The sequence below is a fragment of the Amaranthus tricolor genome, chromosome 10 (assembly GCF_026212465.1).
Source record: "Amaranthus tricolor cultivar Red isolate AtriRed21 chromosome 10, ASM2621246v1, whole genome shotgun sequence".
NCBI lineage: Eukaryota > Viridiplantae > Streptophyta > Magnoliopsida > Caryophyllales > Amaranthaceae > Amaranthus > Amaranthus tricolor.
In genome coordinates this window covers 12,407,772-12,479,860 of record NC_080056.1, presented here as the reverse complement: position 1 = coordinate 12,479,860, position 72,089 = coordinate 12,407,772, and the positions used below count along the sequence as shown (strand labels likewise).

At 34.5% G+C, this 72,089-nt stretch overlaps 7 protein-coding genes across 7 annotated transcripts; 5 read left to right on the top strand and 2 right to left on the bottom strand.

Annotated features, from left to right (window-relative positions):
* The first annotated feature begins 8,306 nt into the window (after positions 1 to 8,306).
* On the top strand, positions 8,307 to 10,208 carry LOC130824848 (RING-H2 finger protein ATL39-like). Its single transcript, XM_057689865.1, has 4 exons — positions 8,307 to 8,320; positions 8,417 to 8,427; positions 9,650 to 9,805; positions 9,976 to 10,208. The coding sequence occupies exons 1-4, from the start codon at positions 8,307 to 8,309 to the stop codon at positions 10,206 to 10,208; spliced, it is 414 nt and encodes a 137-aa protein (XP_057545848.1).
* A 30,679-nt stretch (positions 10,209 to 40,887) lies between these two features.
* Positions 40,888 to 48,244, top strand: LOC130825081 (uncharacterized). The gene is made up of 5 exons (XM_057690121.1): positions 40,888 to 41,892; positions 44,481 to 45,408; positions 45,614 to 46,919; positions 47,016 to 47,099; positions 47,622 to 48,244. The coding sequence occupies exons 1-5, from the start codon at positions 41,283 to 41,285 to the stop codon at positions 48,198 to 48,200; spliced, it is 3,507 nt and encodes a 1,168-aa protein (XP_057546104.1). The 5' UTR covers positions 40,888 to 41,282; the 3' UTR covers positions 48,201 to 48,244.
* A 2,581-nt stretch (positions 48,245 to 50,825) lies between these two features.
* Positions 50,826 to 55,830, bottom strand: LOC130825083 (adenylate kinase isoenzyme 6 homolog). Its single transcript, XM_057690122.1, has 4 exons — positions 55,500 to 55,830; positions 54,295 to 54,512; positions 52,009 to 52,154; positions 50,826 to 51,377 (listed from the first exon to the last, which is right to left on the bottom strand). The coding sequence occupies exons 2-4, from the start codon at positions 54,478 to 54,480 to the stop codon at positions 51,167 to 51,169; spliced, it is 543 nt and encodes a 180-aa protein (XP_057546105.1). The 5' UTR covers positions 54,481 to 54,512; positions 55,500 to 55,830; the 3' UTR covers positions 50,826 to 51,166.
* Positions 55,831 to 60,060: 4,230 nt separating this feature from the next.
* On the top strand, positions 60,061 to 60,623 carry LOC130825080 (putative F-box protein At1g50870). The gene has a single exon (XM_057690120.1). It carries the CDS (start codon positions 60,071 to 60,073, stop codon positions 60,599 to 60,601), a length of 531 nt encoding a protein of 176 aa, XP_057546103.1. The 5' UTR covers positions 60,061 to 60,070; the 3' UTR covers positions 60,602 to 60,623.
* Positions 60,624 to 62,926: 2,303 nt separating this feature from the next.
* Positions 62,927 to 65,072, bottom strand: LOC130825079 (pentatricopeptide repeat-containing protein At5g13770, chloroplastic-like). The gene has a single exon (XM_057690119.1). It carries the CDS (start codon positions 65,019 to 65,021, stop codon positions 63,135 to 63,137), a length of 1,887 nt encoding a protein of 628 aa, XP_057546102.1. The 5' UTR covers positions 65,022 to 65,072; the 3' UTR covers positions 62,927 to 63,134.
* Positions 65,073 to 66,087: 1,015 nt separating this feature from the next.
* LOC130825078 (F-box/kelch-repeat protein At3g06240-like) lies at positions 66,088 to 67,566 on the top strand. The gene has a single exon (XM_057690118.1). It carries the CDS (start codon positions 66,872 to 66,874, stop codon positions 67,346 to 67,348), a length of 477 nt encoding a protein of 158 aa, XP_057546101.1. The 5' UTR covers positions 66,088 to 66,871; the 3' UTR covers positions 67,349 to 67,566.
* LOC130824847 (putative F-box protein At1g47730) lies at positions 66,155 to 66,691 on the top strand. Its single transcript, XM_057689864.1, has one exon. The coding sequence runs from the start codon at positions 66,155 to 66,157 to the stop codon at positions 66,689 to 66,691; it is 537 nt and encodes a 178-aa protein (XP_057545847.1).
* Positions 67,567 to 72,089: the final 4,523 nt, after the last annotated feature.

The following is a 72,089-nucleotide window of genomic DNA, read 5'->3' as shown; positions in this document are numbered from 1 at the left end:
TTTCGGGTCGGGTTTGTTTTGAACAGCTCTACCAATGAGTATGCTACGAGGTGATCGAACTCACCTCTATCAAAGTGAGATTTGGAGCTTAACTCAATAATATATATATATTACAAAAATCACGTATCACAATAACTTCCCACAATTAAAATTGTTCTTAAAAAAACATAGTTGATGTCATTACTTATTAAAATTGCTTACGTGTCGATCACTTTTTAATAAAAAAAACTTTCTTCTTAAACTTAATGATGATGTCATTGTTATTATGACTAATGTTTATATCTTTGACTTTTCTATTTTTTATTATGATTATAATGTTATCTATATTGATTGATTTTTTTACTTTTTAAATCACATGATTTAATGTATTAAAAAATTATATATATAATTTAAGTTTTTTCAATTATTTATAAAATCTTCATAATGTTATTAATTAAATTAGTATAAGATATTTTGAGATGGTTTAAACATAAAACCATAAACTTTTATTTATTTTGTTAATTTGAATATGTTAGACACATAATTTAATAAAATTGTGCATCGCACGAGCATTATCTAATAATATATAGAGTATAAATTTTTGTAAACCTCCTTAAGAAGGTAAAAATATTAATGATGGGTCATATGAATATCATCGGACCACATGAACTATTATTATAGATATGAAGTACCATTGATGGAAAACGTGGGAAAAAGATGGACGACTGGGCCAATAAGCCACGGATTAGTTACACTTGTCTATAATCTAATTCGTCAACCACCAATTATTTATCAATAATTATTAGAGAAGGTCTCGCAAAAGAGACCGTCTCACAAGAATTTGTTTTATCACAAATTTATGTATAAGACAGTCTGACCGCGAGATATTCTTTATACTTGGATTAAATAATTTAATAATAGAAACTTTTATTTTATAAGCTTTTTGTTTTGAGGTCGTCTCACCATGAGACAGTCTCATACAAGATGGGCTGTTGTTTTATTAGTTTTTATTTTTTTTAATATTATTCCCTCCATTATTATTCTTATTTATTATTTTGGATTGTATGATTTGATGTTTCTCTAAAGAATCTTTCTAATTACATCACAAAATTCGAACATAATTAACATTATTCATCACTATTTTAATAATTTAATAATACTTAGGTGCCTAAATTTTTTCAAATAATACTCCTCATTTTATAATTGTTATACTCCCTAATATTCACCTTATGTGTTCCATTTCCTTTTATGGTCAAGTCACCTTAATTGTCTCATATCTATTTATGGTATGGGTTTTTGACTTTTATGCCCTTAGTAACTTTATCCTATTTTCAATTATACCCTCTATTACCCATAATAATTTTCCTCCCTTACATTAAAAACCCATAATACCACTCTCTTTCCTACCCTTAGGGTCCCACTTTTGACTCTCTTTAAAATCCGTGAAAAATCAAATGAGACTCTTAAGGTGAATAGAAGGAAGTATTACTTATAGCCTGCACATATTTCTCACTAATTTATTTAATATTTTTTAATAGTTGTGGTATTCATGTTTAATCCACTAACATTTTAAAAATAATTTTTTTAATGTTTATCGTATCACTTTTCTTTCATCAAATTTACTATTTAATTAAATTATATATATATATATATATATATATATATATATATATATATATATATATATATATATATATATATATATATATATATATATATATGAAGTATTATAATTTGTTATCAAAAATCCTTCTCAAATATAATAAAGGCGAAATAGGAACCATAGAAGCAACATCAAGAATAAGGTATCATGATTCACGTGGCGGATCATAGCTATCAATATATATGACTTGAATAACCAAAGCTACCATGACTCTATTGGAAACATATTGATATTTTTTATGTTATTTAATGTATAATTTTATTTTTAGTTTTTTTAATTACATATGATAAGAAATTTTAAAAAATTAATATTATAGAAATATGTATTAAGACAAATCAAATAAAATTTCAATTAATTATATTTTACATTATATATAGAAAAGTATATGCCAAATAAGATCAGCAATTGATGAATAATAATTTTTATAGTGATTGTAGATTATTAAAAATCAAAAGAAGTTTAAAATACTTAGTTAAATCAATTTAATTAAGTGATGGATGAAAGACGAACAAACGAAATAAAATTTTTCGGTTATCCATTGCAACTTTATTTTTTTTTGGATATATCCAATTATGCGCACATCGAGTTTTAACCAATTCATGGTATGCGCAAAACACATTTGGTTGTTAAGAAACACTTAGTTACCAAATTCATTTTCATCTGAACATACTACACACTCAAACCAGTTCTAAAAAATTAAAAACTAAGCAAATACTTGAACACAAATTGTTGTATGAAATGTTCTTATAATAAGACGTATCTCATACATAGGTTAATTAACGCAAATAATACAAACAATGAGCATTTCAGCTCGTGTAGGATGAGAGCGTCAAACCATGAGACAAATTCATATACTTAACTAAATCCTCTAATTAATTATTTTAAGATTGAGAGATCAATTTAAGTTTATAAATGTTCACTTTCAGAATAGAAAAATGATCACTTTAAGACTAAAAAACTAATGATCACTTTAAAATTAGTAGTGATTACTTTATGGTTATATATTAGGTCAACCAAATAAAAATGGGCCCACCATGAGACTGTGAACAAATTATTAAATGAGACAATCTCATTATGGAAGTGTTTCTATTGGGCTGATTCAAAATTATTTAGTCTATTAAAGGGATCACATATAATTTTTAAGTGATCAAAAAAATTAATTGACTAATTATATTGGCTTGTCTTATAGTGAGACAATCTCCTAAGAAAAACTAGTTAGTTTATTAGGTAAAAAGTTAACTTTTTAAAAATTTTTTAAAAAAAACAACCGAAAAATAGTTATATTAATTTCCTTAATTTTTAAAAATTGGAAAATCCATTTTTTTAAATCAAAAATTACGCAGAGAATCAAGGAAAATAGCCAAAATTGAACGCCCAAAAAACCAACCAAGGCATCAGTGAAGCTTTGAACAAATATAAGCTTTTTACTTCCTAAATGATTCTCAAAATAAGCTTCGAAAAATTTGATTTCCCAAAATAAATGTCTTCACATCAATCACCAGTTGAACTATTTAAAATAAACTCACTAATGGCTCGATATTATTAGCAACGGATCATTTAATAGATAAAAGAATACAATTACAATCTTCCGATATTAGTAACAGTGGACAATTTATGGTATAGAATTCATTGGTTTCACTTCCTCCATTGTTTCCTCCTTTAGAAGTAGTGGAAATACGTATGAAAATTCAAGAGTAGCTTAAAATAGTCATTGAAAGAGGAGGTTGTAAGCCAAGCTAACCCCAAATTCTTGAAAGAAGTCTGAAAAGATACTCTAACTACATCATTCCCACAAATCCTCTGCGAAATCCCATGAATTATCAGCAACAGAATAGCAATATTTAAAAGTCCTAACTCCTCATTGACTATTTAATTGATTCAACAAATTGATTATATTTTTCGATCATTTAATTGATTTAATAATTGGTAAAAAGGAAGAAAATTGATTATACTGGTTTGGGGACATCATAATTGATGAAAAAAGAGAAATGTTTTTCGATGGTGAAAGAAAGGTTAATGAAGGAACATTGGAGGAAGTGAAATCAGTAAATTCTTAAGCATGAATTGCCTGTTAATATTAGGAGAGATAAAGGAATACAAAGCTACCAGCTAAAAGCAATCAACCGGTCTCCCGAGAGACCGTTAGACCGTTTCTCTGAGAAATATTTAACTCTCAGGCCTAGCTTATTAAAAATTAATGTCTATTTACCGTATTGTTAATGCAGGCTTCTAGACTAGTCTAGGATATTCTAGAGCATCTAGAACACTCATAAAGGTTCTACAATGTGCTAGAGACATCTAGTACATTCATAAATATACTAGAGTGTGCTAGAAAATACTAGCATGCTCAAGAAAGGTCTAGAAGGTGCTAGAAGGTTTCAACACTATACTAGAGCATACTATAGAGTACTATAGAATAGTGTGGTGTGTTCTAGAGTGCTCTGGATATATCTAAAACCTTATAGATTTTTCTACACATGTGTGTAATCTAGGAGAATAGTGTAGAGCATTCTAGAGAACTTTAGATTAAGAGCATTCTAGAATACACCAAGGTAAGGGGGCTTGCCTATAAATAGGCACTTAGGTTCATTTTGGCATCCAAGTTCCAAAAGCTCTTATAAAGCATCTAAAGCATTCTCTTATTAATACAAAGCCTTTTTTTCACAATAATACTCTCTGACTAAGTCTTTCCTTAGCAAGTCTAAACAAGCTCATCGGCTTGCACACATAAAGGTTCGAGTTTAAGGTTAAGCTAGTGCAATCGTTAGTCATTGACACTAGTGCCGCACGGTTTTCGCTAGGCAAATAAGTGAGCCCGTGACAAATGGATCCTACGGATCTAGAATCGGATCCGGGTCTAAAACAACTCCAACTTTTTTGTGTGTACTTTGAAATTTGCATCGTATTGAGATTGCGATACGTTTATATTCGTCAGCAATTCTCCTGAGAGACCGTCTTTATAAGAGACGGTTCTCCAAGCCCAACCCAACAAGTAAAGAAAAAAAAAAAAAAAAAAAAAAAAAAAAAAAAAGAGAAAAACTTATAAACTAACACACGCGTTTTAACATATTTGAAGTTGGTGTTATAACCTATTGAAGTTGGTATTTGGAGTTGGTGTTCTAATCTATTAAATTGTTGTTTAAACCTTAAGTTGTTAAACTAATGAAGTTGGTAATTTGACTTATTAAAGTCGGTATTTTAACCTACTGAAGTTAATGTTTTAACCTGTTGTAGTTGGTTAAAACGCCAACTATAAAAACCAACTTCGATAGGTTAACATACCAACTTCAACAGGTTAAAACATCAATTTTACTATGTTTAAATATCAACTTCAATAAGTTTAAATACCAACTTAAATAAGTTAAAATACTTATTTAAGTAGTTTAAATATACAACTCGAATAGGTTAAAATATCAACTTCAATATGTTAGAATACTAACTTCAACGTGTTAAAACACCAACTTAAATAAGTTAAAATATAAAGTTACGCAGCATAAAACACCAACTTAAACATATTAAAATACCAACTTCAATTGGTTAAAATACAAAGTTTAATATGTTAAAATACAAACTTCAATTGATTAACAACATAACATATTAAAATGCCAACTCTAAATAGGTTAAAATACAAACTTTAATAAGTTAAAATGTCAACTCCAATAGGTTAAAATACCAACTTCAATACGTTAAAACACCAACTTTTAATAGATTACACAGTGCGCGTTTGTTTTGAAGTTGTTTTTTTAGTAATAATGGATTGGCACACTTAAAACCGTTTCAAATAAGAATTAGTGTATATTTATTGACTTATGATAATAATATATATATAACTACACTATCCTAATCAAATCAATAAAAGATAATCAAAATTACTTAATAATTTAAGTTCTTTTTGTTTTTGGTTCCCTTTCAATTCTATCATGTCCAATTTTGCAAGAAAAATAAGGTCAATCAAAGAAAAAACCTTGAAATTTAAATTCATATTATCATATCAAAAATTAACAGCAAAATATTCGATAAGAACAAGGCTAGTTTTTCTATATGTTTTTTAAATAAAAACGAGTTTGAGGATCCACGGGTCCGAATCTAGGTATTTTTTCTAAACCTGGATTCGGATCCGTCAATGCTAAAATTTTAGGATCTGGATCCTAATAATGCTCTTTTACATCATTCATGGTTACTTGTCGTATCCTTAATGTGTACTCACAATATTCTTAATGTCTACTTACATTATCCTTAAATGCCTACTTATAATATCCTTAATACCTACTTACATCATCCTTAATGCCTACTGACATCTTCGTTATTGCTTACTTACATATCCTTAAATGCCTACTTATAGAGTCCTTAATGTCTACTTACATCATCCTTAAATGCCTACTTTTCGTATCATTAATGCTTACTTGAGATATTCTAAAACCCCACTAATTAAGTGTGCAGTACTTAATCTATATTTTTTTCAAAAAAAAAATATAATGGGTGGCCCAATTAGTGAAGCTCTCCCAAAGAAACGTCACTCACAAGAATTGGCTCAAAGCAATTTGTCTATGAAGTGTAAGGACCATGATGTTAACAACAATTGCACGTATAGTTAGGGATGAAACTTAATTGGATAAAAATCGTAAATCAAAGTAATTCAAACCAAATAAGAAATATAATTGGATTTTTCATTATTTTGTTTTGATTTCGATTAGAAATTTCTAAACCAAAATAAAATATTTTGTTTTAGATTAAATTTAGACCTAGTAAAAACTAATAACCAAAATTTCAAAATTTTCGTTGCCTAGGAAGAATATCTTGTGAAAGCAAGTTCCAAGTTTGGTTACAAACAAATTTCAGTCCAAAAATGTAGTTGGACATATTAAGACAACAAACAATTTTCTAATATAATGTCCATTTGCCCAAAACCTTTCCTCAATGCTACCATTAACATATACTCTTTGTCGTCATCTAGTAATTCCATTGCATAACATACGTCTTTGAATCTAGAATATAAAACATCACCAACAGTCCAAATATCTTCATAGGTTTTTGGACATTTAAGGTAATTGAGTAAAGCTCTCATCTAATACCTCTCTCAATTTCTTGGATATGCATGGTACAATCTTTTAATTGCGAACCGTTTTTTTGCGGACACACTTGACTACATTTTTAGATGTTATGGGTTCCTTCCTTCTCTTCCCCACTACCCCCGACCTTTTCTTTCTATTTCCTTATCACATTTTCAATCTAGGGTACTCATAAATAACTCGTCCAAAGTACTAACCGATCAGTCTTGATATGTTTTTGAATTTTAAAAGATAAACGAAGCTCAAATCGATGGATCTTTTTATAGATAGCCTCATTAGGCACATATTTCGGACAATACTTTTAACATTTCATAAAATTCACCTACAAACAGTTACACATCTCAAAATGAAAAAAACTGTTTGACTTGTCCTTCCGAACATGTGGTAGGTAGAACAACTCCCTATTCCCCCTTTGAACTCCTCCAACGAAGTTCTCTCCAACCTCCTCGACTATAGTCCTTTTACATTTTTCTCACCAATAATATACGTCCTCAGTCATGAGGAATGCAGTCTAGTCAACCATTAGTTCCTCATGACATTGAACTATGCTGAAAAGCTTATAAACTTCGTTCTCACTAATTTATTTAAGCTAAGCTACATTAAATTTTTCATTACCATTCTCACTACTTTATAACAAAACTAAACAAACCGTTACGGCTCGTTTGGTTAGTGGTATTAAATGGTGGTAATGTGAATGATTTATAGTGTAAAACTTTATTGAAAGTTCCATATCATTATCATGATAATGAAACTTTGATCACAAAAAAATTTGTTTGTTTACAAATTTTCATTACCTCCTCATACCACCTCTCTCAATAATAATGCATTGGAATGAATTTTATGAAGAAAGTGAGATGATTGAAGTTGGACAAGCATTGTTATCAAGGAAGCCAATAGATTTTTCAACCAAAACTACACTAGTTTTTCATTCTCATTACCACTGTTTATTACCACCTACCAAACGGACCGTTAATGTATCATGTCATTATTGTGTGTAAGGCTTTGACATTAGTGCCTCTCGATATACTTGGATGAAAAAATAATTTGGTCAACACTAAGATGATTGTAGATTTGAAAGCTCTAATAAACACACTTGCGGAATTGGCTAATGACAAACATAGATATAGGAAGAAAATCTGGTATATCTTGCATTTAAATTATGTGTCTTAGTGAAACATGATTCATACATATCAGTATAACATCCAATAGCTATCTATATAGATGCTCGTGCAATGCATAGACGTTGAATATGGAAATACATACAGAGCTAACATTGAACCTTAACAAGGAGATACGGTCACACATTTGCTGCAAATTGCCTTTTTCTTAACCGTGCATTCCTAGCAGCACCTTGGGCAGAACTCTCAGGCTTATCAATGTGGGCATTGTTATTGATAACCCGACCTCTGATCAACTTTCGGCTAACTTTCTGAGTGTATTGCGTGAAGGGCCAAAAGTTTGCCGTAGTCAAGTTACTCGGAGGATCTCGGAGTACTATAAGCAGAGCCAAACAAGAAATCGCGACCATAGGAACTATAGGAAGAACCGCTAACAACACCATCACGGCTAGCTAAGTCATTTAGCAAGCTCAAGAAATGGTCACAATTAGGTGTGTTTGAATGTAATATTGAAGATTGATTAATTCTTATTAGATGCTAAATTTTTGTTTCTTGATGGTTGATTGAGAAACTATATTGAATGGTAGGCACGTTTCAAGTAAGCTAAACTTGTTCAGTTTTTGTATATATTTCTAATTAAATTTTTGGTCTAATTAATTATCATATTTATGAAAATGACTATACTAATTAAACAAATTTGAATAGGTAAATATTATGCTAATGATTTCGTGGGCAGAGCTTTTTCCCTAGTCACCCCTTAAATTTGAGTTAAGAGGTTGTTTCATCCGGCTATGATCCTACACAAGGTTGTCATATGTAAGTGGATTAATCCTGTTCTATGTAAGTGACAATTATTTCATACACATTATGCAAGCCTATTAAGTCCATATCTAAACTAAAAAGAGGGGAGGTTCGAATCTGACTAAGTTATGATTTATGATTTATGACTGTACTTTTTGAATAAAATTAATATTATTATCCAATGGTGGGGCAAAAATTAGAGGGGCCTATTTAATTTTTGATGTTAAAAAATTAAGGCCTTCGTTAACAATTAATGGTGAAAATTGGAGACCAAATTTTTTTCGAAAATTTAATAATGGTAGGTTTTGAACCCCTTACCAACAATAAAAAGATACTTCTATTGAGCTATGCTTGACTGGCGAATTATAAAGAGTTTGTTAATATATGAGACCCTTATTCTAGGGGTCCAGAGGTCAAAGCACCTTGAATGGGCTTAGAACCGCCACTGTTATTATCGTATTGTATAACATATAATACAACTATAATGCAGTTGATTTGGTTCAGTTTGCATGCAGAGATGAGTTTTCGTCTCACCCTAAACTAGTATTCAAGATTAGTCTATGTTGATGGAGATAAATCTATTAAAACTGAAGAAGTAAGCCCTGTTAAGTCAATAGCTTATTTAAGTTGCATACAAGTCGTCAAAAAAAAAATAATTCAAAAAAATTTTCATTTTCGTCCAGAAATCTTCAAAATTCCAAGTTGCATACAAAGATCTGCATATTCAAAATATATTTTACACATTAAAAAACTTAGTCCTCGCTTTATAATTGAACTAATTAAATATTCAGAAAATACTTTAATAAAGACATTACTGGTAATCTTAAATTGTTTGACACTATGAGCTTTTGTTCATTTCAACTGATATTGTTGAACTATTCCAGAAATCCAGACCACACAAAAGAATGCTGAGATTTTTCTACATACTGTTAAAAAAATTATGATCCAAAACGGCTAATTAATGAGTTATTAACCCCTATCCAATACAAAATTTACACTTTGTTTGGATAACAACATAGGACGGAAAAGAGAGGAAGAGAAGGAGAAGGAAACAAAAAAAGGGGTAGGAAACGAAGGGAGAAAAAAAGAAGAGAAAAATTTTATTTTTCCTTCAAAATCTTTAGTCTTCGAATCCATTCAAATCCTTTCCTTCCAAATAGTTAGTCTTCGAATTCGTTATTCAAATAAAGACAAATACATCTTAACTTTTAAATCCTTTCGTTTCTTTTTTTTTTTTATTTTCCTCGGTCCAAACATAGTGTACGTTAGTCCATGTTTTTTCTAGACTTGTTATCCTTAATGCCAATGGCTGGTATATTATGTCTCCTAAGTTGTCTTAATACAGCATGTCATGAAGCTGAATCTGAGATGATTATAAATTTGAGGCCAAAAGTTGAATACTCATCCAAGTTTATGCTTAAAGGAGATGATGAAAAACGGTGTTCTATATGCTTGGATGACTATGAAGATGGAGAAATGGTAGAATTTCTAGATTGCTTCCATCTTTTTCATGGTGATTGTATTGATAAATGGCTTCCCTTGAGTCAGACTTGTCCTGTTTGTCGTCATCAGTGCTGATATTTTTCAAATCGCAACCTTCTTGTGATGGGGTATTGGTATGCTTTATTTCCCATTTCTTTTAGACCCTGTTTTGGATGGGATTCATTGAAATGATGATTAATCATTTACTAGGTGTTTGTACAAATTTTAGTTCACTAATTCTTAAATGAGATGGTCTCACGGTGAGACCATCTTTATCGGGTTGATCCAATATACATTTTTTGTCTTAAAATGATCACTTATAATGTTAAAGTGATCACTTATAATTTTAATATAATCACTTTTTATAGTCTTAGAGTAATTACTCATAACCTTAAACGATTACTTATGATCTTAAAGGTAATCAATTGAAAAAATAAGCTATTATATAGACTCATCTTATGGTGACACGGTCTCATGCAAGACGAGCTGATTTTAGTTATGGAATTTTGATTATCATTGTGTATATGATTTGTATCTATATCATTGTTTACGTGTTTGAGTTCATGTATTTCCTATTTGTTAGCAGTTATTTTCCCTATTTTGAATTTAAAGTTAAGCTGGCTATAGGCATGAATAGAGATGTTCAATGAGCCGAATGCAGGTTGGATTGGACTCAAATAAAAATGAGTTGGGTCGAATTGAGCCCTGTAAAATAAAAAAATGGATTGAAAATGGACTAAGCTATAAAACCCACCCCAATCTAGCCCATAATGTAAAAATGAGGTAACGGTCGCCATTCGCGGTAATGGAACGTTGATGCGGTAACAAGAGTGATCCAGTTATCATGTCGCCTAAAATATCGTTTGAAACCATAAGATATCACTTGATGCGGCCGAAAACGCGATTTTTTTCTACACCTTTACAACACGGGAAAACCAATTCGTTTCTTTTGAAAACCTTTGCAACGTGGGCAATGCGATACTATGCAGCCTTGTTTTTACTCTGTGAACCAGCCCGACCCATTTTTATGTAAAAAGTTTTTCAGAAATCATATCCATTATCACACAGTGATCACCAATAATCCAAAGATTAGAACAAGTGAAATGGCAATGATTTCAATTAGCACTCGAAAACACTTAAAATACAATGTATAAATGATCAAACAAAATAAACGGGACACTTACAATACAATGTTCAAATACCTCATTAAAATGCACAAAACAGGCACTAATAAGTTCTGCAGTATAAGGTTGTGTAAAGTTTTTTTTTTTTTTTTTTTAATGTAACAAAGTCCATATTTCAAAATGTAAAAAAGCCCTTTCCAGCCTATTTTAAAACTTTTTTTAGGTCCAATTCTCTTAGAAAATACAAAGCCTATTTCCAGCTCGATTTATTTTCAACCTTATTCTTACTAAGTAATTCTAAAAATGTGGTGAATCAAACCTGAAAATAGCCACTCATCCAGTTTTAAAAAACTTTAAGAAAATAAAATAACTAAAAAGAAAAGATATGGAAAAGAAGGTCTTATGATTTTATTTGGGATTGAAAAAAAAAAACTTTTAGGGAATATAGTTTAAAAAAACATTAATCTACAATTTTAAAAACAAAGGTAACAATTATTATTTATAGTTATACAATTGATGTATATGCCTATGAACCTTCATAAAATTTTGGATGAATCTTGTTTGATTTCATTGCTATACAATGTACAACTCTAACGGCTCGTTTGGTATATATAGTATTAGAGGGCGGTAATGGTAATAAAATTAAGTAATAAAAAATTTGGTTGTTTGGATGCCTTCAATGGTAATGGATGGTAATAAAATAAGGTAATGAAATTACCAAAAAGTGTCATTTTTATTACCATCCAACAACTTGGTATTAGGCTGTAATGGTAATGAAGTATTACTGTGGTAATAAAATAAGGTAATGTTGTTTCGAGCTGAAGAAAAAAAATAATGAAGAAAAAAAAGGTAGTGTATGTAATTATCCAAAAAAAATATTATTATTAAAAAAAATCATTAGATAGAATAATTTAGATACAATAATGCTTTTAGATAAAAATATACAATAATGAAACTAACGGCCCGTTTGGTACATGGTATTAGAGGGCGATAATGGTAATAAAATTAAGTAATGAAAATTTTGGTTGTTTGGATGCCTTCAATGGTAATGGATGGTAATAAAATAAGGTAATGAAATTACCAAAAAGGGCCATTTTCATTACCATCAAACAACATGGTATTAGGCGGTAATGGTAATGAAGTATTACTGTGGTAATAAAATAAGGTAATGTTGTTTCGAGCTGAAGAAAAAAAATAATGAAGAAAAAAAAGGTAATGTATGTAATTATCCAAAAAAAATATTATTATTAAAAAAAGAATCATTAGATAGAATAATTTAGATACAATAATGCTTTTAAATACAAATATACAATAATGAAACTAAGAGTCATTACCATTTTTTATTACTAACAACCAAATGCAATCAATGGAATATTATCTTCTATTACCATTCTTTAGTCATGCACACCAAACAAAAGAATCTTCATTACCAATTCTCATATCAATTCCTTCATTACTATTGCCATTACAACATTTCATTTCCATTACTTCATTACCATCAACCAAACGGGCCGTAAGAGTCATTACCATTTTTTATTACTTACAACCAAATGCAATTAATGGAATATTATCTTCCATTACCATTCTTTAGTCATGCACACCAAATAAAAGAATCTTTATTACCGATTCTCATATCCATTCCTTCATTACTATTGCCATTACAACATTTCATTCCCATTACAACATTTCATTCTCATTACTTCATTACCATCAACCAAACGGCCGGTAAGTCTTTTAACATAATTCAAATGTTCTTCACCAAGAAAGAAAATCTTTTTATGAATAGAGTTACTCTTGTGAGAGATCGTCTTACAGTAAGACAACCTTAAAAAAAGCTCATATTGTTATAATATATATTAGATAAGCTATTTAACACATATATAAAATGCGTTTATCTGTAAGATCGTTTCATACAATAATTTATGTTATAAATATGATGATGAATCAATAATTTATGTTCTCACCATTTGGGCCTTGGCCCACTTCTTCTAACTCACTTATTACTATTGTTGGTTGATATCCGGGCTGGGCTCCTCATTTAGACCCAATCTAATTACTTCCCTTGCAAACTCTATGTTAACTTGTGCAAGGCCCAATTCGTCTGCGAGTGGTACCCCATCTGATCCAGTTTGTGAATTGCTAATTGATCTTCTGGGCCTGTGCCTATAACAAGCCCGGATCCATATGATGACTGACACTACTATGCATATGATTGACGGTGAGCATATCGCCCATATCACTGCTATCAACGTGGTAAGTGGCAATTTCCAACCTTACCTGAAATTCAACGCAACAAATTATTTTCTCATTGAAAAGAATTAACCTCCAAATGTGCCAAGGATCAATAATGAGTGCTCTTAATTGAATTGTGGAAAAATTTGAAAAATAGAACTTGTTTCGGTAATGAAACGAGGAAGTGCAAAAGACACTTGAAATACCTGGAGATTGACGGAAGTATGATCAAGTGAAGCGGTTTATAAGAGGAAGCGACCTGGATTCCTGCAACACAACTTGTTAGCCTTGTCCGGGGGGTGATCTCCCGGAAAACCCCTCCGACGCTCAAGTTAGAACGTGGATCGGAAATTAATGAATTACTGATTAAAGAAGGAATGTGAGATGGATGTGACTGAGATAGCTAATGCTAATGCTGGTGTTTGGGAAGGTTAAGTGAATAATATAAGCAATAGTTCTCTTGTATGCTATTTCAGATCATCTTTCCCTCTTGATGATAACCCCTATTTATAGTGGCAAAGGAGGAGGTTATTGCTGAAGGGTAGTTGCCATCATGGAGATAGTGGGTAGCAACTGATGGCTGTGATGAAGGCAGGAGGGTAGTTGGCAGTTATCAGCCTTAAGAGAAGGATGACCAGCCAACTGTGAGTAAGTGGGAAGTTAGGTCAAATAGGCAGTTACTTCCTGAGAGGGAAGTTAGGGTATTCTGGAAGTGAGGAGCCCATGGGCCATTCAGGGAGGAGGGGAGATCAAAAGGAAAGCCCATTGACCAAAAGTCAAGGTCAACTGTAGAGGTCAAGGGGTATTATGGTAATATGATGCAAATTATTAAATATATAAAATAATTGAGTAAATAATACCATGACATTTAGCCCCACGCATGAAGGATGATGTGAGGGAAGAGTCCCAACGACCTGAAATATCTTCCTTTATGCGGATAAATATGCACCCACCATAATTGATTTGGTGAAGGGATACGATCATAAAGAACATGCAATAGCCCCATGAGGATGAACACACGCCCAATCTGGCGAATTTTCTGATGAATCACGAAAGTTGAGCTCGAAAGCTTCGAATCGACCGTTCATATGCCAAATTCCGCATCGTAACGAAAAAGATACAGCCTTTTTAAATTAGCTATGTAAAAAACGCAACAAATCCGAGTCAAGAAAGCAAATAAGGCCGCGGCTTTAAAGCATGCCGCGGAATAGCCTCGCTCCTTTATGTGAGGCGGCAGCAGAATCATAGGGAGGGTGCGGATCCGCGTCCTCCCCTTCAGCGCGTTCCGTGACATCACCTACAACAAATCTTTATACTTAGAAAATTTTTCATATCTTGGCCAACAGGGGGGTCCGACTTGTCGACCCCGCGGACGAGCTGTACACTTGAAAGATCTTCGACTCTTGACCCCAAAGGGGGGTCCGACTTATCGACTTAGCGGTCAACACAATGAGTCTGTGACACCCCATCGTATTATGAACAAGAGACCGCGGCTTGTATTATGCCGTAGGATGATTAGAGCCACGGTCCAGGCTTCTGCTTTGTTGGTATCACGGAAATACTCACATACTTAGAATATTTTTAACAAAATAGCACATTAGGAGGGTCCGACTTATCTACCGTACGGATGAGATTATCTATTTGTCGTGAACTGATGGTGCGATACTCCAGGGATATTTATGAATCAAACCCCAATCAATGACGCGGCATGGTATTCTTACCAAGACATTATTACCTGTTTAAACTATGCCGCGAACTAATAGTTCACGTCTTCACCCGCCGGTTTAACACGAGAATCCCTTTTCGACACTTAGAAAATTTTGAGAAAGAGGAGGACCGCCTGGGGGTCCGACTTATCGAACATACGGATATCCCTGATACTTGTAAAAGATGTTTAGGACTTCAGCAATACAGCCCCATTTATTCCATAACCTGCAGAATGAGCCCCATAAGCCGCATCTTCGATCCCACGGACACACAGGAGGGGATTTATACTTAGAATTTTCAAACTTGGACCAGGGTTATTTGGGGGTCCGACTTATCGATCATGCGGAAATCCTTTTTCCTTAAGAAATTCATGTTTCCTTCCATCATCTCATTTATCGTGTCCATAAGTCGGACAGCTGAATGTGTGACCTTCATTCTTCAAATGATTTCCCTTTCAGGAGATTCAATTTAGGGTCCGACTTATCGACCCTCCGGACATTGTCTGAAGGACTTAGAATAATTAGCTATATTCTACCCTTCCCTGGGAGTCCGACTTATCGATTCTCCGGCTGGATGGTTTGGTACTTAAACAAATTTATGATGTTGCTCTCTAATTGAGGGTCCGACTTTTCGACCTCCCGGCTAAATTCAAGGATTTAACACTTAGAAAAATTTTGCAAAATTACCCCTTCAACTAGGGTCCGACTAATAGACTTCACGGACATTATTAAACACTTTAAGAAAAAATCTGTTGGCTTCCCCTTATTGGGAGTCCGACTTATCGACTTCCCAGCTTTCATTTGGAATTCCAACTTCTTTCAACTGTTCAGACCCCAAGTGAAGCATTTATTACTGTTATAAATAGGGTAGTTGGAATAGTTCCATCTCACCTAACCTTCATTAACTTCCTCAAATCTTCAAATTGCAAGAAAGAGAAAATAGAGAGAGACGCTCTGACAATCTTCATCCTTTCTTCAAACTTCTGACAAGTTCTTCGAAGATCTTCAAGGTTTCTGACAGATCTTCATCAAGTTTCTGACAAATCTTCAACTTATTTCTTAAGGTATTCAAACTTTTCCCAGATTTTTCGAATTTCTTCAAGTTGTTCTTCAAGCTGTTCTTGAATTTCTTGAATATCTTCAATCTGTTCATGAATGCTAGCCTAGAACTTTGAATTTGTTTATAAATTTAATCTCCATTCTTTACAAGTTTCAACTTTTACTTTATTATTAACATGGATGTCGCGACTACTAACTCAGACACCAACCCTACTAACTTGCCGGAAACTCCTCTGATAGTACGTAGGCGTCTTAATAAAAAGGGGTTACCTATGAATGACTCGGATGAAAGTAGTTCAGTGAGAATTACCCCCCATTATGAACCAATAAAAGCTGGGGATGAGTCGTCCGTATCCCCTATATACCCTCCGGAGATTATGAAAACTGCTCCTTGGGAAGTGAGCATTGCTTTCTTTCCAAATTACTTGCCGCGAATAAATCCTGACCTAGAAGGGTTATTGTATGTAGATATGGAAAACCTTGAAGGATCAGCCGAGTCTTCAGGAAGAGAAAGTGCGGCGCCAGCTCCTCCTCCATTCTACATTCCAGATGGCGGGCCTCTAAATTACTTTATTGACTTACAGACTAAGAGAGATCTAGACAACCGTCGGGAGGCCATCTCTCAAAAATGGGGTTTAAAAGATAACATAAACATCATTACCCCGGGGAATTATGACACCGTTAGGTTTCCTCCCCCACACTGTATAGCCGTATACTTCCCTTCTTTTGAATTAGGGCTTAGATTTCCTCTTCACCCGTTTTTTAGAGAGGTGTTAGAGTTTTTGAACGTCTCAGTGCCCGAATTATACCCGAACGCCTGGGGTTGTATGGTGGCCTTTTTGATTTTGTGTAAAGTTTTGGCCGTGCCACCAACACTCACAGCCTTTAGATATATATTCAGAGCCCGCCTATGTAATTCCCAATCATACGGCTGTGGCTGGATTACATTCACACACCGTCGAGGACTGAAGATAGTCCAAGACCTCCCCGACAACCAGAAGGGGTATAGGACAAAATTCGCATACTTATACAACTCAGAGGGGTGGAATATCAAGACCTCTTTTGACATCAAACCCAATCTCTCGGGTTTTAATAATGGGATCCCGCAATGTTCCTTTAGTGATGCGGTGATCATAGAATACGCCAAGATGGACGTTCAATTGGGAAGGAAACCAATGAACGTCCAACTTAATTGGATTCCTGGTCGTCCTGAGCTGGAGAATGAGAACCTCCTCTCAGCCTTCGGCATTAGCTTGGCTATCGATCGGAGTAAGAGTTGCCGAGTTTCTTCTTTTCCTTTTCTATAGTACATTTGACTGTTGCTAACTCATGTTTCTACAGGGATAGCCAAGCAAAATCTTCGAGCCAAGAGTCCTGAACTAATGAAGAAATTCAGCGTTCTGAGACTTGCTGCAGGGGCCATCCAGCGGCCCGAGGATAAGCCTCTTCCCCTTCCTCCAAAGGTATATCTCTATACAAAGTTCTGCTGAAAAAGATTTTTGTTGATTCTTCCTAACTTCTTCTTTTGTAGGACTCGGCAACCGTGGAGAAGGGTCTGGAGGACGTGCCCTCGGAGCAAGAGGCTCTCCGACTTCTCGAAGAGAGAAAGCAGGTTCATATCCCCGATGAATCTGAGAGGGTGGTTCCTCCTCAGACAAGGGGTGCGGCAAAAAAGAGTGGGAAGAAGAAGAGGAAGCGGGATTCTTCTTCCCACAAGGAGAAGTCGGCAAAGAGGCCCTCCATGGGCACGATCCCTACTGCCAGGCCGCTCCAAATAAGGCCAATTGAAGAGGAGACCTCGCCCCTTCAAGACTCTCCCCGGCCATCTTCAAATAAGGGGAAGGAAAAAGTGGGGGAATCTTCCGCGGCTCCTTCTTCCCAATATGCCGAGGTTTACCGTCGTCGGGAGGCTTCCCCTTTTCGACCAACACGCCCTTTCCGGAGCTGGGGCATAAGGGCTTAGTAGTTCGCTTCAACAGGGCGACGTCCAACTTAATCAGCAAAGTGGATGTCGACCTTCTAGAATCTATGCCCCCCCGTGATAGGGTGCGTCAAGCGCAAGCTTCGGCGGCGGAGGTAATGACTTTTAAACTCAGTGGTATGATTAATTGTTGCCTCCGGATCTTTTTAATAGTTGTTCCTTTGCAGGCGTTCATACGGTTGGCTTTTGAACTCGACGCCAACCGTCAAAGTGCCGCGGACCAGGAAACCATGGCCGCCCTTACCTCCCGCTGTGAAGAACTGAACGAAGAATTATCAAAATTGCGGGAGGACCTGCCGAGCCTCAAAGAAAAGCTGGCCAAGTGTTCTGAGCTGAAAGAGCGCTTGGTCAGAACCGAACAATGGCGGGAGAGGGCGAGGAAGCAGCTGGATCAGACCGCGGAGAACTTGGATGCTGCTTCCACCAGGTCCGCGAGCATCAGCCATGAGGTCGGCTTGCTGATGGATACTCACGCCAAGCTCGTTCATCAGAACCAGCAATTAATGCAGCAAGTGTCGGCCGATTCCTCCCACTTCGAGATGATTCTATCCGCGGCCAAAGTATATAAATTGTGCCTAACCAAGAAGGCCCGGATAGCTAGGGACTGGCTTCTCTCGGATGAGCCGGAAGCGTCGAAGTTTCTCGGAGATCTGACGGCTGAGATGGTGAAGGCCGGAACCATGATCAGTGACGAGAAGTATCGTCTGGCTGCCGCAGAGTTGGGCATGGATTTTGCTTCCCTTCAGCAAACTGCTGAACAAAAGGGGAGTGAAGCTTTGTCCAACCTTGCTCCTGTCTTGGACGGGGAGTCGGCGGTACTGGTCGACACGGTCTGGGATGCGGCTGAGAAGAGAGCCTGGTCTGAAAAGATAAATGCCGAGGCTGAGAGGGAGGCTTTATGTCTCGACTTGGAACAGCTGGCTCTCTCTTCTCCTCCGGCGTCAGATGTCCCAGAGAACTTGACGCTCTCCAATCTGGAGGTTCTATGCCTTGATCTATCGAATCTTATTATTGACGAAGGCCGGAACCTCCAGAGCTTGTCCCGGGAGTTGTCTGAGATCGGGGTGGAGCCGTTCAATGTTGAAGATTATGTTAGCTTCACCCCCAGTCTCGAAGAGGGAAGAATCGAATCTCCTCCGCCGCCGGGTGAAGATGTCGAGGCCTTTTTGGACGACGTGTAATTTTGTAATTTAGTAACTTTCTTGTAAACATTCAACTCCATTTTGAATATTTGATGTATATATTTCCATTCAGTATTTGTTCATGGTATTCCTGTTTTTGTTTGGTGAGCCGTGGCTTCTCTTGTCAGATGCCGCGGAATATTATTTTGTCGTGCGCCCTGCTTGTTGAGCCGTGGCTTCTCTTTCTTGAGGCCGCGGAATATTGCTTTGTCATGCGCCAGCGATATCAATGAAATCTTGTACTTAGAATATTCTGCCTTTAAACCCCAGTTTGGGGGTCCGACTTGTCGATGTCCCGGCTGGGAAACACCATTAGACGGAATATTATTTTTGAACTTAGGGACCCCAAGCTGAGGGTCCGACTTATTGATGTCCCGGTTGGGAACAACATTGCGAGAATTTTTAGAATTTTTTGAACTTTAGGGATCTCCACCTGGAGGTCCGACTTGTCGAAGATCTGGTTAGGAAATATAGATTTCAGAATTAAAGGACCCTAATCAGGGGGTCCGACTTATCGATGTTCCGGTTAGGAAACATCTTGGATTTTTGAATTTAGGGACCCCAATCTAGGGGTCTGACTTATCGATGTTCCGGTTAGGAAACATCTTAGATTTTTGAATTTAGGGATCCCAATCTAGGGGTCCGACTTATCGATGTTCCGGTTAGGAAACATCTTAGATTTTTGAATTTAGGGACCCCAATCTAGGGGTCCGACTTATCGATGTTCCGGTTAGGAAACATCTTAGATTTTTGAATTGTGACCCCAATCTAGGGGTCCGACTTATCGATGTTCCGGTTAGGAAACATCTTAGATTTTTGAATTGTGACCCCAATCTAGGGGTCTGACTTATCGATGTTCCGGTTAGGAAACATCTTAGATTTTTGAATTTAGGGACCCCAATCTAGGGGTCCGACTTATCGATGTTCTGGTTAGGAAACATCTTAGATTTTTGAATTTAGGGATCCCAATCTAGGGGTCCGACTTATCGATGTTCCGGTTAGGAAACATCTTAGATTTTTGAATTTAGGGACCCCAATCTAGGGGTCCGACTTATCGATAGTACTGCTTTAATGAGATTTGCAAACATAAGAGTCGGATATTATATGAAACCTGTTTATTAATGATTGATAAGGATACAAGTGATTGAAATTATTGAATTACAACGTGACATTGTTGCGGAATGATACTGATGAGACACGGCATGATACTGATGAGACGCTTACTGTCGGCCCCTTGCAAATTTTATTAAATGAAGAATTTTTTCAGATGGTCTCCATTCCATGGTCGTGGTAGCTTTTTCCCTTTTATGTCTTCTAGCTCAAAAGTTCCTGGTTTGATGACGTGGGTGACTTTGAAAGGTCCGTCCCAGTTGGCCCCTAATTTTCCTTTTTCCGCTTTCTTTCCCGTGGCTTCGACCTTCCGGAGGACGAAATCGCCAATTTGAATATGTCTGGTCTTTACATTGTGATTGAAGCTACGGATCATCTTTTGTTTTTGTGCTATTGATCTCAGCATTGCGTTTCCTCTTGTCTCTGGCAGCAGATCTAAGTTTACTCTTTTTCCTTCCTCATTCTCGTCGTGTGAGTAGTAGGTGACCCTTGTGGAGGGTACGCCTATTTCAACGGGGAGCACGGCTTCAGATCCATATACTAAAGAGAAAGGTGTATGCCCCGTTGCGTCTTTAATGGTTGTTCGACTTGCCCATAAGATGCCTGGTAGTTCTTCATCCCAATTGCCTTTGACCCCCTCTATCTTCTTCTTAATGCCGTTCAGAATTTCTTTGTTTGCGGACTCTACTTGACCATTGGTTTGTGGCCTGGACACCGAGCTGAATCTGATCTGGATGTTAAACTTGTCGCAGTACTCGATGGTGTTTTTGCTAACAAACTGCCTTCCATTGTCTGTTATGATGACCCGAGGGATGCCGTACCTTGTGATGATATTCCGCCATATAAACTGACAAACTTGTTTGTCCGTGATTGAGCTAAGGGCTTCTGCTTCTACGTACTTTGTGAAATAATCAATGGCCACAATGATGAATTTGCGTTGCCCTTTTGCCGGAGGGAAGGGACCAAGAAGATCCATGCCCCATTTGTCGAAAGGCAAGACGGCTTGTATGGCAGTCAAGTAATTAGACGGCTTCCTTCCTATCTTTGAGTGGTATTGGCATTCAGGACATCTCTTGATCAAGTATTCCGCGTCTTCTCGGAGTGAGGGCCAGTAATATCCACTTCTCAGGACTTTCCCGATGACAGTTCGCACTCCCTGATGTATACCGCATCCTCCTTCATGTATTTCGCGAAGGATATAGTTTCCTTCTTCAGGGGATACACATTTCAGGAGGGGGTGTGTATACGACTTCTTGTAGAGCGTTCCTTCGTGGAGTTCGAACCATCTTGCTTTCTTCTGGATCATATTGGCCTGGCTTCGATCTTGGGGAAGCGTCTGATTTCGCAAATATTCGATGTACGGCTCCATCCATGTATCTGATCTGTCGATGGTGTTGACCATGAAGTTGATACTGGGATTAGGAAGCACTTCCCAGATAATATCTCGAGCCGCGGATGTTTCTGCTGAGCTGGCCAGCTTTGCTAGGGAATCAGCTTGGGCGTTCTGGGATCTTGGAATGTGTTCCAATGTGAACTTGTCGAATTTTGGAACAAATTCTTTCACCTGCTGCAAATACATCTTCATGCTATCATCCTTAGCTTCGAATTCTCCGTTGACTTGTCCCACGATCAATTGGGAGTCAGAGAAGGCGGACAAGTTTTTCGCTCCCGCTTCGTAGCAAATCCTCAATCCCATTAACAATGCTTCATATTCTGCCTCGTTGTTCGATGCTGCGAACTCGAACCTGACAGCTCTTTCCATACGGACCCCTGCGGAAGACATGATGAGGAGTCCAGCTCCACTAGCTGATTGTGTTGAGGACCCGTCTACATACAACTTCCACTCCTGATTGGGTTCAGGATGACAGGGGAAGGTACTTTCAGCAATGAAATCAGCCAGAGCTTGAGCTTTGATTGCCGTTCGAGGCTCATATTCGATGCCGAAATCCGCCAGCTGGTTTGCCCAATCTGTGACGCGGCTTGACTTGTTTTTTCCTTCCAAAATCTTTTTCAAGGGTTGATCAGTCCGGATGATGATCTGGTGGGATTGAAAGTAGGGCTTCAATTTTCTGCTTGCCATCACGATTGCGAATATGACTTTTTCGACTTCACCGTAGTTTCCCTCAGAGCCGCGGAATGCATGACTTACGTAGTATATGGGAAGCTGTTTCTTTTCCCTTTCCGCAACCAGTACTCCGGATAACGAATACTCGGAGACAGAAACATATAGGACTAGTTTCTCCCCTTTGATGGGAGAGACTAGTTTCGGTAATGTGGACAGGTGCTCTTTGAGTTGGCGAAAGGACTCTTCTGCTTCTGCTGTCCACTCGAACTTCTGTTGCTTTATTGTCTTAAAGAAGGGGGAACATTTATCCGCAGACTTGGAAAGGAATCTTCCGAGAGCGGCTATGCACCCCGTGAGCTTTTGTACTTCTTTTACTGTGGTGGGGGATCTCATGTTCTGTATGGCCCGGATCTTATCAGGATTTGCTTCAATGCCCCGCTCGTCTACCAGAAAGCCGAGGCACTTTCCTCCGGTAACTCCGAACACGCACTTGTCGGGATTGAGTTTCATTTGGTGTTTTTGCAGGGTAAGGAAGGTTTCTCGTAAGTCCGCGGCGTGCTGACTTGCCTGTTTGCTCTTTGTGATCATATCATCCACATATACTTCTAAATTCCGTCCAATCTGAGATTGGAAGACCTTGTTGACCATCCTCTGATAAGTTGCTCCCGCGTTTTTTAATCCGAAGGGCATGACCTTGTAGCAGTAGACCCCCGTGCTAGTAATGAAGGCCGTGTGAGGTTGATCTTCGGTGGCCAATGGGATCTGATGATAGCCGGCATTGGCATCCATGAAGCTTAATAATGCATGGCCTGCCGTAGAGTCGACCAGACGATCTATCTTTGGAAGTGGATAATCGTCTTTGGGGCATGCCTTATTCAGGTCCGTGAAGTCGACACACATTCTCCACTTGCCATTTGGTTTTTTTACCAGAACAACATTGGATAGCCACTCTGAGTATCGGCATTCTTTGATAAATCCGGCTTTCAGCAACTTCTCAACTTCCTCCTTGGCGGCCTCAGTCCGCTCTCTTCCTTGATGTCGCAGCTTTTGTTTTACGGGTTTATAGCCAGGTTTGATGTCAAGTTTATGACACGCGACACTGGTAGGGATGCCCGGCATTTCTTCCGTGCAAAAAGCAAAGACGTCGCGGAATTCAGCAATGGTGGCCACTATGTCCTGCTTGACCGTGTCAGGAAGATCTTTTCCTATCTTGATCTGTTTCCCCTCGAACATATCTACTTCCTCGTATCGTTCTATGGGGCGGGGCCTTTCATGCGTGTTATGATTTTCCCTGTACACGCTCATGACAGCTGAGACCTTGTCTTCCCTCTTTCTTTTTGCAGGTGTCTCGGAAGACCTGTGCTTCAGGGTGTTGACGAGGCATTGGCGAGCCGTGACCTGGTCTCCTTTCAGAATGCCAACTTGCCCTTTATCTGTTTCGTATTGCAGCAAGAGTTGATGGGGAAAGATGGCTGCCTTGATCTTGTTAATGAGTGGGAGCCCCATGATGGCATTGTAGGGAAAGTTGAGATCTACCACTGTGAACCGTATGGGCATGGTACGGCTTTCATGTTTCTCCCCTACCCGTACGGGGAGAATGATCGTGCCCAATGGAATGACCTGACTCCCTCCAAACCCAATCAGAGGTTTGTCTAGGGGTTGCAAGTGCTTTTCTTCGAACTTCATTTGTCTCAAGCACTCCATTGTAATAAGATCGGCCGTGCTTCCCGTATCTACCAGCACCCGTCTGACCTTCATTTGGCCGATTTTAAGAGTGACCACCAGAGGGTCGGTATGGGGTTGTTGTAGCGGTTGAGAGGTCGTGGCATCGAACTTCATGACTGGTCCCTTAGATGAGGCCTTGGGAGGCCCCTTCAGCAAAGTGTGGACACTGTTCTTTGCAGCCCGGATGGTGGGATATTCGTCAGTGTATCCCCCAAAAATCATATTGATAGTTCCTTGAGTGTCGGAACTTTCGTGTCGGGCTTCGTTCCTCTTTGGGGATCTGCGTCTCTGTTGCCACGGCCTCCTTTCCCCTTCTCTTTCCGCATTGTAATCCCTCCGGTTGAGGAATCTGGACAATTTTCCTTCGTCAGCCAATTGATGCAAGATGCGTTTAAGTTCGCGGCATTGCGTCAGAGTGTGGCCGTGCTCTTTGTGGTAGTCACACCACAGATTATAGTTGCGCCTATCAGAGGGGGTGGTAACAGGAGGTGGAGCCGGCAATTGATCTCGAACAGCAAAGAAAATGTCCCTCCTGTTTCGATTGAACATTGGGTCGTTGCCTCCGTCCCCCAGATTCCGCGTCCTATTCTCTCCTCCTGTGACATATACCTGTCTGGCTCGTGGAGGTCCCATATCAGATGGTGGCCCAGGACGACGCGGCATGTAATTCTTCTCCCTCGGAGAATGTTCCTCTCTACGCCGTGAGGATGGAAGAGAGGACCCGGCTTCCTTCTTTTCGGATTTCCGCCGTTTCGGGTCATGGGCCTGACATATTTCCGAGGCCGTGACGTAGCTTTGGCATTGTTTCATGGCCTCTGCATATGTTTTTACTTGACTTTCAACCAACTGGAACTTCAACCGTTGAGCCTTCATTCCGTTGATTAGGGCGTTTAGCGCAACTGACTCCTCCAAATCAGTTACTTCCAGCACTGCCTCATGGAACTTCTTGAGATAGGAGGATATGGATTCTCCTTCCAACTGAGTGACACTAAGCAGGTGGAAGTTTGATTTCTCCTGCCTTTTTGAGGCTACAAAATGGCCCAAGAACTTGCCCTCTAATTGGGCAAAGTTGTGGATGCTTCCTCCGGGAAGGGAGGTGTACCACGTCAAAGCTACTCCTGTAAGAGTAGTTGGAAAGAACTTACACCATAACGATGAGTTGGTGGTGTACAACAGCATGAGATTTTTATATGCCGTCAGGTGCTCTTGTGGGCATGACGTGCCATCGAAAGCAGCCATGTTTGGCACCTTTATTTTCCCGGGGTTGGGAGTATTCAGTATCTCCATGGCCAGGGGAGAGACTAATGATATGGGCTCTTCGGGGAGGACACTCTTGGTGGCCTCATTCCGCGGCATGGTGGCGGAAATGAGGGGGCGGCTAGATCCAGCGAGTTCCGCCTTCTTTCTTTCCTCCCTCCTTTTATCTACCAGGGACTGGACGCTCTCGGACGTCCTTCGTTTTTTGCTCTCTAGGAAAGTTCGAGCATCCGGAGTGGCGGTTTTGGAGTCGCCATCTCGTGTATCTGTCTTGCCAGGATGCGGGTAAGTTTTGGACCTTTCCCGCCTGTTCTTATTGCGTCTACCGGAGTGGGAAGTCCTCGAGTTCCCTTCTTGAGATTCATGGGATTTGGGTATCTCAGGATGGTGTTCGATTCGTTCCTCCAGGTTTTTTATCTGTGCAGCCATATCTTCCAGTACTCGTTGCTGAGTAGGGGTATTGTTTATGACGGCACGAAGTTGTTCAGAGAACGCGGCCGTGAGATTTCGTGCTAGCATGTCCAGATCACGACGGGTCACGGCTTGATTGTTAGCGTGACCTGCGGAAGTGTCTGTATCTGTGCTATGCACTGTTGCAGTTTGTGTAGGATTCTTTTTAGGAGCCATGACTTTTTGTTTCAAGTCCCCACAGACGGCGCCAAACTGTTTCGGTAATGAAACGAGGAAGTGCAAAAGACACTTGAAATACCTGGAGATTGACGGAAGTATGATCAAGTGAAGCGGTTTATAAGAGGAAGCTCCTGCAACACAACTTGTTAGCCTTGTCCGGGGGGTGATCTCCCGGAAAACCCCTCCGACGCTCAAGTTAGAACGTGGATCGGAAATTAATGAATTACTGATTAAAGAAGGAATGTGAGATGGATGTGACTGAGATAGCTAATGCTAATGCTGGTGTTTGGGAAGGTTAAGTGAATAATATAAGCAATAGTTCTCTTGTATGCTATTTCAGATCATCTTTCCCTCTTGATGATAACCCCTATTTATAGTGGCAAAGGAGGAGGTTATTGCTGAAGGGTAGTTGCCATCATGGAGATAGTGGGTAGCAACTGATGGCTGTGATGAAGGCAGGAGGGTAGTTGGCAGTTATCAGCCTTAAGAGAAGGATGACCAGCCAACTGTGAGTAAGTGGGAAGTTAGGTCAAATAGGCAGTTACTTCCTGAGAGGGAAGTTAGGGTATTCTGGAAGTGAGGAGCCCATGGGCCATTCAGGGAGGAAGGGAGATCAAAAGGAAAGCCCATTGACCAAAAGTCAAGGTCAACTGTAGAGGTCAAGGGGTATTATGGTAATATGATGCAAATTATTAAATATATAAAATAATTGAGTAAATAATACCATGACAGAACTATAATTGTAGATTATGAAAATTTTGCGAGAAAAGAGCAATCAATCAACATATACAACAAGATTTATGTTGTTCATCTAACTTTGACTACATCCACAATTAGCTTAGATGTCTTTTATTGACGTATAAAAGTTTCTGTCAAGCTGTAGTGAAACTACAATGGTAGTTAGGTAATATCGGAGAAAAAAGAAAAAATAAGAGGGATTCATCAGTTAGTGAGATAGATTTTGGTAATGTTAATAAATTTACTTATATGACTAATTAGAAAATATAGTCATTAATATCCAAAAAAAAAAACTAACTGAAAAAAGTAAACTATGGCGAAATAAACTCTAAACTCGAGTTAACTTTTCTGAGACCTAAAGGAAAAGTCGACTCAATTTTTTCTTCTGCAAAAAGATTTAGTTGTGAACCCAAGACCCTTCGATAAATGACATTAAATTAAGATAAAATACATACTTTAAGTATAAATACACAGTTATATCCTTTTGAATTTGCTACTTTAATGATAGTTTCTATTAAAATAGGTCACTTTTACAATGAACTCAAATAGATTTGAAGAGACAGAGTGAATACGGATCTCAAACTCTTTATTGATTATAGAAAACCTTTGATGTGTTAGCTTATTTAACATGTTATTTTCTTAATTTCTTTTTTCTGCTGTGAAACTAATTTTATTTTTTTTTTTGATAAAATATGTAAGTTTTATTTGGACTCCTTTATTCTGATAATTAGAAACCTAATTAAATATACCATTACAGCTGTGAAAATCTACTATGTCATGTGAAAGCTTTGTATTTTCCAATTATTTTTACGAGCTAACGTTTTACATAAACATATGCATGTCTATTTCTTATGTATTTTTTTTTTCTTATTTGTTTAGTATTCGTTAAAAATACTTGTTCTTAATTAATTATGTGCGTCCAAATCATTGCATGTTTAAATTGTAATGCATAAAGGACAAAGTTATGATTTTTGAACACTAAGGTGATACTTGATTACAGGATCCAAACATATCAATATATATAATATTATTAGTAACATATCAATATTTAGCTATATTTTGGCTGAGCATAATAGTAATGCTCTCGACTATTGGACTTTCACCATTGAGGGTACCGCACTCCATGGACTCACATAGGAGTATGACACTTGTTTTGCTCTTTCATGGCTATGTTTTCACCTTTTATGTCAAGGAACCAATTCACTAAAATTTTAAGCCGATGGTTGAGTTCCCATAATATATTAAAAATATATACTCTAACACGCTTCTTTACACAAGAGCCCTTTTGGCTAGAATTGTGGATGTAGTACAGATACCAAACTTGACACTAAATATCTCACTTTAAATGAAAGATGGTTGAAATTCGAACCTGAGATCTATTGATGATGTAATCTTGAACTTTTACACCAAGGCTTTATCAATTAAAAAATAGTTATTCTATTTTCGTTAATGAAACAAATGCTTCTTTCACTCTTGTGTAGTTGTATATATTGATGATGTAATCTTGACATAAGATACTTTCCATGGATTAGAGTTTCCAAAAACATTTTCTGTAGTGAGTTGGCCAACTCAATATATAAAATCTTTTGTGCAATTCAACTTTTTAACTAGACATGCACATAGCCTCATCAATTTATCTTCCAAAACTTCCTTCAAAAAATATATGCAAAACTATAAATTTCAAGTCTTCTCCAAAAAAAAACTTCCTTCAAAAAAACCTAAATATTCATGTTTAGTTATTGAAACAACAAATTTAATAATAAACTAAATAATAATGCAAGTTGCATTTTTTAATATACATTGCTTCACTAATGAATAGATTCCGACTAATTTACAGCCAAAAAAATAAAAGGAAAGATTCTAAATTCTATGGTTCTACCCTCTTAACATATATAGCCACACCAAATTAACCAAGATTATTCAAGATGATTGAATAGTAATTTTCGCCTACAATTTTATGTTGGCATAGTTTAGAGATGAATGTTTCTTATTTCGATAGGATCAAAGATTTATAGTTTTTTTGTTTGGATTATAATGAACAATGATAACTTCATTTATTAAAGCATATGCACTTTTTAATGTGAAGTTTTAGATGATGTTTAAAATTGAAAATAACCTATTTAGTATCATTAAAAAGTGTATAACAAGGATAATGTTGTGTACATTCGACCCCCAACCTTACCCTAGGTTGATGCCAGTCGTTAACTTCCACCCAAGCGGAGCTTAAAAGGTGTGTACAATTCAATCGTGATAATAAGGCCATTTGGTTATTTACATGTGTACCATTTTTATAAGTGATTGCTGCATAAATAAAATAATTTGATCCACTAAGACATTTAACTGGACCAATAAAAGTGTTCAAATGGGTAAATTTAGGGTTTTTGAGCAATTAAAGAAGGAAAAATCTTGGTGATAAATAGAAGCAAAAGGAGAACTTGAAAGAGTAAAAGGTAAGAAGTATTTTGGTAAACAATTGTTGGGATCATTTATCCATATTTCTTGTGCACCATAATCAATGCTTTTTACACTAAATTTACCTTACATCAAAACCCGGATTACCACAAGAGTTGGGTGGCTGACCCGAATTTTTAACCCGGAAAGGACATCGGATTACTCGAAAGATCACCACAGTTGGATATGGAGCAGTTAGAGCTCTTCACCATGAAGGGAAAGTTGCTCATCAAGGTGAGAAGAAAGAAGGGAATAATTAGTGTGTTTAGATCCATGATTATTAATGGGTTACTAAGAAAAGGGAGAATTACTAGTAATTTTTTTTATTACATATATAAATATAAATGCAAGGCCTTTTTATAAGACCCTTTTATCATGTGACAAGTCCATTTAAACAACTTAAATTATGTTTTTTTAAAAACTAAATTAATTAAATATAACTTTTAACATTAATGTAGTATACAAAACAATATGCTTAGTTTTAGGAATTATAATCGTTATTGTTTATATTTTCATTTTTTTATTTGTTTTCACTACTAAAAAACACGGAGCTTTTCGACGGGAAAACTATGGTTTTTTCGATGGTTTTAACCGTCAAAAAATATATTTTCGACGCTTAATGAAGCGTTTAAAAAACTGTAGTTACAAATTTTCGATGCTTTTTTTCAACGCTTTTTACAGTGGCTGATATATCTGTTTTTCGACGCTTTTTACTGTGGAAAAAAGATTTTCCGCCTTAAATCCATACTACAATTTCACGTTTTTAGACGCTTTGAAGCGTGGAAAATGCTGAATATTGTCGACGCTTTTTTGTGTGGAAATGCTAAATTTTTGAAATGCTTTTTCATATGGATAGTGCTTAATATTTCAAACGCTTTTATACGTCTAAATGAAAATAAACCCTTTAAAGCCCTTGATATCTAGATATACGCTTTAGACATTTACATGCGTTGAAAATGTATATATTTTCCATACTATATTAAATTCATCAAACATACATAATTACTAACGAATATCATACCAAATCAATCATATCCACAAAAGTATTAGCATTTGATATTCATATACGCACATACATTCGTTGATGTAGCTTTGACCTTAAGTTTTTGTAGCTTGGTCAAAAAAGTCTAAGCAACATAGGTGCCTAATTTGATCAATATTTTCACATACACATATATATTCATCGATGTTTAAGAGAGCAAAATTTAAAAGTTAAAAGTTTGCCAAAAGTTGAAGGTCTGCAGAATTGTTTTCATTATGTTGCAATTTCCACTCTAGTATCAAGACTTTCGCAAAAGATGATTTATTGGTCATAATATGAACATTAGCTGCAAAAATCTGCAACAAATCAAACAAAATGCACAAAACTTTAGCCAAAATACACTCTCCGTTTGTGATTCAAGGCCAAAAATTATTTTCAAATATGGGATTACCTTAAATACCAAACTCTTCTTGAATATAAAAAACTTTATATAAGTCATTATCCTATCTACTTCATCCAACTGCAAGCAAAATTGCACATAACATAAAAAAACTAAAAACTACACTTCTACCATAAGCACTAAAAATTAATATGAAAAAGATTCGATGGATGATAAAAATAATAATGACTCCTACTTGTCTTATGATTTTGTTGTAATTGATCTAGGAATAATGCAAGCTGAGTGAGAATTTTTTGACTTTGAGCTCTTAGTTCTTCAACTTCTTCATAAAGTATAAATGAAATATGCAATCACATTTGTCATAATGATAAATATTTCCAATTCACTACTCTAATATACCATGAATTCTTGAGTGAATGTACCCTCTACATAACCACCACTCTTTGTAGTGTGTGTATGTTTCCACATTTCTAGCCCACTAGGTTCTCTGTAATTCAACTTAACCTAGTTAAAAGTAACGGATTATCACAAATATAGGCATCATAAATAAAATTTAAGTAACCTAGCAACATCGAAAACAAGCAAATGCAATTGTCTCATTATCCCAAACCTAAATCCATGATGAATTTCTTGGCTTGATAGTATGAGGAAGGAAATTTTTTTATTTGCGAAAATGCATCAAGTAAAAGATCAATCAACATTCAGAATGATTTATCTGGCCACTTGAACAAGCACTTAAGATGAAAAAGGTGCAAGATGAATGATAGCTTTGAAAAGGAAGTACAACCTTCATAAAGAGGTTCATTAGAAGCTTCATAAAGCTTGCTAAATTTGACTTCTTCAAAAGAAGAGTTCACATCAGGTTGTTGTGTAGGAAATTCTCAGATTCATATTGCAAATTAGGTTCATCTATAGTCTCATTAGCTAACCCCTCATCATTTAGTTAACTACCAAACTCAGGAGCACCAAAAATATTTGACCCAAAAGCATCTCGAAGTAACCCCGATATATCATCTTGACCTAAGATTTCTGATTCATTGGAAGCTATAAATGGAAGCCCTATTTGATTACACACATTCTCCGTAACAGTCATAGGTCCATGAAAAATCCAATCCTTGTATTCTTTATAAAACTTTAAACAAAATGTATCTTTCAACCTCCTCTAGTGGTAATACTTTCTTTCTATCAATTTGACACTTGCAACAAGGGCATATAATGAAACCATTTTATGTCCCTTTCTTTGCAAATTCCATAAAGTCACTAACCCCTTTATATAAGCTTCTGTATTTCTTGGTTTATTTATCCAACTCTTATCAATATATTGAGACATCCTATACTAAAAAATTCCATATGCATACAACATGTAACAATAACTAGTTTTATTAATGTCATTCTGTTGATTGAGATTTGCAATTCTGTCATTCTGATTTCTAAGTTTCCATGGTATTTGAATGTTAGAACTAGAGGTGATCAAACACCGGGCCGGGCCGGGTTCGGGCCGGGCCGAGAGGCAAAAATCTGCCCATTGATGCGGGCCGGGCCAAAGTGCGGGCCAAAAAGTTCTTGCCCAAACCCGTACTGTGCGGGCTTTGCGGGCTTTTACGGGCCTATGTTATATATTATTTTTTTATTTTAAATTAATTTTAAGATAACCATGATTATTTCACTATAACTTAAAGCACTCATCCATAATGCTTTAAATTAAAAACTCTCATTTTTTTATTTAATAATTTCTAATCAATCACCGTGATTTGTAAATAACCAAAAAAATAAAAATATAAAACTAAAATAAATAAAACCCAAAAAGACAAAGAAATTCACAAAACTACAAATACAATTGTTGCATATTATACATAATTTAAAACACAAATTAAAAATAATTGAAATAATCAAATACAATTGTTACATATTATACATAATATAAAACAAATTAAAATGCAAATCATGAACACACACTTTTTCGGGCCGGCCCGCGGGCCAAACACCAAATCCCAAACCCGTCCCAAAAAAAATCGGGCCACTTATTTTCTACCCAAACCCGCCCATCGGGCCATATTTTGACACCCAAACCCTCACTTTTTCGGGCCGGGTTGGACCGGGCCGGCGGGCCGGGCCGCCCATGATCACCTCTAGTTAGAACTACCCTTTCTTAATCAAGAAGATAACAATGAGACATTAAAACAATCAAAATCTAACAACCCATTCACATTTTTCTTTTGTATATATTATCTTACATTTGTCAAGTATTACAAGCTATCAAATACAAATATAAAAATATAGTATTCAATCACATTAAAGCCATTAAAGCCAATGTCCTTCAATATGTTTTTATTCCACACAAAATATAGTATTAAATCACATTAAAGCCATTAAACCCATTCACATTAAAACAATCAAAATCTAACAACCCTTTTAAGACCTGCCTATTTTGTTCTTGCTATGCCCATTTTGCACTGTCATTGTAACTAATGCTTCCATGAATTGGCACCATCATACAAACACTGAACTAGCACTTCTACCTCCATATGCATATATATATATATATGTTTGTGTGTGTATATATATATATATACATATATATATATATATATATATATATATATATATATATATATATATATATATATATATATATATATATATATATATATATATATTATTCAGACTAAAAGTTAATATCATTATAATGAAGATTTAATTTATTGCCCATCATTTATTAGATGTAATAATAACAAAATTGGATTGAATTGATATTTAAATCAAAATGTTGTAGTTGTAGATTTTTGTTTTATGTGTTTTTATTTGAAATTCCACATGGTAGCATCGGACTTTCATGAAACGTCAGTGGTAAAATTTTTGTATGATTTTTCTACTTGGTAGCATCCAATTTACACCATATCTAATGGTCGTAGCATTTTCTGTTAAATTATTGTCAATTTCTGTTTAATTATTCAATTTTATGTTTCTATCCTAATTAAGTCTTGGTTATTGTCGTTATCATTTGCTCTAAACCATTTTTATGCTCCCAAATGTTTAATTCACCATTTTGACGTGTAATTCACCATTTTATTCATCAACGCTCTCAAATGTTGTAACAATTTGTTTTCATTCAATTTGTTGGCATTTTTAACAAAAGGTACCTTAAGCACTATTACAGAAGTCATAATGTTTACTTAATGTACTTAACTAGGATAAAAAATTTCAAAAATTGTTACAACATTTGAGAGTTTTGATGAATAAAACGGTTAATTAAACATCAAAATGGTAAATTAAACATTTGAGAGCATAAAAATGGTTTAAGGCAAATTATAAAGACAACAACCAACACTTAATAAGGGTATAAACGTCAAAATACTGAATTAAATGGAAATTAATAAGAATTTAACGAAAAATGCTACGGCAATAAGAAAAGACATAAATTGGATGCTACTATTTGAAAAAAATTTTCCGAAAGTGCTGCCACTGGCGTTTTACGAAATTTGATGCTACCACGTAGAATTTCTTTTTTATTTCTATCTTTTATTAGTGTATGCGTAATATCATAATTAACAATAGCCTTAAACTTAGAAAATCAATTTGAATCATCTAATTTAAATACATTCAAGTATAAATTTTATCATTTTATTATTTTCTGTTTACCCGTTAAATAGTATAACTAATTATATATTTGTTAATTTTTATGCGAGACTAATTAGAACTTAGATATTTTCTTTCCTTAAAGTAGGCATAATTTAAGTACCAAAAAACTAACTTTCTCTCTCATTAGCCTTTCATACAATAAATTGATCACAATTTTCGTGGTTCCAAGTAAATCAACAAAATAACAATAGATAATATTTTCACTATCATGTATATTACCCTAGCTACTTTTCCCAACGGTAAATAACTAAATACTACCTCATTTTTTTTAATAGCTATACTTTACTCAAAAAGCTTTCACATAAAATGGTAAATATAACTATTAGAAAAAGACAGATGTGGTATTAAGCTTCTTTAAGTAGTTCGAGTTGGCACATACTTATAAAAGACCGCCTGAGCGTGAGACTAATATGCAATAGCCCAATCGGTTTTATTATAATTTTTTACAATACGTGATCAATACTTAATCAATTTAAAATCATCATTAATCACTTTATATAAAATTAATCATTTTAAGGTCTGAATTGATCACTTTAACATTAAAATTGAAGATTTTAAAAAAATCATAAATGATCCATTTAAAATTACTCATTACTTTAATGTTAGAATTGATCACAGGTTAAAATTAAAATTTTTTATTTTAATTGATTAATCCATTTAATATTTACATTAAGTTGATATTGATCACTATAATAATGTCACAATTCATACAATTAAGGTCAATTTTTTATATTAATTTTTGAGTTTATGTCCGCCCATTAATACCCGCTTCATTATAAGGCGGTTTTTTGTGAGTTTGCATTTTTCTTTAGAAATGACACGCCATTAAAATTTCAAGTGGACGAGTGAATGAGTCGGATTAAGCGTTTCTGAGGCTTTTTTTTTTTTTTTTTTTTTTTTAACATTGTACCGCTAATTAGCAATACATAGTAAGCTTTTCTAAGTAGGATGATTTTACTACACAAGTGTCTGAGTTGAATAACAATAAGACAAATGTCACCTTATATTTCTTAGACTCGGAATCTTGTGACCTTTTAGTTACAAAGCGACATCTAAGAACAATATTAATCGTGAATTATTTTATAAACTTATGCATTACCTTTCAACTAATTGCATAAACAACTCATTATATTTTTAGCTTATTTTTGCTTTTAATTTTAATAATGTTATTATGTCATATTAATTATTATTTCTAATCATTTTATGTATTTTTACTTGTATTTTGTTCTATAAAGTTGCAAGAACTTAATGGAGATTTCTAAGAAGAACTTCGTCTTGCAAAAAGCATCCATATAAAGTCTAATTTGCCAAAATTCATGGGTAATAAATGAGTCGAGAACGTCCTTCCTAAAAAGTTGTTTAAAGATTAACAATCCACAAGCTTTTTTGCATTTTGGAGTGGTACATACAATTTTCTATTTCTAATCCTTTTTGCCCCAAATAAAAATGTTAGGGCCTATATATTATCGTTTCTTATTTTTTGTTTCCAATTGATTTGAAACTAAAAATTAAAAATAAGAAATTATAAAATATGATATTAACTTTTCGGTTATACATTTTTTAAATCACAATGTTCTTAATAACTAATTTTTTATTCATTATATACATATATCTATGACTTTAATAATAGGGAAATTATCAATGGTACCCCTGTGTTATTGTACTTTTTCTTTGGTACCCCTGTGTTTTTTCGAATGTCAATGGTACCCCAGCATATCTTGCTAATTACAAATGTGACACTTTTTATGTTTTTTCCGTTATGTTGCCGTTAATTCTTTTAAAAAACCAACCATGGTTAGTTTCTTATTTATTTTCTTTGGCTATTCCTTTTCCCTCCTTCCTGCTTTACTTCCTTTACTCTATCTTCATCATCATCTTCCTGGGTTGAGTATGCCTTTGCTGAAGCTCCTACAAAGCATTTTCTTCCTCATTGTTGCTTTACTTCCCTTTGGTAACTTCCCTAATCTTTCCTCCTTTCTGTCTGTACATGCAAGTTATTGTGTTGTTTGGGTTCTTGCCCTAAATGTCGTGATTGATGGTGCAATTAATTTGATTTTTCGCCCTAAATTTTGCGATCATTAGGGTTTTGTTCTTGAATTATGTGTTTTAAAAGTGTTCTGAGTCAGTATTTAATTCCTAAACCCTAAAAATTAAGGCTTTTTTGAAATTTGATCGTGTTGTGCAATGGATGATTGATGTTGTACTTTTTTTTGTTTTTTTGTTAATAGATTCTAAATGGATGATAGTGTGGTGTTGAAATTTATGTACAAGGGTAAAGAGACTGAAGCTTTTGTTGATGATGTAGACCTAGTTAATTTGCTTGATATGATCATTGATTATTGGGATACAGCTGAGAGGGAGGAACATTTGATGCTTGAACATCTCAGTTTTAGTCATGTATACAAAAAGAGACATGTTCAACTAGGTGATAATAAAACATTGTTAGAGATGTTTAGTAGGCATAAGGGTAAAGACAGTATTTGCGTTCATGTAGAGGACACAAAATCTAATGCCCTGTTAGATAATGCTAGGAGGCTTAGAGAAACATTAAAGCATAATGCACAGAAAGATGTGAAACTTAATCCAACCTCTGCAAAACCTGATGATGAAGATGATGATGATGTTGTTATGTTCATTCCAACCCTAGTGTATCCTGTGAAAAACAGCCTGTGTTGAATGTTCATTCCAACCCCACAGTCTTTTGTTTATGAATGGTATTCAGTGCAGAAATATAAGTTGGCCTCAAAGCATTAAACCAATCCCTGACCAAGATAAGTGGCCAGCTACTGAGCATCCTACTATACTACCTCCTGTGATTAAAAGAGGTGTTGGTAGGCCTTGTAAGAACAGAAAGAGAAGTGATGATGAAGAGAGGAAGGGAAAGAGGAGCAAGGCAGTCTAATGTGGGAAGTGTGGAGATTTTGGTCACAATAAGGCCACTTGCAAGGGAGGGGCAACAAAAAAACAGAAGGTAACAAGAAAGAGTGATGAAGCATCAACCTCTAAGAGCAAGGAAAAGTCAGTCCCAAAATAGAAGGCATCAAAGAAAGGAAAGGGCAAGGCAAAGTGAATACTAATATTGTTATGTGATTGTAATTACTAACTTTTGAATGAATGATTTTTATGAACATCTTTTGTGATTGTAATTACTAAGCTCTAGGAGCATTTTGTATGAATTTGGATCTTAATCCTCTTTTGTAATGAACGGTAGCTTGGTATGCATATGGATCCAAATTATTTTGTAATGAACTTGTGTGTTTGGAATGAATGATAAAGTACAAAGCACAATTTGAAATTGATAACATTTCATAGTTTCAAGTCAAGAAGTTTACATTGCGAAATACATAATACCTAAGCTTAAATAGAAACCATTTCAATGCTTGCAATCTTACTTTACAATGGCAAGAGCCAACAACAGTTGGTAAAACATTACAACAAATTTCATGAAAACAACAACCTTAAGTAAGTTATCAATCTTCTTGAACAACCCTAGAACAGTAACTTTGAGTTCAGCAAATTGTTCCCCATTCATCATTATAGGAGCAGCCCCTTAAACTTCTGGATGTGCAGCTTCATCAAGGTTTTCCTTCAAATCCGCATCATAGCCCCTTTCAAATGCTTGGCACGAAATACATTTGCAATATATTCTTCCCAGATTGTTAATTGAACTCGAAACCCTAACATTATAGAACTTTTTTGGGTCACAGTAGCATTTCTTCAACCTTACCCAGCTATCACCAACTTCAATAGAATTAACGTTAGGGCTTCCAGGTGGTCTTCTAGAAGTACCGGAGTAAACCTTACCGAAAAAGGATGTGTATCTTGCAGAAGCAGCCATGGATGGAGAGAAGGAAGAGGAAAGGGAAAAGGGCAGAAGAAGAAACGTGTGTTTGAAATGGATGCACCTAGATTTATAAGCAATAAGAAACTAACCATGGTTAGGTGAGAATTCAAAAATTAACGACATCATAACGAAAAAAACTTTAAAAGTGTCATGTTTGTAATTAGCAAGATATGCTGGGGGGTACCATTAACATTCGAAAAAACACAGGGGTACCAAAGATAAAGTGCAATAATATCGGGGTACCATTGATAACTAGATGGGCCCTAAGCAATAATATGGAAATACTAATTTTTTATTTTTATTTTTTATACAATGTAGGTACAATATTTTGCTCGGATGAAGCTGGAAAAAAGGTTTGACCAATATAGAAAATATAGCAAAATACAAAATTAAAGAAGCTAGCTAGTTATGCTTTGGGTCTTATTTTACTTTGCAAAGGAAAAGAAAATGACATAAAAAGAGAAGTGACTTTGCTCGTCAGCACAATCAAAAGAGATAAAATGAAAAGGAATTTTGGGGTGTAGAAAGAATTTGAGCGAAATCTTATAGTTCAAAAATAATTTTATTCTTAACAATAAACCACATATCACATGTCCTAAACAACACCAACGAGAAATTTTGAGTAATTGGGATGTTGGTTTTTATTATGACAAAGATAACAAAGATAAAATGGTTTGTGATTTTTGTAAGTGCGCACGAGAGATTTAGCTTAATTTGATTTAGCTCAATTTTGATATATTTTGTTATGCAAGGTTGTTAAAATATCAAGATTTTACTTTGAATCAAAAGCAACTCTAAGAATCAAACTATAAAGTCGAATTGTAAAATCAATCGATTCTACAAATTTTGTAGTTCTATTTATTGTTGAGATATTTTCAATGTAAAAAACGCTTAGATTCATTTTTATCAATTATTTTCGCAATAATTTAGGAAATATCTAATTCTCACTTGTAATTCAATATCATTTAACAAAAACAGACAAATTGACTTAGGCTCTACAAACTTGACACAAATCTAGACAAATTAATTTTCACCTCTTTTTTTGCAATGCTTTAAATTTTAAATGTATTACAAAAACAATGAGGTCTTAGTTACAATATTAGACAAACATTTTATTTATGTTAACATAAATTGAGTTAAAATACTCATATAAGAAACAAAAAGTTGTAGAGTCAAGTGCAGAATCTGGGTTTGATGGAATTGCCATAGGTATAAAGAAATCCTTTGGTTAAGAAATTTAATCGAATAACTTGGATTTTCACAAAAAGAGACAAGTAGATTATTCTGTAACAACAAAGCGATAATAAGTATATATCTCAAAACCTGGTACAATAAGCGCATAAAACATGTCGATGTTGATAGACATTTTATAAAAGAAAATCTTAAAAACAAAATTATTAGTCTTTCAAATATAAAATCAAGAGACCAAATTACGAATATATTTACAATAGTTGTAAGAGTTAAAGCTTTTGAATAAATTTAGATCTATTTTCAATATTTATTTGTTTAAAATATATTTGATTAGTTATTTTAGGGTTAATAATTAGTTTTCTATAGAAGCACATCATATTTACAAATGTAATTAACTAAAATCGAGGGAAATAATATAAACTAACGTAGAAATTCGTGCAATAGATGATTTTTTTAGCATCAACATATACAAACATATGATATAAAAAAATAAAGCCAATAATATTTATGCAATACAAAACACTCGATTTTAACAATTATATGTATATATATACTCTGTAATTTTAGATTTTGTCAATAATATATTATGTAATACTATATTATATTATCTAATATACTCAATTTAACTATAAATAGATGCTAATCAAAGATATTTTATGGTAGAGATATTAGTTAAGATCAAATGTCATGTCATTTTTATTTAGCCAATAAATAAGTTGCATTTGGAAAACTCTTCTTAGTTATGACACTTGAAATTTTCCAAACTTTTTAGTATAATGTTTAATTCTCCCTATTAAAGCTTTTTGAAATGTGGCATCTCCATAAATTTTTGGAACCATTATATTACATCGTTCTTTAACTTAAAAACACATAAATTATATTTAAAGATCGGAACAATGTCGAAAATAATCCAATATTTTACTTATTTGCTGTGAATAATTTCACCTATTGATTATTTATCAGATAGTCTCTTGAGAGACCTTATCTTTGAGAGACATATCTCAAGTCCAGCCCATTAAAGATTAATGTCTACTTACCGTATGGTCAATGTCTACTTGCATTATTCATAATGCTTACTTACCGTATCCTTAATGCCTACTTTCAATATCTTAAGTGTTTATTTATATCATTCTTAATTTTTACTTATAATATTTAAAAAAATATATAATAGATTAACCCAATTAAAAATAATCTCTCAATAAGACCATATTTCATGAGAATTTATGTTATTTTATAGGACCATATACCATTTGAACATTTAACTCCTATCCAGAAATAGCTTTACTCTCTGGGTTCAGTTACAACTTTTTTTTTTTTTTTTTTTTTGAGATTAAGGTTCAGTTACAACATTGGAAGCACCAATACAACCCCCGTCACGGGTCAATACGAGTTACCAAACATTGCAATTTCATTCAATTCAAAGGGATAAAACCGTCATAAAATTCTAATCTCTATTATCCTTCTCTAGCCACCTTTCCGATAAAACAGACAAAAAACTTCACTCTACTTTCTCTTTCTCTCTCCTCCCCAGTTCCTCCCTACCTCTCTCGATCTAGTTCTCGCCGATATTTTCTGATCGCCGGAGACTTATTTTTGTTAGGAGATTTTGTGATTGGAGGTTTTGTGGTTCGTACTCCTACTCCAGATCGCAGCGTTTTTTTAATGTTTTTTTTCGAAAATTAGGGTTTCAGTCAACTTCCGAAATTGGAACTTTAGATTTTGTAATTGGCTCTTGATTTTAATAGTTTTTGTAACGTATATGAATGCGGTTTAATTAATAGTTACATTTAATTGATTTGAAAAGGAATTAATTAGGGTTCGTACGAAGAATACTTGCAGCTAGGGTTTTGTAAAAATGCCGAGGAGTTCGCGGCATAAATCTAGCAAGCATAGCTCTAGAGATGTTAGGGATTACTCTGATTCCGAGAAAGAATCTGGCTTGAGGGAGAAGAAAGCTAGGGATGATGGTGGTGGAAGTAATAGTAATAGACATTTGAAAGAATCGACTTCAGGTGAGAAGCGAAAGATTGAATCGAAATCAATGGATGTTAGTGGGCGTGTTATTGTTGATGATTATGGTGCTTCCTCTTCGTCTTCCAAGAAGCGGAAGGAGAAGGAGGTTGATGATAGGTGGACGGGAGGCGATAGCAATAAAGAGCATGACTTATCGAAGAATGATTTGAAAAGTGATTTCAAGAGGTCAAGTCGAAGAGAGGAGAGTTTGGTTGTTGCAGAGGAGGGGAAAAGAAGCGGGAGCAAAGTGGAGTCAAAGCATCATAGGTCAGAGAGGAAGGAGAGGAGTGAGAAAGAAGGGGGTTTTGAGCGTGATAGGAAGACGAGTAAAGCTGAAATACCTGATGATGTTGTTTCAGGGAATGCGGAGACTTTACCAGAGAACGTAGGAGGGAATAGGAAACAGGGCAGTGGAGAGGAACGTGGAGGAAAACATGGTATTAATAATACTGGTAAGGTAACTTGTTTATGTGCTTATTACTTTGTTTATTGCTAATATTAATGGTTTCCTTTATACATTGTGATGTGAAATGATTTGTGATAATAAGAGCATAAGATAAGACTGCCTTATTGCGGTGATATGTTATGATTTTGATTATTATTGGGTAGCTGTTGTATAGTTTAATTTGTGCTGTAATGGTGGTTTCATTTGTCTTAATTGTCATTGCTTACTGTAGGAGGAGTGCAGGGTTTACTTGTTTTCTCTGCTTGCTGTGCAGATAATTCTTTTGCAGAATGTAGGTGTTCTGGATGATTTTAACATTATTGATGACTAGTGATTTTGTAAGATTGTAGAGGGGAAAGATTGAGTGATCCACTTTTCATTAGTGTTTGAGAACGAAACCCATTTTTTCCACTAATGAGATAGTATGGAACAAAATAGCTATTATACTCCCTCATTCCCTTTCCCTTCACTATCGCTTTCTTAATATGGTTTATTTAAGCAATGAGTATTGTCTTGTTTTTTTTACCTTTTGCTGATTCACATTCACATCGACAAATGAAACCATTTTATCTAGAATGTAGAGTCACTTGGGACAAAAGCAACAGTTGAACGTTCTACATAATGAAAACTTAAAGGAGTTAGAAAATGTAATTGGTAAATGGGACAAATGTGTGAAGCATCAATGTCTATCATAGATTAGGATTTTATTAGCATGGTTTTTGTGAAAGTATATTCTTTTGAAAATAATAGTGAAGTGGTCTGTTTGTTTGCTAGTTGTATTTTGATTAAGTAACTCGGGTTCCGGTGGTTGAGCTTGCCAGGTTGGCTTGAATTGTGCACTGCTTCTTTCCAGTAGCATACATTATCTTCCATATGTGCTTCTCTATGGAACTAATCACGAATCACCTAGAAGTGAAAAGCCTTAAATATTTTTTCTTTGAGCTTGGTGGGTGGGGAATGCATTGGGGATATGGGTGTTGGCTTCAAAATATCAATGGAGAATGGTGACGCCAAGGAGCATTAGGATTGGAGTACCATACTGTTTATTGTCACTGTATATTGGAATACTTGTTTTTTTGGCATGTGTTGTGATAGTAATTGTGTTGGTTGTTTGATGATCGAGATATTTTGGAATGTCATGTTCTATCGCATGGTGACAGCTGTACGCTATCATGTAATGCATCCGGGGATTGGTTTTTTTTATTTTTCATGTTTAAAGTGATTTGGGATTGACAAAGTGACTGCGCCAACAAAATTTTAATTTTTGAAAAGTTTTTTGGTTGATTCAGGATTATCTAATGTGATGTTGTAGTGAAATATTTAAGTAATACTGCCAGTGATAGTTACTTCAACGTTCTTCCCTTGGTGAATGAATTTCTTGTTTGGAATCTGCAGCAAACAAATTCACGCAGCTGGTTTCATCACATTTTTTTGTGTTCTTTGATTAATGTTCAGTTGAAGACTTATTTTTTTCGTTGAATTTATGGATTTTGATATGATTCTAGTTTTGTATGCTTCAGACAACTAGTCATTGGTTCATTACATCACCCTAAACTTGTTAATTTAATCAATTAGGTTGTAGGAGTTTCAAGCAATTTTTTTTTTGTATGCTGCTTATATTGTCAATGTTTAGTTATCATTACAAAAATAAGTGAAATTTAATTCTCATCAAAAGAATAAAAAGAAATGATTTTTCGTGCTTTCCAAAGTGAGGAAATCTAGTGGAACTAATTTCCCGTGTGCTTGACTAGTGTCTTGTGTCATGGTCTAGTTGATATGTCACGATTTCTTTGATGTATCGGAAGTTCGGAAACAATTGAAGAGTGAAAGCTTGTAATGACTTTTTGTAAGTAATCAATTATTTGAAAGTAAATAGAACTTATGGTTATGAACATTCTTAACTCTTGTTTGAAAACCCCATATTATTTGGAATTAAAGTTTTGGCGCATTGGGATCTTTACAACTTAAGAATATCTTGGTGTCCATTGACTATTCAAAGCTATTTCTACTTTGATAGTTTTCTCTATCGGACATAAGTGATTGACTTGAAACCTGATTTACTTGGTACTGGCTGCTTAATCCACATTACTTTATGGCATTGTTTATACAACAGAAACGTAAATTAGATTTTTTTTATACTATCCAGAGCGAGTTTTACACAAGAAATCATCTATATTAAATGCTATATATCTTTGTCATTACATAACCTGATTATTGTCTTAAAAGAGGCTTTTTATGCTGTGTTGAAAGATAGGATATGGAACATACTACTGGGTTTTGGATATATAAATTAAGCTGAGAAATACGCATGAAACTTTCATTTAAAATTGAACTTGATGCATGACTTTCTAGAATTTTAATTATTTGCAGTTATAAATAATATAACTATTTTTTTAATATTTGATTTTTATTTGATATTTAAATGCCTACCTCTTGTACAGCATGTTATCTATGTTGTTGTGTTCTCTTCATGTTTTCTTATAAGCATCTATGCCGACGAGATTTCAGAGAGAATATTATGGTTGGCGTTTTGTATCAATTGTTTTGATACTTATGTTTTGAGGAGGAATTTAATTTTTCTGTATTTTGTTTCAGACTATAATATTAAAGATGTTAAAGATGTGATTAATAATACCGAATCTGAGAGAGAACTTGATCGACGAGTTAAAAGAAAAAAAGATGGCTCAGGTGATGGGGAGAAGCATCAAGATAGCTCTCGAGAATTGGATGACAAAAGATTGTCTTCTAAGGATGATATTGCCAGGTCAGGCAAGTATAAGGAGGATGCTCATAAGGATGAGAAAGTTCAAGATAGATACCAAGAAGATGCAGACAAGAACAATTGGCAGCAGGATGAAAAACAAAGGGATAATCGAGCTACAAGAGATTATACCAGCGGTAGGTCAGAGAATAAGCATATGAAGAATGAAAAAAAAGATTTGGATGTAATTCAGAAGAAAGCTAAGCCTCATGGTAATGAATATGACCGAGAGCCAGATCGGGAGCAAGATCGTGATCGAGATCGTAAGAGGGGTAGGGATCGTGATCGTACCCGACATGAACGCAATCGGGACCGTGATCGTGACAGAGAGCCTGATGAGCGGCACCCTGACTTTGATCGGGAGAAGGATCGAGACCGAGAACTTGAACGGATCCATGAGCGAGATCATGAACTTGAGCGGGAAAGGAAACGTGGTCGTGATCGTTACCACCGTGAACGTGACAGAGAACGGATTCGTGATCGTGACCACAGCCATGAACATGGCCGTGATCGAGACTATGAGCACGATCATGATTATGTCGCTCATGTTGATGACAAAGGGTCTAGGTACAAGGATGATAGAGGAAGGAGAAGATCTCCAGATGTGTATGATAATTATCACAGTGATAAATCTAGAAGAGTTGAGTTAGAAGCTGATAAGGACAGATCTGTGTCGCGAAAAGCCCATGTAAATGTAACAAGTAGCAGTCGCCGCAGAGCCTCACCCAGCTCCAGGACTCATGCTAGTGCAGAAAAATACAGGTAGTTCTTCATGGCTTTATCTGTTTTCCAAATATGACGATTATTTAGCTATGTGTTTGCAGATTGTGCTGCTGAAGTAGTTATATTGTGTATTTTTGGACAAGTTCTTTTTTATTTGGTAGCCTGTTTGGTTTATTACCTTAAACTGGTTGGTGCAAGTTTTTTCGTGTTTAAGTCCCTTATCTCCATTCTTTTCTGTATGTAGAGATAATATTCAAGATGAGACTAAGTATGGAGATTCCTTGAAAGATGTCTCTACATCTGAGACACTTGATAAAGTTCCCATGTATAGATCAGGGGAGAAGCGCACCAAATTTGATGAGAATCACGTTGGAGACTTGTCAGAGAGATCTCCAAGTACTAAGGCATCCCCTGGAGGTTTGAAGGAAAGATCTCCTTCAACCAGTGTTGGTCGCCGTTTTCAAAGTAGAACTCCCAGAAGAAGAAGCCTTGATGCTGATGAGGCTGAGAGAAGGAGTGGTTCCAATGACGTAAGAGATGCTTCTTTTATTGAGGACAGACAGGGTAGAGAATTTTCTGTGAAGAAGCCTACAGTGGACGAGTATCCTCCTGCAGTATCTCCATTTCGCCACAAATCCGGTCAGGGTAATATCTCTTCTCACACTTCTGGTCCGACTGGGTTCAGAAGTGGTGCTGACAGTCCATCTTTCATGGGTTCATTGGGAGATGACACTAGAAGTCACTCAGGAAGTCGTTACAGGAGAAGTGTTGATCCCAATGGAGGAAGAGGGCCTGGATCTGCTTGGAAGGGTAATCCTATCTGGCCTTCACCTCTACCTAATGGCTTCATGCCGTTCCCACCTCCTGGGCCACATCATGGAGGTTTTCCATCAATGATTTCTCAGTTTCCTCCACTTTTTGGTGTTAGACCACCTTTGGACATGAACCATCCTGGAATGCCTTATCATATGCCTGATGGGGATCGATTTCCTGGTCATGTACGACCTATGGGTTGGCAAAATATGGTAGATGGACCAGTTCCTCCTCACTTTCATGGATGGGATAGTAATGGCGTTGTAAGGGATGAATCTGTCATGTATGGGCCTGGGCATCTAGCCAGTGCTCAAAGGAGGGACATAAATGCAGACATGTGGAAACCAAATGGTGATGTGAATATGGATGTTATGTCTGTGTCTCAGAAAGATGGCCATATGGTTAAATCTTCTATGGATGAAGCTTCTTCTGGACAGGGTGTTTCAAGGTCTCATGTTGAAAATAGTTGCCTTGATGAGGGAACAAGTTTTAAGATGAAGACTTCAAGTGGTCCATCGTCAACGAAGGAAATTGGAATGACTCCAGCTAAAGTGGTTACTGAGAAGACTCCTGAATCTTCAAGCATTGATGAAACTGGGAATTCATTGCGTGCTTACCTTGCTAAGCTTGATATTTCAATGGATATAGCTGATCCAGAATTATATAATCAGTTTATAAATATTGCTGTTAAGGAGCAGTCTGAATTAATTGAAGAAGTGGAAGTTGAATGTTTGGAGGTATAGAATCTTCCGTAGCTTTATTTTGCCTTCCTGTGTATATGACATGAAATTGAAGTAAACATGGTACTTAAAAGGTTTTTGTCTGATCTGCAGGATATGGCAGTTGCTGAACAAGAGGTTACTGATTTGACTATGGGCTCGGCATTTTTCCCTGCAGTTAAAGATTCAATATTTCAGGTATGTCTATCTGATTATGCAACCTGTTGTAACTCTCTGGAGTTTGGTCTATGTTATTAACAAATGGAGATGGAAATTCTCATGTTTTCATCCTTTTTCTTAAGCTTCAGGTTTTGAAAACATTTTGACAAGTGTGATGTGTAGCACTAGAATAATATGAAAATTTTTGGAGTTATTGAGATTGATCATCTACTACAATCAGTTAAAGCGTAGTTTAAGTTAGGTCCGTTAAGATTTAACAGGCTGAATATTGCTGTCATAAAAGTTGGATGCTTTGCTATGATATTATCTGCCATTTTAACTTCATATTTGGTGTGCATCTTTGGTACTTTTAGATTCCTGTATTCTACTAATGGTGATGCGTATCTTCTGTTCTCATATCAATTTATTTTATGTATGGCTTGTCATATTATGGAGTCACTGTAGATTATTTTATTTGTTGTGATCTTATGAAACATTGGACTGATAAGTGCTCGAGTTTACTTGATGTTCCCTAATAATATGTCATCAACTTGTTTGCAGAAAGCAATGGATTTATACAAGAAACAAAACTCTAAAAGAATATTATCTATAAAACCTAATGAGGAGCACTTGCACAGTCATTCAGCTCCTCAACTTGAAGTTGAACAATGTTCTGCTGTAAAGGAGGAAACAAACAGTCCGGTCACTTGTAGTGTTAAAAAGGAAGAGCCAACTATTTTATTTCCTGAAGGCTCTATCACACCTGTGATGGAAGGGAAAGAAGCTGCTTTCATCACCAGTGATAAAGCACTGGATGGTGGACCTTTACAGAGTACTGAGCTGGCCCTTGGTCTCGAGGATCAAGAAATAAATCCCACTTTTATGGCGGAGACAAAAGATGAAAATATCAACCTTGCCGACAGCACCTTTTCCAATGCCATCAAAACAACCCTCGGAGAGGTCGGTAGTGATGGTATGTGTGTTGGTACACCTGATGAGCCGTTGAATTGTGGTGTAAGTGATGCTTTAGTTTTGTCCCATGATTCTGTTAAAGTTTGTGAGGCTTTCAATTTAGTGTCAAATGAGTCGGATTCAGTTAGTTTGAGTCGGATACATCATGCTCCTGAAAGTACACATTGAAACAATTTTTGCGATATTTTTCAGTTGCGCTTAATTCTTAGCTATTTTCATGTTCATCCATCTTTTTCGTATTTCTCTTCTCTAAGGGTTTGTTATCAAGGCAATAAAACTTCAAATGAATCTGTTTTGTTTTTCCCCCTTGACAATTGTTTCTCGTTCTTTGCAGCTGTTTTATCTTTTGTTTGTGCATTTCTTGTCCGTTTACCAACTCACATTTTGTTTATCACTCACATAATCTCTTTTCTTACAATTTTGTTACTTTTATTTGGGTGATTTTGATATATGTTTATTTTTGGCTGTAGTTTTGTTTTTATCTTATTCTAAAGCTATTGTGTTCCTTTGTAGTAAGAGTATTTTTTTATTTTGTTTTTTGTTGTTTTCTTCCATTGCTCTACACCAAAAACTTAATTAGTAAAAGTAAAATGCAGCTAAGAGTGGGTATAATATTCCAAAATTGAAGTTGATTTTATGAATGTGTTGCACGTTTTGCATATGTCGATTTGTTTAATTATATTAAGATATGTACGATCTTTCACCCTTTAAATGTCTGTAATTATTGCACGTCTTACTTGTTAATGTATTGGATTGTGAAATAATTTTCTCAAGAAGGTTGAAGAGTTGGTACTGTAATTAATAAGTGCAACCTAATGTGAAATTAAAAGTTTAAAAAACAAATTTTAAGTGTCCAGAATTTGGTATTATTACCGGTTTATCACAGTACCCCTGTTGTGATTTGATATTAAGGCAAAGTATTATTGTTGTTTTTCCATATCTTTTATCTTGTTTTGCTGGCAAGGAGTTGAGGAGTTATCATACCACAGATCACAGTGGATAGAAGTTTAATTACTGGTGGATATTTATTTGCTGAAGTTTGGGGTTATAGTGTGTTACTCCCTTACTTCCTTAATGAAGTTTCCATGAGGAATGTTTATAAGAACAACAAATGAAACATTTCAAACTGGAAAAGTGAGAACTTCTTTAAGGAACGGATGAAGTATTTTTGAGTATGGATAGGCTTGAGTTGGATTCGGGTTATGTCCATACTCCAGTTAGACTCAAATTTAGATTTTATTTTTCATTGGACTTAAACTTAGATCAAACTCCATAGCATATGGAAAACTTGGATTTAGACTTGAGTTTTGGTCTAGAATTTGAATCTAGGTCCAAAATTATTTTTTGTTTCTTTCCTAACAAACTATAACAAAAAAAAAAAATAGCACTATGTGATTTTCATTTATTCGTATAGAACTATTTAAATATTTTCAATTAACAATCACCGAGTTGAGCAATCACCTAGAGTTGAACATTTAGTATTTTTTTTTTTCAGGTTTTCATTGGTTACAATTCATTTGGTTTAAATTCGGTTGGTTGAACTTCGAATTCAATTATGATCCAATTCATATCAAAGTCGACAATAGTTTGAGCGTTGTGGTTCATGGTAAAATTTGGTTTTGAACTAAGTTGATAGTCAATTTAGGGCCATACTGAAAAAGTGTAGTTAGTCTGATTGAAAAAAAAAAAAAAAAAAACTCGAGGTATGAGCAATATTGAACATCTTCATACATCAAAATTAACAAATGAAAAGTTACTTAAAAGATTTAAAACTCTAGTTTATGTCACATACAAGTTGATGCAAACTAAATGCAGGTATCACTTACCTTTCTATTCAAGTCAAATGTGGGTTGATTAACACTTGTGTTTTTAAGTTCAAAAAAAAAAAAAGTAATCACAATTAGTTGTAGTAAACATTTGGTTGATGAAAGTGTTGTATTTATACTTATTTTTCATAATGCTATAACATGTAGTCAATTTTCATTTGAGCAATTTTTCAAGTTGACCGATATAATTCAGTTGGCATGCATGTCCAAGAATCCTCATACCAAGTCTGAATTTTGGACATGCATGCAAACTGAGAAGATTTTATGGCTTGCATTAACAGCCTGAAAAAACATTATCACTGGAGAAACACCAAGCGACACAAAAAGCCTATGTATTTTTAGCGTGTTCAGTCGAGAAATTTTCCAAATTAGTTCCACAAAATCGCCAAATTCTGAATTCTCATACCATCGTACATACATTTACCTGAATCTTTCGTTTATAGAAAGATGTAATAAACAAGGAGAATTTTGAACGCCCAATGATCCCAGCTTATCGGAGGGCAGTAGAGTTCTTGATTCATAGCATCTTAAGACCTAAACTTTCTCATTACAACTCCTATCAGAGGTAAAATGACAGAAGACGAGAGTCCATGCTCCAACTTGAATACATGAAAACTCGTGAAAATTTGAAAAAAATAAGAGCATTGAACAACTTTATTCCAAAAATAAACTCTGTGAAAACTTTATTCCTAAAATAAGTGTCCGTACATCCAAACATAACAGCAACTTAAGGAGTTGACCAGTCAACTCCTTAATCTCGTAGGTTGGAATGAAGAAGTAACTGAAATAATGAAGAAGACTTAAGTCGCTATTACTAACAGCGAATTAAAAAATAAATAAATAAATTTTTTTTTTTTTAAAAAAAATTTTAATTCAATGTTAGTAACAGCGACTTATACCAAACCTAGGTTTGGATGTACAGACGCTTATTGTGGGAATAAAATTTTTACGAAGCTTATTTTTGGAATAAAGTTGTACAATGCTCTTATTATTTTCACATTATCAAAACTCGTCAACTATGATAAATTCACAAAATCTTGTGTAAGAGAGCCTCTCCGTGAGATGCTCTTCATACATAGGCTACATAGCCCAACTAATAAAATTATTGCATATAAACTCCTTGTTTTGAGGTCGTCTCTCCGAAAAAAGGTCACTCACAATGAGTAGCTCTAATTAAATTTGTTCTAGCTCATATATTTTACTTTAATCACACAAAGCATTCTGAATCCTTTTTGACATAAGACAAAAAATCCCGAAGGGTGACCAACCAATGATGAGAAGGGAGGAAAAGGACGCCCTACATGTGCTTTAATCGTGCATGTTATCACTCTGGACCGAGTTATTGCACCAGCTTGCAACCCAATTTGTCAAATCCGACACATTATTATCCATGTCGTCAATGGAGTCACTTCTTAAAGCCACCACTATGTCTTCATGGTAACTATCTTTAGCCTCCTCAAGCAACACTTGAAATATTTCACATTCGATGTTGTTTGAAAGCTTTGAACCAGTATAGCCTCTGTAACAGGATTTCACATCACATTAATCAAAAAATGATGAAAAGGTACAATGTACATGGGTTATCATATATGCAAACAAAATATTGAGAAAAGTAACAATTAAGTCCTCCGTCCTTAGTTTGACACCCTTAACTCAAAAAGCTCAGACGAATTTTGAAGTATATCAAACTCAAAGGGACGAAGGGAGTAATAAGTACTATTCAATAGTTTTAGAAAGGAAAAATGAGGTGAAACCTACAACTCAATTTTTCTTTTATTGTTACTACTTCGAATAAATTTTATGAATGTATCAATGTATGAATATAATATGGTGAATTCACATATACAAGGAACATTATGACTATCATATTTATCAAAGTGCACAATTTCTCCCAATTTCATGGCAGTTTCAAGGAAATGTGGAACTTGAAAAACAGGAAATATTGATACCAAGCAAAGTTTGGCTTAGTGACAAGGTTTGAGTCTCACAACCACTTGGCTATGGTCTATGGGATCAAACCTCACTCAATACCCTTTGGAGGTGGGGTTTCCCCTTCAACTCCAAGGGGCCAGCGTGTAAAAATCGGGTCGATTAGACCTGTGGATTCAGCACAATAGCCACTTCATCTTAAAATCTACAGACTGGTTTACCTCTTGCTGAGCCTGTCATACAATATAGAGTTTTCAGTTTGAAGCACCACAACGCGATCAAACCACCGTTCAGGGAAAAAATCACAACCATGGTAATCCACGATTATCCCACCCTCTTCCATCATATCTTCTAGTTCGTCACATACCTGAGATGAAACATGAACCCAAGAACATTTAATTGTAATAACCAAGCCTAAAGTCCATCTAATGCTCGACTCAACCCATATGGCCACAAGAATTATTACATCCAGGATTTATCGGATTGAGATCCATCCACACAAGTACAATTACATCCGCCAGTGGAATCAAACTTAACTTCATAACATTCAACTCAAATTTATCCAATATTCAATCATATCCTATAGGTTAAATCAAATCACTTGGAAATGCACAGAACTAAAGTTGATAAAAGACCAAACAATCTTTGTAGCTTCATTAATAACTGCATGGAATAATTTATTAGTAAGTGATCAATAGGGTTTGATAATACTAGACATCCTCTTTTAATTATCAAAAAAATGATTTTTTCCATACAATATACTTGTTGCAAACCCCACAACCCCTGAACGTTAACCTTTACAATAACCAAAACTTATACAGCTTGAATCTGTTCTGGGCTATGAACCCACACATGTTGCACCAAATCTTCAGTTCAACAACCACAATCCATCAACTTTGTAACTAGGTACTTGAAAATGCCTTCTTTTGTGTATTTTACCAATTGCAATTTTGGTTTTACTAATTAGGATTTAGTTTAATGCCATAATGTTTAAGAGAGGAATTCGTATATATTAGTTTTATTTATGTAATGTTTTATATTGTAAAATATTGAATTAGTAGTTAAATATTGATGTAAAAGTTCAAGCAAGAAAGAAAGGAAGAAAAAAAGCACAGCAATGGGGCCAGACCACAGTCTGCAGGTCAATCTTCAGTCCTCCATGGTCCGCGGTGTGCTGCACAGCTTGAAGGGGTCAGTCGGTAGTATTGGACGGCTATTCTTACCTTTCCCACTTTCGTCCTCATTTTAATTGGATACTTGGAAAGGCTTTGGAAGCGATTCACAGAAAAGAAATGATGACGAAATCCATTAGAAAATTTCTACATCAAATCTCTACAAATTGCAAAGGAAGCCTTAGAATTGAATCATCCTGTAAAGTGTACTTAAGTTATCCTCTACTTCATGTTATCACCCATGGTTATGGAGCATAGAGCTCGAACTTCTATTTTTGAGAACAATTGATTGGAAATTTTCATTACTAAATTGTAAGAACCTCTACTACTTGTTGTACTTTATTAATAGTTCTTGCTTGAATTTCAAATTATTGCTAATGAATACTTGTTAGTTAACTGTTGCAATGTTTCTTTACGCTAAGCCTAATTACTACATCGGTTAGAATTTGGATTGTTAGAAGCACACTAGTTTTAATTGCAGAATGCAGAACATTGATGATTAGAATTAGAAGAACTCTTCAGTTTGATTGAATGCTATTTGCTTAAATATTAATCAAACCTATTGATCTATATCTCTAAAGCTATTATTAAATTGAGTTTTATCTCTCCCAAATCAACTTGCAATAACATCATCTTGAATCTCATTTCCCTATCGATATGTACCTTAATACCCAACTACATTTTTGTACTTGGAGAGTAAAATAAATTTATATTTGGCTAGATTTAAGACTGGAATAGAACCTACCTGTACTTCGCTACGATGACTTTCATTAACAAGCCACCAATTTTGTAATTTAACCTTACGTGACAAAAAATTATATCAACTAACTACCAAGTCAAATTTGATCCATATTAACTATAAGGGGAAGTTAATATGTAGCAACATATTTTTCTGAACTTCAAGTTAAACGAAAATTTATATGAGGAAAGTCTACCATAAAAGTCAAGCTGTTTCCACCATTTATTGAATTCACTTTTAATTGGTTCAATGATCTTTTTTAGGTCCTTCTCGTACTTAAAAATGTCTCAACTGTATGAAGATTATATTTCATTAACTCATCACCACTCAAAAGTCATAAAATTTAGCTATTTAAAAGCAATAATACAGGATTATTCAAGAAATTCAGATAACCAGATAATGGAATAACAATTACCATATCAATAACATAACATGTATAAAATTGTACGCGCACATGCACAAAAGCAAGCGAAAGACCTGCAGCATCAGTGTGCAATAACAATAACGGTAATTGAAAAACTGTACTAACAAAGAAAGGAAGGTCTGACGGCAATTTGTTTGATTCTTTCAATAAAAGTCTAAGATAAATGGCATACCAAATCCTCATTAATAATATGACAGTCAAGCTCCTCGTCCCAACCATCATGTAGGTTCTTTTCCTTGACCAATTCTCCAATATTCACATGTCGAAGTTGGGCAGCTTCCGCAAGTGCAGATGACATCGTTGTTTTCCCAGTCCCAGGGGTTCCAGTTATCAATATGTTTGGCTTCGTTCTCGTCATGGAGAGGATATGTGTTATATCCAAATTTTTCCCTGAATATTTCAAGGCATGACTTTATTAGATACGAGCATACAAGTAAAAAACCTACTGCCTATATAATATGACAACTTTTATTTCATAAAATTAAACTTTTATATTGAAGTGCTTCTACATTATCTACAGTTCCTAACACTATTCTTAAGACTCCAAAATCACAGTGATGAATAAAGTATAAAGAAGGTCATCCATTTCCCATTTACTTTAACATACCCTAAAATTCTCAGTTCTAACTCAGAAGAAGAGAAATGCAAGGGCTAGACATATATATATTCATTCATTCCCTTTAAGAGAATACAAAAATTGAGCACCTTGATTGATAACTACAATGGAGCAGTGATAAAAATAAAATTCAATCTTTAGAAATTGGAATACAGAAGGAAAATGTGAGACCTTCAAACCCATAACCAAAACAGCACAGAAACATAAAGCTGAAAAAAAAAAAAAACAAAATGAAAAGGCAAACAAAAATCAGTAAAAATTGAAAATCAGAGAGCCAAAATAAAATAAGAAGAAATCATCCAAATTCAAAAACACCTTTCCATCTACTATATCCACAACAAAACATTAATCACAAACATTCTTATCAACATCAACTAAACTCCACAACGAAAACAACAAACATTGCACCAAAAACAAAAAAAAAATATATTCTAATACTCATTTCCATTCAACAAAAATCGTAAAAGAAAAAAATAAAAAAAAATCCCCAAAAGAAACCTAAAAGTCAAAAATCTCCAAAATCTAAACCCTAAAAATCGAAATTCCCAAACTGTAAACCGTAAAAATTAAAAATCACCTAAATGTGAACTCTAAAACTCAAAAATCCTTAAAATGAATACCCTAAAAATCAAAATCCCCAAAATCGAAAATCTTGAAAAATAAAGTTATAAAATAGCTTAACCCTAACAAAACCTACAATAACCTTAACAAATCCTACAATAATCAAGAAAAAAAATAAAAGACAAGAGAGGAGTACATACTGGCGGGGGACGGTGGTTAGGGGAGCAACGAGAGTGCGACAAGGATGTGGATATGAGGTGTTTGGGATTGGGAGCACCGAAGGTGAGGGACAGTTAGATAGAGAATGAGGGTTTAAGGGAGAAAGAACAGATGAGCAATGAGAATAAAATAATGGGATGATACAGAGGATGAGGCAGGAGCGAAGTGTTGATAAAAAGAATAGGACCCAAAACCGTCAAATGGATCCGGATGCACAAATTCGAATTCAAATCCACGGATCCGAACAGGGTATAAGATCTGTTGTCTTGTCATCTCTAATGAGGACTAGTAAGGAGAATAGGAGAGACCTCTACGGGGAGCACCATCATAGTGTTTCCAAAATACTTCACTTATTGATCAATTTTGTATTTTCCCATGGTTGATAAAAAAAATTTATGTGCACGATAAATTTAACTTTTTAAATTTTTTTGCTTAGTATATAAAAGTTTAGAATTTTGTAAAAATTATGTTATGATTATTCATTATAACGATTTTTTTGTTAAAATAAATGTCACGATTATCTCTTTATTAGTACATTTTTCAAAAATATATTCAAATTGAATACTTATTTAACAATGAGGTTAACATTTTGTATATTATATAAATAGATAAAAGCTCAGAGTCATCCTATAAATTAAAATTTATCTATCATGTAAAAAAAAATCTAAAACTCACAATTACGGCAATTTCCCATCAAACAATTACCTTAGAATACTAAAGAAACTAAACCAAAATATGATTTTCCCAGCAATTCAAATGTGAAATGGAGTATAATAGAATTGGCAAAGAAAATGAAAGAAATGTGATAAGTATTGGGGGATCCTAAGAAGTTGAATGTTATGATATATGTTGTTATTGTACTTATTTTTAGACATAAATAGAAAACTATAAAATTTGGGATTAGACACACGTACACAAAACTTGATCACATTCCTCTAGCCCCTTTTTCAAGGGGTATAAGTATAGTTTGTCCATCATCTTCTCTCATCCAAACTTTGTTTTTGAGTGGGATACTGGGTTGATGAAGAAAAAGGATTATGTGCAAAGAAACACCTTTTAAAACCCCTTTTGTGTAAAGAAACACCTTTTATAATTTTTTTTTTGTAAAAAAACACCTTTTAAGAGACTTTTTTTTAAAAAAAAAACACCTTAAATCAGTTTCCAGTGACTTTTGTCAACTTTCCGGCGTTGACTTTTATTTTTATTTTTATTGTTATTATTAATATTATTTTTTTAAAAAATTTTTATTTTTATTATTATTTTAAAAAAATTTTTAAAAAAATAAATAATAATAATAATAATAATAATAATAATAATAATAATAATAATAATAATAATAATAATAATAAAAACAAAAAAAATAATAATATTTTTTTTAAAAAATTTTTAAAATAATTTTTTTTATTATTATTTTTTTATTTTTCCTTTTGCTTTTATTTTTATTTTATTTTTAATTTTTATTATTATTAATTTTTTATTTTAATTTTATTATTATTATTATTATTATTATTATTCTTATTATTATTTTATTATTATTATTATTATTTTTTTTTTTAAAATTTTTTTTATTTTTGTTTTTATTTTTTTTATTATTAATATTAATTTTTTTTATTTTAAATTTTATTATTATTTTAAAAAAAATTTAAAAAAATTAATAATAATAATAATAATAATAATAATAATAATAATAATAATAATAATAATAATAATAATAAAAATAAAAACAAAAATTTTAAAAATAATAATAAAAATTAAAAATAAAATAAAAATAAAAACAAAAGGAAAAATAAAAAAATAATAATAAAAAAAAAAAAAATTTTTAAATTTTTAAAAAAATTATTATTTTTTTATTTTTGTTTTTATTTTTATTTTTATTATTATTTTTATTTTTATTATTATTATTATTATTATTATTATTATTATTATTATTATTATTATTATTATTATTTATTTTATTTTTTTTAAATAATAATAAAAATAAAAATTAAAAAAAAATAATATTAATAATAAAAATAAAAATAAAAATAAAAATAAAAATAAAAACAAAAGTCAACGCCGGAAAGTTGACAAATGGCATAGTCAACGCCGGAAAGTTGACAAAAGTCACGGGAAACTGATTTAAGGTGTTTTTTTTTTTAAAAAAGTCTCTTAAAAGGTGTTTTTTTACAAAAAAAATTATAAAAGGTGTTTCTTTACAAAAAAGGGGTTTTAAAAGGTGTTTCTTTGCAAATTTCGCTGAAGAAAAATAATGTACACAAGAGATAATGATGCTACCATTGTTTGTATGCGGTTAAAGAGTGTCCTTTATGATTTATATGATGAATATAAAGGCTTGCATTCCACACTTGCAATAAAGAACCAAAGTGATGGTGCTTCAAGTTCGAGCAAAAAGATGTAGAATCTAGTCTTCCTAAAAAAGGATTTATGAGATCTAAGTTCAAAAACTCAAAGAGTCTCGAGAGGATGGAGAGTTCACTAAAACAAAGGTGGACAAGTATTTTAAGGAGGTTACAAAAGAAGAAGATGGAGATGGCTTTGATATTTGAAAAAATTATCCTAAATAATTCCACCTATTGTCCATTTGTTGTGAATCCCTACTATTTATTATTTCTAATTAATCCAACCATTGTATCTTTTTTGTTGATAGCACCTCTTGCCACATTTTAATTGGTTACTTTAAGTTTCTACACAAAAAGGAGTAGGGTAGACCAACAAAGAATCATAAGGAGGAAGAATTGAGTAAAATGACAAGTAAATACCTATGGTAGCCGACTAAAATGTGGCAAGGGGTGCAATCAACAGAAAACGTACAAAGGTTGATTGTATTATTTAGAAATAATTAATAGTAGGGATTATTCATAGCAAATAAGAATATCTGAGATTATTTAGGATAATTTTTTCTTGATATTTTGACTTGGTGGAAAATCTATAGTTTAAGGTTTCACAATCTCTCTCTTATAGCTCGTGATGTGCTAGTCATTCTTGTATCCATAGTTGCATCAAAAAGTTCATTAAGCACCGGAGATCGAGTTGCTAATACATTTCGAAGTTTATTAAGTTCAAAGATGGTGAAAGCTCTTTTTTCTTGTTAAGATTGGTTTCGCATTTCTTCTCCAAATATTGAGGAGTGCTTGGAGAATATAACACACTAGAGAACGCTCTGTGATCTTTCTTATAATGATTATTGTTATGTTTATTTTATAGAATAACATTTTTTAATGTTTTTTTATTGTATATTAAGTTATCGAAGATCAGTTTGCGTCCTTCACCTATCGACATTTCATAGTGCATTGTTACTTATTCATGGATGACGTTGCTATTGCTGATTTGTGACTACTATCAGATATACTTTATGTTTTATATTATAAAAATTTGTGTATGTACTGATGTACCTTATTATTATAATGTTTCTTTTGTGATGTATTTTGCTTATCCATGGTTGAAGACTTGAAACACTACCTAGATATTTTGCGAATGGTGATGTACTTTCTTTATGGTTAATGTACTTGAATTATATTAGGTATGAAACAATATGTTTTTATGTGGTTTTCATGAGTCATGACTTTCGTAGACTTAATTAAAGCTCGAAATATGTATTAGTATTTATGTACATATAGACGAACACATTATCTAAGTTAAAAAAGTGCTTAAAAAAGACATAAACCATAGACTAGACTTGACTAGACCATTGTAGAACGATCTAATTCGGTCTAATCTGGTGTTATAATTAGTCTGGTCTAATCCGATAAATTTTCACGCCGGAATTTCTAGTGTGGTCTTTTTTTGTGTCAAACCAGACCGAATCGTGTGTGCTCCTAATCACATCTTCAAAATGATTATTAATAATTTTAAAGTGATCATTCATAACGTTTAAATACTCATTTATAATCATAAAATGATCAATAAAAAAATGTGTAAATTGTATGAGCTCGGTCTCTTACAACACTTGCACAAATGAGTACCTCAAATCTATTCACGAGCCCAAAGAATTAACCCTAATACTTAATGGCAAATTCTTTAATATGGGTTGATCTAATATTAACTTTAAAAAAACTGCAAAAAAAAAAACTCTTTTTAATTTCATTAATTAGTTGTTTTTTTCTAAAAAAAATTAATTAGAGTGTTTATATAGATACGTCTCACGGTAAGATGGTCTCCTACAAGACTTGATGTTACTTAATTTATAAGCAGGGGTGAACTTCAACCCACTGAACTGTAGAAAGTAAAAACCCTAATTTTTACAATTTACCATGGTCTGTCTCTTTCTTCAAAATTTCAAATAATCATGGCGGTTTAGTTCTCAGAAATAACAATTGCTTTGCAATGGTAGTAGCAACATATTAGAAATAAAGGTTTAGGTGATAAAGGTTCAGACTTGAAGTCAAAGAGATCAATTACTGGGTCTTTTTAATATGTTCTTTGTTTTTTTAGCACCTTTTTCATCTTAAAGTTTATTTCTTTGTTGCAATCCTTTTGGGTATATTGAATTATTGATATTGGTTTTTCGGTTACTAGAAAACTTTCAGTATTCACTGGATTTTTAGTGTTCAAAATGACGAAAAACACCAAGTATGAAGAAAACCCACTAATGAGATTAACCGAAGATTTATTCTATGAAATTTTATTCCGATTACCCACAAAAACACTAGGAAAATGCAAGTTAGTCTCAAAAGAATGGAATTCTCTGATTTCAGACCCTAATTTTGCCATTTCTCATCATGATCATTCAACCAAAAGCAAACTACCTCTAACATTAGCTTCACAAAAGGAAAACTACTTCTCTGTGCTTCAGTTTGAAGATTATCTTGATATTACTCAAGGTGTACACTTAGCCTTAGTGCATAATCAAATCCCTGCTAGTTATTATGAGGATTATTACTGTTTCTTAATTGGTTCTTGCCATGGGCTTGTTTGTTTGTACCTTATGTGTAAGAAAACCAGTTATGGATATATGGAAGATTTAATGTTGATATGGAATCCTGTAACAAATGAATGCAAACAAATTCCATTGCCTTGGAAAGGGGTAAGAGTAAGATTTTCCTTTGCGAGGATTCTTGCTGGTTCGGCTACCTTAGCTCTATAAATGACTATAAGATTGTGTTGGTGTATTTTTTGGGTAAACCAGTGTTTGAGGATTGTATGTTTGTATACTCTTTCAGGACATCTAGATGGAGGAAAATATGTCATATGGCTGAATGGGATATGCCTTTCGAAGAGGGGTGTAATTCGGTTTTCATGGACGAAGCATTGTATTACCTTAGTTGGTATGATTGGATATGTATATTTGATTTGGTTGCTGAGACCTTTGAAAGGTTTCCTTTCTTAATCAATGAACCTGAACTAATCGAGAAATCGTGCCAGATATTGATGAGTTTCATTAGAGAAGACAATTCTCTGTGTGTAATGCTTGTGCAGCATCCTGCAGAACAAGAACAGGGATATGCAGTTGGGATTTGGATTTTACAGGAATATAACAAGTGGGATTCTTGGAAGAAGATATACAAACTTCAGTTTCAGCCGGGTACTGTAAGCAACTCTATCAAAGCCGGATATGTATATTTGATTCATATATAATGGTACTGTGTGCATTCAAACAGGAAATGGTCTTGGGCTTTTAGATCCCAATGCTGATCCTCCTCCTTATGCCATTGTTAGGGATCCTAATTTTGCAAAGGTTTATAATGTGACTGATTATGTTGAGAGTCTCATTTCTCCTTTTGATCTTCCATAAAGTACTAGTATATTGCTTAGGGAGTACTATCTTATGTTCTAGATCAATCATATTAATTGCAAGAATGCCACCACCATGATGTCAAAGCCTTAATGTTAATGGTAATAATTAACAAGTACTCTTTCTGTAGAGATTGCTACTGATAGTAATATATTGTGAGGAGAACTGTCATTATCAATAGCAATATCAAGGGGACAGAGGAGTATTACTGATAACTTTATTTATGTACGAAAATAAAACCACATGTTTTGTGGATTTGTGAATGAATTTTATACTTGTGTGGTGTTTTTAATTACTTTTTGCATTTATTATATTATTGTATGGATGACTAAAGAAAGTATATTTAGCTTACATATTGCCTACTTCATACTACAAAAAATACATAAGTTGTATGTTGGTTGCTCACACACATCTTAGTTACGCAGTTGCATGTTCGTACTAGCGAGGTCCCTGATATGAGTACTCTAAAGCATTCAACATCTCACATTAGCTATGATTCGATAGGAGGAAATGGAGGGAAAGAAAGGAAAGGAAAATGAAGGGATGACATTTGTATTAATTGGACAACAAATAAGAGGGACGAAAATGGAGGGGATGGAATTGAAGAGATGTCTTTCACATTTGGGAGGAAAATCGTCACTCTTTGTTCCCTTCCCTTCCTCAATGTTAACAAACACACTCTAATAAGAGGAAGCTAAGCCTCCCATATGGTTTCTATATTATATCCATGACGAGGGTTTTAGGGATGACTGATTTTTTATCCAAAACAAAAACTGCACATATTAGTGTGTAAGGAGTATGGATGAAGAATCAACATTATAAAATCACATAAATCTGCACAAGACCAACTCACCATGTCTTTCACCGAAGTTGCACTATAAACCCTACTTTTTGATTGAAATAGGTTCTTAATTCAAAATTATGTTTCTTCTTCTTCCCCATTAAAACCTTTTGTGCTCAAGCTTTGAAAATTAGCTTTTTTTTTTATCTATGCTGTAAAATTGTTCATCTACTTACCTAAAATGTATCTAAATTTTTAATTTCAATTTTAATGGAAGGTTAAAGGAGTTAGGGATAGAGGAATATTCTGGTACATATATGCTGATGCGAAAATCAAATTAGAGTGCCCGTGAGTTAAGTGATGAATAAACTAACTGATATTTAACGTAAAAGTTAATAGGTAGTCTTAAACAAAAAAATAAATGTTCTAGTTATTTATAGCAACTCTATCAAAGTCTTGGGATTCACATACAATGGCATTGTACGCATTCAAAGAGAAACTAGACTTGAGCTTGTTGATCCAAATACCGATCCACCTTCACATGCTATCACTAGGTATCCTAATTATGCAGAGGTTTATAAGGCGAGAGTCTCATTTCTCGGTTTGACCTTCCTTCCTTAATGTGCTAGTATATTGCTTAGGAATACTATCGTGTGTTAGATGTATGTTCTCTGGATCAATTATATTTATGTTGCATTAGTACTAAGTTCTGTCTTTTACGGCAATATGTATTGCAACAATGGTAATGTGTATTACTGAAAGGAATGATATTGGAGAACATTTGGAAGGAAAATCGCCAATCTTAGCTCTCCTCCCTTTCCTTCCCTTCTTTAAATGTTATAGTAAAACACAAGCTATGCCTTCTCTATGGTTTCTATATTATGCATTGATGAGGATTTTATGAATGACTGATTTCTTATTCAACCAAAAAATGCCCATAAAATTGTGTGCTATACTGATATACTAGTTGGAATAGCCGAGTAGGCATTAAGAATCAACATAATTATACAACCACATAAATATGTACAAAACCAACTGACCAATATATCTGTGCATCTTTCAGCTTAGCTTACTTACATTTTGTTTCTCTTGTATGCTTTATGCTTAGAACAGAACAGGCCTCCTTCTCATCCTACCATTATTTGAAATCTGATGATTAACAGAAACCATCCCAAAACTCTCATACAACCATCTTGCTTGCATTTGTAACCCAGCATCTCTGAATGCATTTAAAGCTGATTTATAGAGTCTTGTATCCAATCTAATCCCCCCTGCCTTCATATCCTGCAGTAGCTTAATTAGCTCATTGATCCTATTAGTCTTCGAAAACACACCCACCATAATCCCAGCTAAAGCTAGATCAATTGCCCCTCCATTCCTCCGATAATCATCGTACAACTCTACGCATGTCTCAAGCTCTCCCGATCTTGAGTAAGCTCCTATGATGCTAGTGTAGCTCACTCTATCAGGCTTTACCTTTCTCCTCTTCATTTCCTTCCATATCTTCTCAACTTGCCTCAAATTCTTCGCCCTCCCATGTAAATCGATAAGCGAGTTGTATACCCAGACATTAGGCTCACAGCCTTTCTCCTTCATCTGTGCTAAGAGCTTCATCGCCTCTCTCAATTGCCCAGACTTGCCATACATCACTATCATCGTTGAGTAAGCCACCACGCATCTGTCAAACCCGTTTTCTTGCATCTCATTGAAGACCTTCTGAGCCCGGGAAAACAATTTAAGGTGGAAATAAACGTTGATTATTGATGCATAGGTCACTTGCCCCGGCTCACACCCATCTGAAACAAGTTCTTCATAAACTCTTGCTGCGGCTTTTAGGTCCCTTTTCTTGACATAACCATTAACAATTGCACAAAAAACACAATCAGAAATCTTTAAGTTAGCCGCTTTCATTTTCCTTGCAACATCCAGAGTCTTTTCTAACAAGCCTTTTTCAACATACATGATCACCAACTTCATGAATAATGCAGGATCCTTCAGCATCTGCTTAGACTCTGCATCTTCAACAAGTTGTTCAACGACATTGATTTCTTTCTTCTCAGCCAACGATCCGATCAACTGACTGTAAATCGACTCATTCAGAGGAATACCCTTTTCGTCCATTAGCGCGAATTTCTCCAAAGCTTTGGCATACTGACCCGATTTCCCTAAAGCCTCTAGCCAAACTCCATAAATCTTAGATGAATTTTCAGTTTTTTCTAGCTTTTTACTAGATTCTAATTCACTAAAAATCTCCTCAACTTTCAGAAAATTACCCACTTTCTTATAAGCTTCCATGATCAAAACATACCCACCAGGATCCAAAACAAGCCCACCTGATTTCATTCTTTCATACAACTGAATTGTTATGCTATACATATGAAGCTTGTTATAGGCTCTCAATGCAGATTCATAAGCAAATGCAGCAACTTTCTTATCAATTTCAAAGCTTTCTAAGAGCATATCAGCAACTTTAAACTTCCTCTCTTTAATGCAAGTACTGGTAATACTAGCACAAAACACTTTATCAGGCAAAACTTGGTACATCTTTATATCTCTAGAAACCACAGAAATTAAATCCCATTTCTTAGATTTTACCAAATACCTCAACACAGACTTGAGAGTTGGTTTCTGAGGTTGAAATATCGGACTCGATTTCGCCTTTTCATAATACTCCAATCCAATGTCTTCTGTGTTTGAATCCTTCAACAACTCTCTAATGAATTTATTGATATTCCGATCCTTGTTTTTCGGAGTTTGGAATTCCGAAGTCGGAGCTCCATAGATGAATTCAACAGGGGAAGGAACAGGGGGAGGTTGTTCTTCTAAAACAGGGGAAGGATAAGGAGAGAAATTAACTATGATGAACTTGGAATGCCTCCATGGAGGAGATATGAAGCTTGGGAAAGGTTTGAATTTGCTGAATTTAGTTGAATTATGAAGTGGGGTAAAGAAATTTGCAGGTGAAATGCCTGAAGAAGTTGAAATTGCCATTGAAGAAGATCAAGTGTGACTTTTTTCAGTTCATATGATTAATTTTGAGGTTTTTCTAATGGTGATGATTTATTGAATTAATATTATAGTATTAGTGAATTACATGAACCAGTCATTGGCTTCCACGTGGATGGTTTAACTTCAGGGAACTTGTGTCCTGATATTGATTTATGAGGTTAGGCAAGTTCCAACTCAGTTGGAATATATGAAAATGTAGTCATGTTAACAGATATTTGTAATTTGTGGTTATACTCAACTCAAGCGTTTATGGGGGATATGTGAGGAGCTGAACCATTTAGGAATTTTTACACTTGGCGAGCAAAAAAAGTTGACATTAGTAATACAAAAGTATTCTTTCTATCCCGCCAATTTTAACCATAGCTAATTGGTGAACAAATTAAAAAAAAACATTCAAAATGATATTTGAGAAGAAATGAGAGCAATGTGTCGGTGAAAATTTTTAAAAAATTGGCGTGTGGGTTGAGTTAATAATAGAAATAAGGGTGTGTTTGGCAATAGAAAATTCAGGTTGGGATTGGGATTTTGGGTAAGATTAGAAAGTTTTTTTATTTGTTCGAGGGGAATGAGAATTGATAAAGGTTGAAATATGAAGATGAGTTGAGACTTAGAAAAGTCCACAAAAAAAATTCTTAAGGGGAGAATGTTATTTGAGTTGAGACTTAAATAAGTTATAAAAAGATATTTTTTTGCCATTAATAAAAGTAAAGAAAAGTACAGAGTTATAAGGACAATTTTATAATCTGATTTCTTATCTATTTTTGTCATTTGTCAAATAAAAACATGAGACAATTATTTTCAAAGTCTCAATTCAATTCTCATCTGAAAGTCTAATTTTAAGTTTCAACTATATACTCTTACTTTTTATTCCCACGTGCCAAACATCATCCGGTAAAACAAATTTAATGGATGAACAATGAGTTAAATTTTGTTATCTACTTCATGCATAGATTGGTAAATGAGAACGAAGGTACAGATAAAGTCAAAAGCATGGAAAGGCAAACATTATAAAACAGTCAACTCTTTCATTTCTTTTGTTGCCGGGAACATTACTTCGAATCCCGGTAAACCCACCTGAAACAATCAAAGCCCGCCCGTCACACATGATCCGATCAATGGAAAGGTACAGAAAAAGGAAGAAACGAAGGTTGAAGAAAGACAACAATGATCACCAAAACGACGAGGTTCAATCATCCAAAAACCTTCCTCTCTCCCTTGTAGAATTACCTCAAGAGCTCGTCTTTTCTGAAATCCTCACAAGATTACCAGTAAATTCCTTAACCCGTTTCAAATCTGTGTCAAAAACATGGAATTCTATATTTTCAACCCCTTATTTCATCAAATCTCATATAAAATGCACTAATTCAAACCCATTTGTGTCTACAAAATGTGTCTTTATTAAATCTGATTATTACTTTTACATTCTTAATTATGGTGCATATGATAAATACCCAGATGATAATCACGGAGAAAAGGGTTTAACTTTGATAAAAAGTCTCCATTTTTATGATAATGGTGTTAATACTTTTTTGATTGGTTCATGTAATGGGTTGATATGCTTTGGGCGTGGCAATAAATTTAATGGTTTCGATTATTACTTTCATGTTTATAATCCAATTATGGGTAAATCTCTACATGTATTTGATCCTTGAGGGAATTTTCAAGGGAAATTGATATATGGGTTTGGCTTTGTTTCTTTTAAAGATGATTATGTGTTGTTTGTTGGGGGTCTTCAAAGGGGGAGTTTAAAGACTTTTGTGTATGTTTATTCATTAAGGTCCAAATTATGGAAGAAAATTGGTGCATTTGATGAAAGCGAGCTTTCAATTTTGATGGGTGGTAAAGGAGTTTTGGTGAATGAGACATTGCATTGGAATATGACCCGAATTCGAACATCGAATGCTAGGTTTATAACCGGATTTGATTTAGTGAATGAGACCTTCAAGGATGTGAAGATGCCTAAACAATTTTTGGATAATGCTGATCTTTTGGAATTTAGATTGAGTGAAATGGGTGGGAATTTGTGTGTTTGGGATGAAGATATCTATGGAAAGGTTGAAATTTGGATGTTAATGCAATATGGGGCGTGGGATTCTTGGACAAAACTCTTCAAAATTGATACAATTCTGGGTTTGCACAATTTCTATGGATGTATAGAGAATGGGAAAGTTTTGGTGCAGACAAATGATGGTAGTCTCTTGCTTACTGATCTGGATCAAGATTTGTCAAAATCTATCTCATTAGTGAAAAATTTGGGTGATATTGAGGTACTGAGCTATATTAGGACTCTTGTTTCACCTTTCCTATGAATGTTTGTATGTCTAAAAAACGGGACTAGTACGAACGAGTGACATGAGACAAGGGGCGGATCTACGTGTTGTTAATGCTGTCAACTGACAGCATTTAACTTATGTATACAATCATATAACTAGAGATACTAATATATGTTGGTTAAGTTGGTATGAGTTTTGATATGTGTTAATGCTGTATGAGACTGGTATATTTGTTATTTCTCTGTTGATTTTTTGGTACAGAATTATGAATTACTTCTAGTAAATTTACTTTGTTGAACACACAAAAAGAAGAAAATGTAAAAATGAAAATCTAGGTTGATATATGAGCAAATGACTTTTGTACTTTTTTTTTTAATCTATTTTATATTCAATTTGATTTTGAGTTTAACGCTTGGTGACGCATTGCGTATTGGTGTGAAACTTTAGTAGTCCGTCTTTGTAAGGTTATTAAGAGTTTATTTGACAATTGACAGTTACCTTGTTTAATTAGTTAATGACATTAGCTTTTTTGGGTGTAGTTTAGTTGTATATTTGACAAAATTTGGTTTTTTTCCTTGTTGGTTGGTCAAACAACTAAAAAATATTTGTTACCATATTTTCTCGAGTTGTTGAGAACTTGGGATTGTAAATAGTTGCAACCAGAAAGACAAAAAATCACGCTTGTTAGAATCCTTCCATGGATAGCGCTCAACAACTTTCCGTAAGGATCATAACTTATTGGTGACTTTGCGGAGAGACATTAAGTTTGCATAGTTGAGTTTGTGTTGCAAATATGATGTCCAACTTTTATATAACCGCAAGCGCACGGTGTACGTGTAGTCGCGTGTCGAACGCAAGGAAGTTAAGACAAGAAACTTGCTAATTTCTACTAATTATATTGCTCAAAGAGAAAAAAGTGTTTGGTTGGTTGTTTTCTAACAAAGTACAAATGCAATAAGAAATATGGATTAAATTATGTGGAGAAGAGATCTAGGGTGTCGGGAGTCCCCTAAACTCTTGTATGATAAATTTTCATTAGTGTCTATGAAATGTCGGATTAATTACGTGGTTAAACATGATCTTTTAATCTCAAACTCTCGCTCTGTTGATTAACTATTAGATTTAAGCCCTACTAATTTAATTCTCACACGCTAGTTTTATTGAACGAATTAATAAGAATTTAACTAAAATTTATCCTAAAGCAAAGTCGATCCTAATCTCACGTGCTAGTTTTATTTACTAGTCCAATAAAGCATATTTAATTTAGGGTTATTAGATCAATTCAACCACTTTGATCCTAATTTCATAGATACATTAAAAAATCAAATCATACTTGACTTATAGGTTCAAACCCTAACCCTAGAAAATAAATCTACTCACTATGATCACTATTCATGGTGAAAACAATGAACACAAAGCCTAGAATGAAATTAAGCATGATAAAAGATGATAATAATGAAATTTGCGAGGAAAAACAATAATTAAACTATGAAACACACAATTAAGATCCAAGAGACAAAAATAGGAAGACCAATACTACTTTTATTAAATGACAATTTCTAAGAAAACAATTAAAGTAATGACAATTAGACTAATACAAATTTGATAAAGAAAGATTAAACTAATAATGAGAAAGTAAATCAAAGACAAGAAATTAAAAGCTTACAAGAATTAAAATGATGTTCAAATGGAAAGGAAGATGAAGGAGGAAGAAGGAGTTAGTCTCCCTCCTTGTGCTCCTCAAAGGAGGCTTCTCATAAATGCTCCTCATTAACCCCTAAATAAATCCCTAAGAAATTAATTAAAATAAAGATAACAATAAATAATACAAAATTAAAGTATTGAAAAATGGGCTATTGAAATTAATGCTCCTCCTTGAAGAAAAAGCCTACTCGGCGTCCACTTCCACGACCAGGAAGCTGAGTCGGTGTTTTTGGCTGACAGTTTTTGCAAACTTCAAAAATCATCATTTCTTGCTCGATTATTGAAATTAGACATACAATATATCGTTGGAAAGCTATTGAAGTCTAGTTTCCAATGCCGCGAACCCTGCATTAATGCGATCTTGCTATCAAAAGTTATAGCCAAAAGAGTAGACATGTATCAAATTTCACCTCAAAACTTTTACATTATAAACACTCTTCTACTTTTTTGCTCATTTCTTTGTAGGACATCTTCACCCGAGCTAAAATATTTCTTAGTGAACTTCGTCATCATTAAAACCATAAGAATTATGCTTAAAACAATCAAAACCACTCAAAATCAGCATGAATAACCAAAACGAGTAAAGTAGCATAAATCTTCAAAATAATCACGAAATTATTAACAACGACCATCATTAAGGAGTATAAAACGATATAAATAAGTGCAGATAATTGCACTTATTAGAATACTACACCCAAGTTCTATAGCTAATCCCTCTTCGCTTGTTAATTAAGAACTCTATGCTCACAAAACCTAATACTATATCACTGGTACATCTCTCACCTAGTAGACCCCTCTTAGATAGTAGCACAAAGCCTCTCTCACTCATATGACAAGGCTTGAAAGCCAAATACTTGAATGATGCTCATTGGACAACAACAATGAATAACCTATTGACCAATGCTTCCTATCAACTATTAATCCAACCAACTATCAAACCATCCTTGTTTAAAATGCATCTACTACTAACTAAAGCACCTAGTGATATCAAGCTCTCTTTCTGATGAGTGCATTTGCACTCATTTGTGTTAATTTCATGCTTCTTATGTGATGTTTTAGTGGGTTTTAATAGTGTTGTGGGTAATATTTCACATTTTCGTCTCATATGCTCAATAATGTATTTTATGTAATTTTTGAGGCGGAATCAAAGTTTTATTAGGTCTCGGGGGTGATAAGAGGGTAAAGGCCTCGAGAAATGGCGTAAGACCCCTAAAAGAAGTGAAGACATCGAGCTAAACAAGCTCCAAGGGAAAGAAACGAGTCGTAGCTAAACCATGCCAAAAAGCCACGACTCGTCGTTCAACATTACAATCCAGAACAAAAGCGACAAGTCGTCCCGCAGATGCCACAACTCGTCGCACACCTATTGACCTCAGCATTATAGTCCAGTGCCAAAGCCACAACTCGTCGCTCCTGATGACACGACTCGTCGCATACATTCTGATCTGAGTAATGAAGTCCAGAGACTGAGCGACGATTCGTCCCCAATATTTCCACGACTCGTCGCCAACTCACTAAAGTCACATAATCCAGGCAGTAGCAAAGCGACGACTCGTCGCTGCTGATGTCACGAGTCGTCGCCGTGCGTTTGATAGTTATTTTTGGAGCCACTATAAATAGTGGCAGTTATTTTATTCTGAAGACATGAGTTTTTTTATCACTTTATAGTAGTAGTTTTTAGTTTTTAATCTTGAGAATTATTTTTTTTCCTTAAGCTTTTGTTGCAAAACTTCGTTGTTACATTAATTCCTCTTGCAATTTACATTCTCGCTCTTCGCAATTAGTAAGTTTTCTTTGTTCATCGCTTTATTATTTATCTATGTGCATTAAAATCATTTATCGTTTTATGTTTAGTATTTTTATTAAGTCATCATTCGTCATGATTTGCATTTTTATTACCATGTCTAGTGTAGGATTAGGGTAAAAACCCTAATTCAAAGCATGGGATAATATTTTATCGATTAATTGTGTGAAATTTGGGTCTATGATTAAACCTATACTTAATGAATCTTAGTTTAAATATCTTTATTAACCTTTTCAATAAAATGGAAGTTTGAGATTATGATTAATTTAAGATTGAGATATATTTAAGTTAAATTCCTACTAGTTTAGCCAATAAAACGGAAGTTTGAGGATTAACACTAGTAAGGTCTTAAACCGATATTGATCAATAGAGCGGAAGCTTGAGATTTATTAGATCACGTTTAATTACGCCAACGACTCAAATTCATACAATTATGAGAGTAATTAATCCCCATGTTAGAATTAGGTGATGCCCGACATCCTAGAGCTTTTCATATCATATTCATCTTCGTATTGATCAAATTGTTTTAGCTTGAGTTTTTGCATTGTAGTATTAGTTTCTCGACCAAACTATTTGTTAATCTGTGTCTTGTAGTCATAAGGCAACGAAATTAGTTAACTCACCTCCTTGTGTTCGACCCATAGCTACACGTCCACCGTGCGCTTGCGGTTATTAAAATTTGCACCTATCACTTTCATATCCAGAACATGATGAACATTCCTTAACAATTCAATACCCACAACATTGCACACCACATTTTGCCCATTAGTATCACTTCACCTTGAATATACTCATATCTAGAGAATCAATGCTTATACGGTGTGATATGCAAAGAATTATTCTGATAAAAATCCATTGTTTCTTGGACCTACCACTTGACTCAACCACAAAAATCGAAACAACAATATTACTATCACTATGAACAATCTTCGTAGACTCTCTATAAGAAGAAATAACACCCTTCTTACCGTTGTGACCCCACTTTTGGCAATGATGACAAAAAAACCACGGCTTAAGACAACCCTTCTTTATTGGTCTTCTCCTTACTACAAAGTCATTGTCACTCTTAGTTGATTCTCAATCAACGCCTTTTGTAGTTATGATGTCCCCTTGACATCTCTATAAGTTATCACCAATTTTCCATACTAAATAGTTTTCTTAACATGCTTATACTCTTAAGGTAGAGAACAACAATTTTATAATGAGACCATCATCATTCAGATTAAAATCAAGATTATAGAAATCCATCATAATTGACTTAAATTCATA

What these genes read in the sequence shown, in the direction of transcription:
- LOC130824848 (XM_057689865.1), top strand. An exon ending in AATAGTTAGTCTTCGAATTC is followed by an intron (nt 9,806 to 9,975) that starts GTTATTCAAATA and finishes GTCTTAATACAG; the next exon opens with CATGTCATGAAGCTGAATCT.
- LOC130825081 (XM_057690121.1), top strand. Translation starts at nt 41,283, where the DNA reads ATGCCGAGGAGTTCGCGGCATAAATCTAGCAAGCATAGCTCTAGAGAT. An exon ending in ACATGGTATTAATAATACTG is followed by an intron (nt 41,893 to 44,480) that starts GTAAGGTAACTT and finishes ATTTTGTTTCAG; the next exon opens with ACTATAATATTAAAGATGTT. An exon ending in GCTAGTGCAGAAAAATACAG is followed by an intron (nt 45,409 to 45,613) that starts GTAGTTCTTCAT and finishes TTCTGTATGTAG; the next exon opens with AGATAATATTCAAGATGAGA.
- LOC130825083 (XM_057690122.1), bottom strand. Translation starts at nt 54,480, where the DNA reads ATGACGAGAACGAAGCCAAACATATTGATAACTGGAACCCCTGGGACT. An exon ending in ATATTATTAATGAGGATTTG is followed by an intron (nt 52,155 to 54,294) that starts GTATGCCATTTA and finishes GTTTCATCTCAG; the next exon opens with GTATGTGACGAACTAGAAGA. An exon ending in TATGACAGGCTCAGCAAGAG is followed by an intron (nt 51,378 to 52,008) that starts GTAAACCAGTCT and finishes ATCCTGTTACAG; the next exon opens with AGGCTATACTGGTTCAAAGC.
- LOC130825080 (XM_057690120.1), top strand. Translation starts at nt 60,071, where the DNA reads ATGACGAAAAACACCAAGTATGAAGAAAACCCACTAATGAGATTAACC.
- LOC130825079 (XM_057690119.1), bottom strand. Translation starts at nt 65,021, where the DNA reads ATGGCAATTTCAACTTCTTCAGGCATTTCACCTGCAAATTTCTTTACC.
- LOC130824847 (XM_057689864.1), top strand. Translation starts at nt 66,155, where the DNA reads ATGGAAAGGTACAGAAAAAGGAAGAAACGAAGGTTGAAGAAAGACAAC.
- LOC130825078 (XM_057690118.1), top strand. Translation starts at nt 66,872, where the DNA reads ATGGGTGGTAAAGGAGTTTTGGTGAATGAGACATTGCATTGGAATATG.